Source organism: Poecilia mexicana, unplaced genomic scaffold (genome assembly GCF_051168715.1).
Source record: "Poecilia mexicana isolate PSO_F unplaced genomic scaffold, ASM5116871v1 scaffold_15, whole genome shotgun sequence".
NCBI classification, from domain to species: domain Eukaryota; kingdom Metazoa; phylum Chordata; class Actinopteri; order Cyprinodontiformes; family Poeciliidae; genus Poecilia; species Poecilia mexicana.
The window spans coordinates 4,232,671-4,304,759 of record NW_028263384.1 but is presented as its reverse complement, the minus strand read 5'-3'; the positions used below and the strand labels follow the sequence as shown (position 1 = coordinate 4,304,759).

Genomic DNA, 72,089 nt, shown 5'->3' with positions numbered 1-72,089 from the left:
CATGCTGCATCTGTCTTTAGTGCCGTTTGCGAGTTTGACAAGTTAAGAGTGAGAACAATAAATGTACTCACTCAGAACACAATTTAAAAATGCAGTGGCCACAATCTCAACAGAAAAAAGCAATCCAGTTGCAATTCAGAAGCAGAATCTTTCACACTTCAAAATGAGTGTTCAAGTGTATCTATATGGGTGCGTTCACACTGCAGCCTGAAGTGACTCAATTCCGATTTTTTGGCAATTCCGATTTTTTTGCCGGGACCGTTCACACTGCCAGTAAATGCGACCTGTATGCGTTCTGCAGCGTAAACGGGCAAACGACCTGAAAGTGCCCCACATGCGCAGTAGAGGGCGCAATAGCGTCAGCATTCTAAGTGTTCTGCCAACCGCCATAAAAAGAAGTAGTGCTCACTGTTTACGGAAGTAAACATGGAGGCTAACGGTGGAGCTTAGCTTACATATTTGAAGTTGTTATCCGGCCGGAGCAACATATTAACTACTTAATCCTCATATATTCCGTCATGGTTGTTGTTTTTCTTCCCACTTGCGCGTATTAGGACGCAGAATAGTGAGATTTGTTGAGAATCAGTGACGTTCAGTTCGGATGAATGCGACCTGGACGTTAGGTCGCATTTGAATCGGATACGTATTGGATATGGGTCAGATTCGAAAAAGAATCCGACCTGTGCTGTTCGCGCTGCCATGAAAAGATCGGATACAGGTCGCATTATGTCAAAAAAATCGGAATTGAGTCACTTCAGGCTGCAGTGTGAACGCACCCTAAGTGTGTAATCAGAGAAGAATTTCTCTGACCCATATCCATTTAGCATAGTTAGCTTAGCTACAGACTACTGTTTGCCTCCATAGCATTTAATTAATTAAGGAAAAGAAATACCAAGATATTCATATATTTAACTTGTCCCTGTACCTTTTACCACACTTAACAGGTGAGTCAGTCAGCAGCAGCTCTAATCCCCGATACCAATATAAACCTCTTACCCCCGTCCCAGTGAAAAAGGTGAGCAACACTGTATCCAATGACAACCTAGTTATCATCATTCCAGGGAATCTATAGGGATTTCTCTGCTCGTTTTACAATTACACAACAAAAACAATATATTTGTTGCTGACAGAAATTCAAACAATCTTTATAAAATGATAATAAAAAAACAGCCTCCTGTCTGGACCTCAGCCAGTCCAAACAGTTTTATCTTAGCTTGCATTTAAATTACAGATATTTGTTGCCACGTCCCTCCTGAACCATCCTCTCCTAAGTGAAATTAAAGCTGCAGCATGTAACTTTTAGAAAAAATCTTTTTTTACATATTTGTTTGAACTGTCATTGAGTTGTGACAGTATGGCATGAGAGATAATTTGTGAAAAAATTATTTCCTCTGCCTTCTCCCAGTGCTATCTAGAAACAACCAATCAGAGGCAGGAGGCGGGTTTTAGCACCGTCAATCACAATCTCATGTGGCTGCTCATCCTCCCTCCCCCTGGCTCTGTGCTATGCTGCAGCTAGCATAGCACAGAGCTATGCAGATTCAAACTGTGAATGCTCAGTTTAGTTAACATAGCTACCAATGGCGGCAGATAAACAGTCTGCTAATATGTTGTTTAATAAGTTGTTTCTCCACCATTAGCACATTTATCAGTGAGTGAATGAAGTTGATTAACAATACTACAATCCTCCTCCTGGTTCTGATTGGTTGTTTTTGGTCAGAACGGCGCATTACTTTAGCTAACAATAGTTGATCAGGGAGGAGGTGGAGGAGATTGATTTTTTTCAGATTATCTGTCTCATAACAAACTGTCACAACATGGTGACAGCTTTAGCAAATATAGAGAAAACATGTTTTTTTTATTAAAATTATAGGTAACACTTTATTTGAAGGGGTGTGCATAAGACTGACATGACACTGTCATAAACATGACATAACATCTGTCATGAGCGTAAAGAAGTCTTTATGAATGTTTATGACAGTTGTCATGAAGTGTCATTCGGTAAATAATGACACTTTTAATGCAAAGTTGCTCTAAAAGTTGCATTGCAAGTCCATTAAAAATGCCAACTTTGCATTAAATTATCATAATTTACAAAATCATGCAAAGTTGGGACTTATAGTTATAGTTATACTTATAGTATAACTGATAGTTGCTTATAGTTTGTCAGTGGTTAACTTCTAATGATGGCAGCTGCAGTTTTTCTGCTAATAGCTAAGAATGTGTATAGAACTTCAACTTTTTCATAAATCACTCCACATGAACCAAACCATAATGGAGAGATCAAAAGCTCTGTGTCACCCACTAGCCAATCTCCCTTCCTCCCCTCATTCGTTTAGCCATTCAAAAGTCGACAGGTAGCTTCAATTCCCACTTTGTCTCACATTCGCTGACTGTCTCCCAGTCACACCAAAACAGTCACTCCCTGCTCCTTTGTTCTGCTGGCCCAAACACCCCTCACTGTCTGTTCAGAGAACTATGAAGACTCCTGACAGATTGAGGAATCCAATCCCAATTTATAAATGTGAAATTGACATTGGTTGTGATAGTTTAGTCAGGGTCTTTAGTGCATTTCCTCTGGAGCTCAGCTTAAGCCCACAAAGAGGGCCGAAATTTAGAAAATGACGACACGGTTTAGGGAAATCGCTCTTAGTTGGTTCAGTTGGTCAGATTCAACGAGTCAAAGCTGTCGTTTCAGAGAGTTGACTTTAAACTTTCCTGAGTAATGTGCACAATCCGTTACGCAACAGGCTTAATATCACTGCCTTTTGTACTTCATGCATGCCTGAATTATGAGCTCAGATTTCTGGGGAGTGGATTTACTGTAATGACAGTGTGTGTGTGTGTGTGTGTGTGTGTGTGTGTGTGTGTGTGTGTGTGTGTGCGTGTGTGTGTGTGTGTGTGTGTGTGTGTGCGCGCGCGAGGTGACCTGTTCAGTAGGTGTCATTTTCTGCTGAAGGTGAATGTTGGCAGAACCTTGTACAGGCTTGCAGCTTAACAGTGACAGAGTGAATGTTTGCTCTGATGGCTCTCTACAACCCGCTGCATACCCCAACACAGCAAGATGGTTTCACTTCACACATACATCCTGACCACCCAAATGAAATAATTTGTGTTTATATTAGTCACCTGTTTGAATTAGAAGGATAAGAAGATGCCAACTCTGCCTTTCTTTCATGCACTTTAGTGTATTATTTAGTGTGTAAATTCACCAATAACATAAAACCTCATGAGCCACTTTCAAGAAGCCAGACTTTGTTACATTATGACACTAATTAACAGTACTTTAAGCTTTCTATCTTTTTTTGAGCACTTGGTACTTTGTTACTTATTTGTTTTTAAGTTTTTTCACCTGACCATGGCAGCATTTGTGCCTCAATAAATAAGAAATGTTCTTGGACAAAAACATTGAGTTTTTGTTTTTGACTGAGTCCAAACTAACAAACTACATTTTTATGAATTAAATATTTTATTGAAGCTAAAAACCTATCAGATTAAAAGAAACTGAAAAAGGGGTAAAAGAGAAAAATGTGCATATATATATATATATATATATATATATATATATATATACACACACACATATATATATGTGTGTGTGTGTGTATGTATATACACACACACATATATATATATATATCGGTGTTGTGGTCAAGACCACCTAACCCGAGACCAAGACAAGACCAAGACCAGAGTGTATCGAGACCGAGACAAGACCAAGACTTTTGGGGTCCGAGACCAAGTCAAGACCAAGACCGAGGGAAGTCGAGACCGAGTCAAGACCAAGACCAGCGGCCTGTGCTACATGACACAATAAAATGTAAAATATGATCAAAATTGCTTCTCAAAATAATCTGAAAGATCCATATTCCCATAAAAACACCTAGATATTAAATACTTAATACATTTTACCAATATTACATATTCCATTTCTGTACTAAAATGTGTGATGGTCTCGTGCCATCCCTAAAAACATAACGCCCTGGGCATTTGCCCATATTGCTCATATACACTGAAAAAAATAACTCTTTGGATTAACATAAAAAAATCATGGAAAGATTTTCCACCTGATTACTTTGCTTTATTTCAGCACTATGTAATTTTGTTACTCCGATTTAAAGGAAATGTGTTGGTTCAACTTAATTTATTAAGGTTATTCCAATTTAAAGGAAATGTGTTGGTTCAACTTAATTTATTAAGGTTATTCCAATTTAAAGGAAATGTGTTGGTTCAACTTAATTTATTAAGGTTATTCCAATTTAAAGGAAATGTGTTGGTTCAACTTAATTTATTAAGGTTATTCCAATTTAAAGGAAATGTGTTGGTTCAACTTAATTTGAACCACAAAAATTATTGTGTTAAAAGTACATGATATTCTTTTATTAATCTAATAACCCCCTAAGTTCATTTTTTTGAGTGTAAGAAGCCACCACTGTTGCACCATTAAACATAGCAATTGAGGCAACGCCCTGATGGTAAATAACGCTCAACTATGAACACTGACCAAGGAGCAACAAGCAAGAAGTAACCAAGCAGAAGGCGCTCATTGTTATTGTTTCCACTCTCTATCCCAGTACAGGGGTGGCCAAGTCCAGTCCTCGAGAGCCACCATCCTGCAACTTTCAGATGCATCCCTGCTTCAACACACCTGAATCAAATGAATGGCTCGTTATCAGGCCTTTGTAGAGCTGATCCCGGTCTGTTGGAGTAAGGATACTTCTAAGGATAGATAGAGAATCTTTCTGGAATGAATCCAGATTGATCTGGATGTACTAGAGCACTGATGTGGGAAGACAATCGATTAGCTAAAACCTTAGCAATAATTTTCTGATCAGAGTTAAGCAGGCTCAAGGGGTGATATGATGCCACATTAGTAGGATCTCTATCCTTTTTAAGTAAAAGACAGATATTGGCATCATATTGCGACTCAGGAAAATGCCCAAGCTCAATGGAAGACTTGACCATACGCAGAATAAGTGGCGACACCATATCGATATGGGACTTGTAAAACTCGATTCCGAAGCCGTCAGGGCCACAAGCCTTTCCACTAGGAAAAGAGCGGATTGCTGCCTTTCCTCCAGAGTTACATCACCATCTAGTTCCAGCCTGACAGCATCTGTAAGAGTTGGAATGTCCAATTGTTGAATAAAGTGTGTGATATCCTCTGTAGATGCAGTTGTATTAGATGCATAGAGTTTATTATAGTACTGAAAGAAAGTTTTATTTATTAGTTTATGATCTGTCAGAAGCTGACCTGAAGGAGAAACGATCTTATTGATAGCCCGCTCAGCCTGCATTCCCTTCAACTGCCTAGATAGTATTTTATCTGCTTTGTCCCCCAGTTCAAAGTACCTCTGACGCAGCTTCTGAATATCCTTAATAACCCGCTCACCCAAAATGCAGTTATATTCATACTTTAACTTCACAATAGAAGAAAATATGTGGTCAGAATTAGAGCTACGGAATGTGTCTTCCAGGGTGATTAATTGTTTCTCAATTTCAGCCAGACGATCACGACTGACTCTTTTAACATTGGATTGATATGATATAATATCACCTCTTATTACGACCTTCAAAGATTCCCAGAGAGTAGAATCAGAGACAGCACCATTATCATTGTAAGCCAAAAAGTCTGAGATCTTCTTAGAAACAAATTTGCAAAAGGAGCGGTCCAAGTAAAAGGAGGGATTAAGTTTCCAATTGTATTGTGCTCTTTGAATATCAAAGTTAAATTCAACTGACAACGGTGCATGGTCAGAGATGAGAATAGAGTGATAGGTAGATTTAAGAACACGGGGTAATAAGTTTGAGTCAACCAAAAAATAATCAATTCTTGTTGAGGATTTGTGAACCGAAGAAAAAAAGGAATATTGCCTCTCTATAGGGTGCAGATGCCACCAGACATCAACCAGATCCAAAGATGTTGCTAACTTGGTTATAACTGAAGTGGACTGCAATGGTGGGGCGAGTTTAGGAGAGGACCTGTCAAGCACAGGGTCGAGGTAATTGTTAAAATCACCCCCAACAATGATCCTATACTCGCTGTGCTCCGCTACAAGATTAAATACTTTTTTGTAAAAGTCTGGACAGTCAAAATTAGGTGCATAGATGTTAAGAAGGGCCAGAGGGACAGAATTAAGGATCCCAGTAATAAGAATGTATCTCCCGCCTGAATCAGCCATTTGAGACTCAAATATGAATGGTATGGTTTTACAGATGAGAATGGCAACCCCTCTCGCCCTGGAGGTGAAGTTGGATTGATACACCTGTGACACCCAGGATGTCCTCAAGCGTCTCTGCTCTGTAGGTGAGATATGCGTTTCCTGTAAGAACACAACATCAGAAGACAGATATTTTAAGTGAGAAAAGACCTTGCCCCTCTTGAGAGTCCTACCCATACCCCTACAGTTCCAGGTGGTGAAGGTAATGGGATTTATGGCTGGCTTGGAAAGGAGCACCATCAGAATACATTCAAAACGGTAGATGAAAACAACATTGTCAGAGCTGAATAAAGGGGAAAAAAAAGGGAAAGAAAGAAAAGAAAAAGGCACCCACCCACCCTTCACCCAAGAAACCAATTACCACCCTGAACCACCCACCTCCCAATACCACACTGCAGTGGAAAAACAGACAGTGCTTCCCCTTAAACTAAGGGAGGCTGCTGGGAACTGACCAGAGCAACACACTACGGGAACTTCCATAACCACTCCGAAATGAGGAGCAAAACCCCGTGAATCTCCAGGATACAATAAACAGTATAAATGGGACACCTGAACAATTATAAGTTTCAGCGATCAGGTATATGGTGACGGCAAAGGGATATGCAAAACAGAAAATATTGAAGTTAAAAAGAAGTTAAGTACTTTATACCCGGCCTGACCGCTGACAATATAACATGTAGCCAATATATGGGTAGAGAATGAGAGGGGAAAAAAAAAAACACCACCAACTGTGCAATGCTTTAAGGTACAGAATATTCCGATGGCCGAGCGAGTAAGTCCAGTGAGCCTAGGTTCAGACATCTGCAGCGGCAGAGATGGAAACGTCGAAATGTTCAGCCTCTGCCGGGGAGAGAAAAGTCTTAATGTTATTGTGTACAACCTGCAGCTTGGTTGGATAGCGCAGCGTGCACTTAGTGCCCGCCTCGGTTAGCTTCTTCCTCACGTTGTTGAAGGCCATCCGTTGCGCCACAACTCCAGCTGTGTAGTCAGGAAAGATGGACACACGGGCTCCGTTGTACATCAGGGGTGAATGCAGGCGGCTGAGTCGCAGAATGTTAGCCACGTCCCTATCGTTGTGAATCTTTGCGATGATAGCTCGTGGTCGCTCCTCGGGTTGTGGTTTCGGCCTAAGACTGCGGTGGGCACGGTCAGTCTTGATGGGCTTGACAAAGTTATCCTTCCCGAGTACCTCCGGTAACAGCCGTGAAATAAAGTCAGTAGACCAACCCTGTTCCTCGCCTTCTTTGATGCCGAGCACTCTTATGTTGCACCTGCGGGACCGACCTTCCAAATCACTTAGCTTTACCTTCAACAGGGCGTTAGCTTCCCGGAGCTCATCACAGGAGGCCTCGAGGGCCGAGATGCGGCCATCAGCAGATGACATGGCTTCATCAATGGTTACAACTCGGCTCTCCATCTCCCGTTGTTGTTTTTGCACGGCAGTGAGAGAATCTTTAAAAGCGTTGAAACGACCCTCCATCGACTTCTTTAGGTCATCAATAAGATCGAAAAGTTTAGCGACTTGCAAACCCTGGGCTGTAACAGCAGCTAAAATAGCTTCGTTGCAGTGGTGGAGAAAGTACTCAAAAAATTTACTTAAGTAAAAGTACAAATACACAGAGAAAAATGTAGTCAAGTAAATGTAAAATTACCACATTAACATTTGTACTTAAGTAAAAGTAAAAAAGTACTGGATTCTAAAAATACTTAAGTATTAAAAGTAAAAGTACTTGCTGAATCGCTAATACAATATCATTAAGTGAATCGATCGTATTTAATTTTAATACATTAGAAATGTGCCATTTTAATGAACAATGCCACAGATAAAGCATGTTTTTATTGTGTTTACTCTCTGTAACATAGTTTAGACTTAGATATGTGATTCTATGCATCATAATTTCAGGGATGGATCTTGTCTCCTGTCCTAACATAGCATGAACTTCACTTTTTTTGCCACTAGTGGCATTCATTTTTAAAGAAATCCAACAGAAAGGGGATGGAAAGAAGGCGGGTGAGGGAGGACATGCAACCAAGGAGCCACGTAGCAGAGTTGTAGTCAAGACCACCTACCCAAGACCAAGTCAAGACCAGCACCCTGCGCTATGTGACACAAAAAAATTAAGTTTTACCTATCAAAATTGCTTCACAAATTGATCTGAAAGATCCACATTCCCATAAAACACATAGATATTAAATACTTGGAGCTGAAATAAATTTAATCAGTAAAGTCACTTTGGTCACAGCGTTGTCCCATATTTGCAACACCTCAGTCAACACCTCCACCCAATAATTCAGCGCATGAGTGACAACTTTTTTTCATCGCAGATGCAACATGTGTGTCTCATTCAGTACAGCTAGCTTTGCTAGCATCACGTCCACAGAGCTTACCTTTCTTTAAGCTTTACTTCCAAGTGACGCTAAAAGTTGGACGAAGTCCCCACCGCCTGTGAAAGCGAAGCTCTGCTTATTTTACATGTCGCCATATCTTATGATTTTTGCAGCGCTATTATATTACTGACGATTAGATAGACATCTTCTCCCGCTCAGAGGAAACCACTGCGTATGTCTTTGAGCTCCGCGTGCGAGTAAAGGTGGAGGCGATGGGTGACAACAGACACTAAGTCACGTTATTGCTTGGATTTTACGGCGCCACCTTAGACCCTGAACTTCACATTTTAACGGACAAAAAGCACAAAGCGACTTGGATGTAACGAGTAGCGCGACGGTTGTGTAGAAATGTAGTGAAGTAGAAAGTACAGATACTTACTGCAAAATGTAGTGGAGTAAAAGTAGAAAGTATCCATTATTAAATCTACTTAAGTAAAGTACAGATACACAAAAAATGTACTTAAGTACAGTAACGAAGTACTTGTACTTCGTTACTTCCCACCACTGCTTCGTTGCTAGCTCCGGAGCTCGGCTGAGCTGTCTCCCGCTGTGCGCCGTCCTTCTTCCCCATTTTGAAAAATAAAAAGTAAAAGAAAAGTAATCCCACTCACTTGAAATAAAACAATATAGAATAAAGTACCAGGTGTGTTATATTAAAAACGAAATTTGAGGAGACATCACGGAGCCTCACAAAAAAGCGCCTACTCCATTGCAGGGCTCTAGCGCCCCGCCTATCTGCTCCTTTTTGAACAGAAAATATAAAATTTGCATGTCACTGGGGCAAAATAATTTGTTTTACCTTTTATTTCTTAAGTTTGTTTCATTCTATTTTATTTTGGGGGTTTTTCTTTCTTGATTGTCTTTTCTGCCTGTTCGAAATAAAATAAATAAATAAATGCTCAAAAACATTTTAGCAGAGTTAATCAGAAAGTAGGTCATCCCATCAGTTTCACTTTCTGTTTCAAGTTGAGAGCACTTAATTCGGTGGGAGATTAGGTAATGTCACTTTTGGCTCATTGTTACCATCTTTGAGTAGCAATGGCATAATTTTTTTAGCAGTGGCAGCACATCTAGAGTACACATGTGCAAGCTATGTGGCTTAAATAGTGATGCATGACAAACACTTAGCAAGGCGCTCCCAGAGTACTGTTTCTATACAGCATTATGCCTTCCTATGCAAATGCATTAGAGTCATGATTAATTTTGCATTTACAGTCATAGTTTAATCTAATTCGATGCGAAAATATCTGCAGGTAAAAAATGTGTGTCAAACAACCAATAGTGCAGAGTTGTCAGTAATATCCATACAAAACATGTCTCTCCCCTTGAGTTTCAGGCATTTATATGTCAAAGACGTATAAATGCGGCTCCAGACAGATTTATAAGTCAATCCTCTACTCGTGTGGATATTGAGAGAAATTACGGAAAACGCATTAATTTTCTTTCCTTAGCCAAAAAAAATAACCCCTAGCTCCAAAGAACATTGTATTCTCTGTTGAGTTCTTTGCTGACACCTAATTTTTTATCAAACAAGTTTTAACTGGCTGAAAGAAGTTTCCAGTGTGTAATCTGTTCCCCGCCTTTCATCACTTCTCATATCTGCTCAACTTGTGGTGCAATTGTGTCAGACTTTCTGGAAGAAAGAAATGTAGATGTTGTAGAAAATGTGTCTAATAAAATGTTTAGGGCTTTAAAAAAAAAAGGGAACCAAGGGAAATATTTCACCCACTCATATTTAGACTGCGTTAGTACAGGAACTACAGAAATCTCAGCCGTCATTTTCTGGCTCACTCACCTGAGTAGATCGGAAAATGAGAGGAGTATGTAAGAAGCATCCTGCTCCAACTTGGCAAACTACACAATACTTGCGTGTTGAGACAAAGCAGATTTTTTTGTAAAACAGCTGAAGACAGATTTCTAAGTTATGATTTACATCCAATCTATTGTCAGCAATATGCAGCAGGTATAAATAAGTCATAATATGATAACCTCAGTGGAAACCATGAGAGTGCTTAAAATGCAAGACATTATCCACATCTGGGGCCAAATAATGGTGTGGTTTTTGGCTCCCAGATTCAAGTAAGTTCAATTCAAAATTCAAAAATAATTTCTCATTCTCATAGCAGTAGCTTTGTTCCCATTAACCATAAAATTGTGCAAGTCAGATTAATATGTTATTTTATTTAGTGGAAAGTTTGGCCACGCCCACTTGCAATCCAACAATTTTACTTGTTTGGCAATTTTGGGTGAAGTTTGGTAAGTTTTTGAATATGTTAAAGCCCCCAAAAAGCCAATTCATTTGACGGAAGCAGAATCAGAGTACTAACTTACACTACGATTATAATAAGCCCTAACAGCGCTTTCGCTGCTCGGGCCTAATAAAAAAAGAATCCAGAGGCGACTTCTCCTTCTAGTTCATGCCGACGTTTCTCACCAGGATATTACACAAGAGTTTTAGTTCCTACAAGGTTTCATGTTGTGGTTTCTCTTCTGACATGACCTAATATTTAGGTCATTTAAATATTTTAATGACCCTATTAGTGATGCTTTATTCATTTTTACAGACAAATGCTTCTGAAGAAACAAAAAAAAAATATTATTTAAAACAAAAAACAACAAAAAATCCATCTGACAGAGTTAGTGCATGACGGAGTTGACAGAACTGAAGGTGGTGACAAACTAGAGAGTAAAAAGAAAAACTTGGTACATGTGAAGTAATGCAATTTATGTAAAATACATTAAAATGAATTAATTGCACATTTAAGTGAGATTTGTCAACAATTTCACTGAAAGAGTCACAAAAACTCTGATGGAGTTGACATCTGACGGGGTTGAGAAAAAGCCAAACTACCTCAATTTATATGATGTTACTCTGAAGGAAGCCATATTGTAGCTCATCAGGGCCATGAAATCTTTACAGTACACTAAAATTAAGCATTTATTTCACAAAATTCCATCAAAGTTTTGTAAATTGTCAGTTATGGTGTTGACACATCACGGTTGTGACAAACAACTTAGGAATAAAAAGAAGAAAAAACTAAAGAATAACATCCGCTAACCAGAGCTAACTAGCCCTCTTAGCAAAGGAAGACAAAGGAAGTGGTCATGGGGTCCTCAGAAGTTCTGGTGCCCCCCAATAATGCCTGATTTTTTTACATTATTTTATGTCTGATGGTGTTGACAGAAACTAGGGACAAGTTTCAATGGAGTTGAAAAATATATAAAAATTATTTTTAATTCAATTTATTGATACTTTTATAATTATTTATATGACTACTTATGCTTAATTGTCATAATATATTATCTTAGCATTTCTTTAATTGTTTTAAACTATTATAATGTATTGAGTTCTGCTCCGGGACTGTTAGGATCTGTGTAGTTTTTCTGTTAGTCCAGTTTCCCCTGTGAATCTGTCTTCCCTGTTGATTGCTCCCAGCTGTATCCCGTTCCCTGATTACCTTCCCTGTGTATTTAACCCCACCTGTTGTCTGTGTCGGATCCTCGTCGTGTGTTATGTCGTCAGTCTGTTCCCTGTGCCGTCTCGGTTGGACTTATCATTAAAATAAATTATTTTCATCATCATCCTGGGCCTGCCTGCGTCTCATCTCACCTCACCAAAAACCTGAATCATGACAGTAGGATCCGACCAAACAGAAGGTGAGAGACGCATGATGCGGGATCGACGGTGGGACCCCTGGCGGGTGTTTGGAGCGGTCTCCCTGGACGAGTTTTGTGAAGGGGCGCTTGTACACCTGAGACCGTTCTGGGGATCGCAGCTGGCGATCCGCCCGCCGGAGGAGGGACCCCGTTGTCACCGCAGCCCTGAGCCGCCGGAGGTCCCGGCCCCTGGGTCACGCCGTCACCGCAGCCCTGAGCCGCCGGAGGTCCCGGCCCCTGGGTCACGCCGTCACCGCAGCCCTGAGCCGCCGGAGGTCCCGGCCCCTGGGTCACGCCGTCACCGCAGCCCTGAGCCGCCGGAGGTCCCGGCCCCTGGGTCACGCCGTCACCGCAGCCCTGAGCCGCCGAAGGTCCCGGCCCCTGGGTCACGCCGTCACCGCAGCCCTGAGCCGCCGGAGGTCCCGGCCCCTGGGTCACGCCGTCACCGCAGCCCTGAGCCGCCGGAGGTCCCGGCCCCTGGGTCACGCCGTCACCGCAGCCCTGAGCCGCCGGAGGTCCCGGCCCCTGGGTCACGCCGTCACCGCAGCCCTGAGCCGCCGAAGGTCCCGGCCCCTGGGTCACGCCGTCACCGCAGCCCTGAGCCGCCGGAGGTCCCGGCCCCTGGGTCACGCCGTCACCGCAGCCCTGAGCCGCCGGAGGTCCCGGCCCCTGGGTCACGCCGTCACCGCAGCCCTGGGCCGCCGGAGGTCCCGGCCCCTGGGTCACGCCATCACCGCAGCCCTGAGCCGCCGGAGGTCCCGGCCCCTGGGTCACGCCGTCACCGCAGCCCTGAGCCGCCGGAGGTCCCGGCCCCTGGGTCACGCCGTCAACGCAGCCCTGAGCCGCCGGAGGTCCCGGCCCCTGGGTCACGCCGTCACCGCAGCCCTGAGCCGCCGGAGGTCCCGGCCCCTGGGTCACGCCGTCACCGCCGCCCTGAGCCGCCGGAGGTCCCGGCCCCTGGGCGAAACTCCCACTGCCTGCAGCTGCCTCCGGTCCCCGCACCGAGGCATCGTCTGTTCCCGCAGCCTCCACAGCGTCAGTCCCCGCTGCCTCCGGTCCCCGCACCGAGGCGGCGTTTGCTCCCCCCGCCCCCAGAGTTTCCCGAGTTCGCTGAGCCCGCTCTAGAGTTTCCTGTGGCTCCGCCCCCTCAGTTTGCAGACGAGCCCGAGCTCCCCGAGTCCGCTGCCGGCGCGCAGCCTCCCGAGTCTGCTCCCCCCGAGCTTCCCGAGTCTGCTCCCCCCGAGCTTCCCGAGTCTGCTCCCCCCGAGCTTCCCGAGTCTGCTCCCCCCGAGCTTCCCGAGTCTGCATGTGCGCAGCCCGCTGCCGGTGCGCAGCACCCCGAGCTTCCCGAGCTCCTCGAGCCAGCTCCGTCCGAGCCTCCTGCCGGCTGGCCCCTCTGCCGGCCTTCTAGGGCCTCCAGCCGGCCCCACGGGCCCGAGGGCCTCCTGCTGCGGTGGCGGGAACCACCGCACCCGCCTCCTCGTTTCTGCTTCCTGCGCCGGCGACGCCCGCCGGACCCTCTCCGGGACTCCGTTTCCTGCGCCGGCGACGCCCGCCGGACCCGTCTCCGGGACTCCGTTTCCTGCGCCGGCGACGCCCGCCGGACCCGTCTCCGGGACTCCGTTTCCTGCGCCGGCGACGCCCGCCGGACCCGTCTCCGGGACTCCGTTTCCTGCGCCGGCGACGTCCGCCGGACCCGTCTCCGGGACTCCGTTTCCTGCGCCGGCGACGCCCGCCGGACCCGTCTCCGGGACTCCGTTTCCTGCGCCGGCGACGCCCGCCGGACCTCTTTCGAGGGGTCTGCCTCCTGGGTCTCCGCCCACCCTGATGGGTGGTTTTTTTTGTTTTGGACTCTGGCCCTCCTTCCATCGCCCCTCCGCCCACCCTGATGGGTTGTTTTTTGTTGTTGTTGTTGTTTTCTGTTGGGCATCTGGTAGCTGCCCTTGAGGGGGGGGTACTGTTAGGATCTGTGTAGTTTTTCTGTTAGTCCAGTTTCCCCTGTGAATCTGTCTTCCCTGTTGATTGCTCCCAGCTGTATCCCGTTCCCTGATTACCTTCCCTGTGTATTTAACCCCACCTGTTGTCTGTGTCGGATCCTCGTCGTGTGTTATGTCGTCAGTCTGTTCCCTGTGCCGTCTCGGTTGGACTTATCATTAAAATAAATTATTTTCATCATCATCCTGGGCCTGCCTGCGTCTCATCTCACCTCACCAAAAACCTGAATCATGACAGGGACAAGGGCTTTTAAAGACACCAGCCACCTACTACAACATTTAAAATAAAAAAAATATTCTGCAAACACAAGGAAAATATACATTGTTGTGCTCACATGACCCAGGTTAGTTTAGTTAGATATTTGAAAAAAATATATTTTGTGTATATTTTATTCAAATTTGTGCTTTATCCATAGGACCTGATTTGTCCCTATTCTCAACAATCACGGAAAACACTTTTTAATATAAGTTGCTGTTTAACATGATCACAGAACTGGCAAAACATATGTAGAAAAATACCAGACAAAGTGAATCACAGCAACGTCATCAGCCGGTGAAATGCTGAACTGATGCGGTGAAGCTACCAGTAGCAGGAGAGCGGAGCTGCGCCAAGAAGCTACAAACGCTGAAGAGAAGGAGAGCTACCATCGATACAGTTGCAGCTAAGCATGATTTAATGTTACACAATACAGTTTTACCAAGTTGCTCAAAGTCTAAACTGGTATTGTTGTGCATTTAAGGTGTAAAGTTTACCATCGACCAAACGCCCCCCAAAGGAATCCCAGCGCTCCGCTTTTGTAAAAATTTTCACCAGCGCCCCCTGCTGTCCTCTGAACGCCCCTTGGGGGGTGGTTACTGCCCAAGCTGAGAACCGCTATTCTCTTAGGTACAATTATGTGTGAGTGTGTGTGTGCTTAAAGTCGTGTATAATCAATGTAGAGCTTTTCTTACTTTGTAATGTTTGACATAAGATCACATCATTTATTTTATTTTGTTTTGTTTTTTTATCATTGCCAATTTTTTTGTACTTTCCACACACTAAGTTTACACAACCCTCTTACGACCAACCTGTCGGCGCCGACAGGATTCCGCATGTGTAATTCCCATTACCGTAATTTATGAACAGTTCAACATATCAAAAAAATTCCAAAAGTGCAGAAAAGCTAAGACATTGCGCTTTCAGGGCATATATGATATATTACGGTAGCCACCCGGGAAAGTTTGATATGAGCTTGACCAATCACAAGAAAGATTCTCCGTTGTGTCATATTTGTCACCCAACCTACTCTGTATCGTAACTCCTGAACAGTTGGTCGCATTCAAAAAAGTCAAAAAGTATTAGAAAGTGCATAAAATAAGCTTTCCAACGGTGTATCACATGTGCATGTTGCAGCAGATATTAGAGTAAATATTTTCGTTACGGAATTTCCCTGCGGAGCTCCGTGTTGTATCAGCGGAGTAGCGGTGCGAGAGAGAGAGAAAACGGCAGAGGACGAGTTGAAATCGCGCATAAAATTATGGAAATGTCTAAAAGAAAATCCACCAAACTGATAAAGGGTCCAGAAGACTGATGTCTGAAGGCAGTGAACATAAGAGACATATAACCAGCTTATGTAAAATATTTGTACAAGCTAACGTTAGTCATATGAATGCTGCACAGCTATTGGCTAACTGTTAGCTCCATCTTGATTCCTGCATAATTTGTGTAATAATTATTTATTATGCTGAAAATAAAATCGTGGTCTTCCTAAAATAATGTCCTAAGTAATATTTTTACCTAAAGTGATTTTGGCAAAAAGGAAAAAAATAAAAATCACCAACACTTTTTTTTCTGCCAAAAGATGAATTGTGAAAACAACAACAACAAATCAGCCAAGTGAGGGATTGGTGACCTGTCCAGTGTGTCCGATGCCTCTTGCTCCTGACCACTGGAGAAGGGTACCAGGACCCTTTCAACCTGAAGTCTGATAGATAAAGTATGAATGGATCAAGAGTGAGATTCTGTCTGCAGCTGGAGAGGAACTGCTTTAGAGCCTACCACAAAAAATGAAAACGCCTGAAATAATTTAATAAAAAACAGGCATAAAAACTTGTAAATTGGAGGCCAGGCTTCACAGTTTTCTCTGCATTTATGTAATATAGTTGAAAGTTGAAATTGTTCATCTGAAATTGTTTGCCCCTGTAATCAGAAAGATTTTGTTCAGAAATAAACCTGAAAATTTCAATTCCGATTTTTGTTTTTTTTTGTCTTTAAACTGTTTATTCTCAATTTTTAATAGACAGAAATGTTAAATAACTATCGAATACTGAAAGCTGAGGTTGTTCTGGAAAAAAGAGCAAAAATTCAGACTCATTGCACATTTTTTGAGAATTTTACAGCCATAAAATCAGAAAAATACCAGGCGCCCCAGTTACAATTATGGTCTTAAGAGGGTTTTAACAGACACACAACACATTATACCGTTTGATTCTATTTAATTGAAGAATCAGCCAACCTAAAGTATTTCTGCTTTGGGTTTCAAACAGGCCTCAGACAACGAGTAGCCTATCCAGATTCTAGACAAATGAAATTCCTCACTTTCATCTCCACAAGGTTCTTTTGAAAAAGTCGCATCTTGCTGTTTTGGCAATGAAACAACTTATTCGTACAGCAGACGTAGTCGTGAAGGTTCGGGAACACAACCACAATACAATATTTTGCTAATTTCTACCCGCGAATGGCATAAATACTTGAGGCCTCCTCTAAGAACGCTTAGCTGCCTATTTTAACGGCTTAAGCACTTCATATCTGTCAATATGCATTAATGTTCACAGCAGAAACCGTCTTACAGCAGATAAGCAAAAGCAAACATCTACAGTGTTCCTTCTCTCTGTTCTTTGTGATACAGCCAATCAGAATCAAGGAAATGATTGGCGCCATTGGCTGGTTTGTAAACAGTCAATAGCAATACGTCTTGGTATTTCAGCTTCGATTCTTGGGCGGAATTTCCCTTTTAATAATTTAGATATAAACATATGCCAACAGATGAAGATTCTGTGTTAAATTGTGCCAAGGAAAATAAATTATATTCTTGGATTAGCTACTTTTAGAACGGGAGTGAAAAAAAATCTATAAAACGGGTGGATTATCCGTGAATACTTTAGAGTTCTACAAAAAAAACCCTGCAGATGGGTGAATTCACATATTCCGAACTGAACTCATCAGAACATCTTAAAATCCAAATTACACAATTTCTTTTGCCTTATACAACCACTGTCAAACATGTTACTGGCAGAAAGCACCTGAGGGCATGGTACATGTATAGTTAGCTAATATTTATTGCAAACTAAGCAGTTCTTTGGCATGTTGATGTAATGTACACTGATACTGCGATGACAATATAATATTTTGCAAATTTCTTTTTTGTTGGGGGTGCAAAGAGGGATATTTATAAAAATCATGTATTAATTTCTGCTTCACAGTGAATTGCTACTTCATGTTAATTTATGTAAATTTATGGCCCAAGTCCAACCTGAACCAATAATCCTACAATACGTACAGCGCAGAGAAAGCCAAAGAAGTAGATAAATTCTAATTCTTACAGTGTAAGGAAAGACAGTAAGTAGGGTGCATAAATTAGTGAAACTCTAACAAAGGCAGTGCATTGCACAATGTACACGCAGCGCCACTCTGCTCTGCTCCTATCAGTCACACATCCCAAGAGATTTGACTCAACCTGCAGTTACAACAAGCAACAAGATGGAGCTGGAAGACATTAAGTAAAAGAAGTTACACTGGTTTCACAAGTTATGGTCTCAAAAAAGCAGTAAAATTGTAAAAAAAAAAAAAAAAAAAAAAAAAATATATATATATATATATATATATATATATATATATATATATATATATATATATATATATATATATATATATATATATATATATGTTGGGCTTTCTTCGGTTTCGGGCTAAAGTTAATTAGTCGGGTCGGATCAGGCTCAGAAACGATGACTATGGGTTTGGGCTGGGTCAGGGTGGGTTTTTTTATACCTGAGTGAAGTAGGCCCCCCCACCTTCTTCAAATCAGACAAAATTGGTGTCAAACGTTTGTGCTACGTTTGTGCTGGTTTGTGCAGCAAAAATTTTCGTTTGTGCCGCTATCATTTTAAAGATATAAAGAGATGTTTCTAGAGGTCATCCAAGGTCAACCAGCCCCCCCACCTTCTTCAAATCAGGCAAAATGGGTGTCAATCAACTCTGCTATGTTTGTGCTGGTTTGTGCAGCAAAAATTTTCGTTTGTGCTGCTTTGGCTTTGAAGATATTAATGAAAGTGTAAAGGTCAAAAGGTCAACCAGCCCCCCCACTTTCTTCAAATCGGACAAAATTGGTGTCAAACGTTTGTGCTACGTTTGTGCTGGTTTGTGCAGCAAAAATTTTCGTTTGTGCCGCTATCATTTTAAAGATATAATGAGATGTTTCTAGAGGTCATCCAAGGTCAACCAGCCCCCCCACCTTCTTCAAATCAGGCAAAATGGGTGTCAATCAACTCGGCTACGTTTGTGCTGGTTTGTGCAGCAAAAATTTTCGTTTGTGCTACTTTGGCTTTGAAGATATTAATGAAAGTGTAAAGGTCAAAAGGTCAACCAGCCCCCCCACTTTCTTCAAATCAGACAAAATGGGTGTCAATCAACCTGATTATTTTTGTGCTGTTTTGCTATGGCTTTGAAGATAAAAATTTAAATTTAAACTTTTTGATGTCAATGGTTTGCTTTGAAAACATTATTGAAACCTTAAATCAGGGAAGCTTCACTTATTTCATTATAACAAACTCATGATCACAATTGTTTACAAGTGACTTTTATTTATCTTGATTATCTGGCTTTACAATTCATAGCACATAATATTCAACAACATTCTACAATAAAAGATTAATTTGTTTAAAGAACACTACATTAAACCTTTATGTTTTATGTCACCAAGCACTGAAAGTTGCCCTTCTGATACAATAAATGGTATTTTTGGTGTTATCCATGTTGAAAGACCTTTATCAACTAACATAACGCCCTGTCATCTTAGTATTATGTTCAGAGAAAAAGAAGTGTTGATGATTGCTCTTGATCATAACATTAAGCTCAAAATGGCTGAGTAGATGCCAAGCACATGTTTGGTTTTATTCTTATTTTTTGTATTTCAAATGTACAGTTTGTCTAATAGCACCCTCTAGTGATCAGAAGCTACGATACAGGTCACCGAGATTGTTTTGAGAGGTGTTGTACCCATACACTTAATATAAGAGTAGGGTAGGGTTAGACCCTATTAATCATTATTTATTTGCGTCATTATTAATCATTTTTATTTGTGTTTGTATAGTCATATGAATATGTATTGCTATTACTAAATAATTTATTAAATAAATTATGAACGGCTGTGTGGTTTGTAAAATGCTCATAATGCATCAACATCAGAATATTCTATTCCTATTCTATTGTTTTCCCCAATAAGCATATTTAAATAGGCTGAACTATGTATCAATGGAAATAAAAAAATATTTAAAAAATACAATTGTTTATAAATGTAGCTTTGATAGATGTTTGAATAAGGTTTCCAGCAACAAAAAAGTGTGTTATGATCGATTAAATACATTATGTTCCTGCCAGACACATAACGCCGAGTGGAGTGGAGTACCGCTCCAAGATGGCTGCCCTAAATCTTGTCAGCGGCAATAGGCGAGAGCGGTCCATGAGGGTCTATTCTTATATTATGTCTATGGTTGTACCTACCTGTTCATTCTAAATAAGACTTAGTATGAAATGAATTTCTTCCAGGTTCAAATTTAATTATTCATGTTCATAGGTTAGCAACTTATATTTAAATGAAATTCACAGTTTCACCATGAACAGGTGTTCATTGACCTTGGATGACCTCTAGAAACTTTTCTTTTAATATCTTCAAAGCCAAAGCAGCACAAACAAAAATTTTTGCTGCACAAACCAGCACAAACGTAGCCGAGTTGATTGACACCCATTTTGCCTGATTTGAAGAAGGTGGGGGGGCTGGTTGACCTTGGATGACCTCTAGAAACATCTCTTTATATCTTTAAAATGATAGCGGCACAAACGAAAATTTTTGCTGCACAAACCAGCACAAACATAGCACAAACGTTTGACACCAATTTTGTCTGATTTGAAGAAGGTGGGGGGGCCAACTTCACTCAGGTTTTTTTTATAGGTCTAATCTAAACTCGGGTTGGTCTGCCACATAAAACCCCAGTAAAACACAATGAATTTTGTGGTTCTAAAGTGAGAAATTAAGGAATTCTTTTGATAGCCACTGTAGGTTTTAGTAGTTTTTCTCTTTGTTTCAGAAATGAACAACGCAGACAGCGATAATTAAACCCACGAGGGCACTGGTGCCGCCGAGGCATACTTTCATCTCATTCCACAACCTTAAACCAAAAAGCTCTTTTCTTTTAAATCAGAAGATGTCTGGCACAGTTTCTGCACCCTTCATTGGGTCTACCAAGATTCTTTATGATGAGCTTTAAAAAAAGAAAACACTCCTTTCATCTTGTCCTGTTCTCCTTATTCTCTCTCTAATGGACCTGATGGCCTCATCAATAATGTAATCAAACATTCATGTGCTCCAAAGGCTTCCAACAACAATGGATCACTTCTTCAGCACTATGTACTTATTTATGGTGCAATGAACTCTGCAGTTGGTGCTTTCTTTCTTAACCATCGTCAAAGGAGAAAGACTCTCTTGTAATTTTCCAACATGGCTTTAAAGTAACATTTTGCCAGAGTTTTGTTTTCTTTTGAATATTTGTTGTTTCCCTGTTGCCATAAAGTCTTGCAGGACTTTATGGCATGCTGAGATGGCAAGGCATATGAATTAGGTTTACGAAGAAAAAAATCAAAATCAGTGATCAGAAATATTGACTTGAAACCAGAAGTTTATCTATGCAGTAAAAAAAAACATACTTCATTTTCTCATTATCTAATATTACTCAAATATTTTCTTTCTGTTCTAGGTCAGTTAGTTTAAGCTGTTTTTTTTTCTTTTTTTTTTTTCTTTTTTTACTTTCTTGAAAGCCAGAGGTGCACACAGGGGCGCTGCCAGAAATTGTGGGCCCCCTGACAAAAAATGTGATTGGGCCCCCCGCACAGCAGCTGTTACAATTTTTTGAGTCTATGTGACCCATAAAAACCATCACAATTGTAAAGGCTTGCATCTGCCTTGCTTTCTTTGGTTCAATACTGATAATTAGCACAATATTTACTGCTCATGAATTTAATATCCAACAGTCCGCATACAGTATGCAAGTAGGTTGCTTAAATTTTTTCTTAGTTTTAGATTACTGAAATGTCTCTCTCCATGAGAAACAGTCAAAAGCAATGTGCAACTACAGAAAGCAATCCAGGCTCCTCAATAATGCTATGTAGTTGCATTTTATTCAAGCTGCAATACATAACTTTAATAAAAAATATGTTTTCTCCATATTTGTTAAAGCTGTCACGATGTCGTAGCAGTTTGTTATGAGACAGATAATCTGTGAAAACAATCCTTCCTGAATTACTATTACTGGTTAAAGTAATGCACCGTTCTGACCAAAACAACCAATCAAAACAAGTAGAATGCTCTTAGAACTGTCAATTAGCCTCATTCACTCACTGCTAAATGTGCTAATGGGAGAGAAACAACTTATCATTACAAGAAACTGTTTATCTGCCGTCATTGGTAGCTATACTAACTAAACTGAGCATTCACAGTTTGAATCTGCACAGCTCTGTGCTATGCTAGCTGCAGCACAGCACAAATTGAGGAGGAGGAAGGATGAGCAGCACCACGAGATTGTGATTGACAGCACTAAAACTCTCCTGCCACTGACTGGTTGTTTCGAGAGAACCCTGGGAGAAAGCAGAGGAAATAGATTTTTCACAGATTACCTCTCATACCATACTGTCACAACATAATGACAGTTTTAAAAAATATGTGAAAAAAATATTGATAAAAAAGTGACATACTGCAGCTTTAATTTCACTCAGGAGAGAACAGGTCAGGAGGGATGTGTTTTAGAGCTTCTGCTCACTCACTCATCTGTTAAGTGATAAAAGGAACAGGGACAAGTTAAATATATGAATTTGTTGGTAATTGTTTTCCTTAATTCATTAAATGCTAAAAGGAGGTAAACAGTAGTTTGTAGCTAAGCTAATTATGCTAAATTGTTGATCATCTCACACAGTCTACTCACCTCTCGGAGAAAAACTGGGTTATAAATTAACACTCTTGCCTTTTTCTCTCTTTCCCTCTCTCTATTTTGCTTTAGAAAACCTGATTTTATAACTTTTCTTAGCAGCATAGTAACTGCCACAGTCGCTGCAGCTTCTACGGACTGAAGCTGCATATGTCACTGTTGAGCGTTCTAAGCAGGAACGAACCATTTCATGCAGATTGAGGGGAGAGTTCAGGGCAAAAAACGGATGTGTGTTTTTTGGTCTGGGAGGGGTAACATTAATTTTTTACTGCTAAAAACAATCTTTGAAAAAACAATATGATAAATTTTGTATTTGACAGGACCCCGATTTTTTTATTTTATGTCTATGAACAAAATATAAATAATTAAAATGTGGAGGGCCCCCTGCAGGTAGGGCCCCTAGAATCATAGACATAATATAAGCATAGACGCCTCATGGACTGCTCCGGCGCAGGAAATACGGCGGCCATCTTGGAGCGGTATACCCTCCTACTTTGCTCAAACAAAACAGCAGAAGATGCCTCAGCACTGAGGGATATTGTTGTTCTGGTCGATGGATTATTGATGCGAGGGCTCCACACACAACATTTCACAAGTAAGATGGACATATTATTGTGTATATATTGTGATTAGAATATTACTTTACTGTATTTATGTCCACCGGCGAGATACCAGCTAATATTAGCTACAGTGCTTGGTGTAATACGGGTTCAGCCCCGCTATGAAGGCTAACTGAGATTCCGTAAATCTAAAAATATTAATTATTCTCTAACATTGACTTAGATTATCTGACACAAGGGCCTATATTAGAAATGAAACAATATAACACATATTATAAAACTTATATTATGTGTTATAACGTTCACCGGCAAAGTTTACACAGGTGGTAAAGACTATTATTTATATTCTTTCACTCTGTCAAAAGTAAGATACATCCTAAATCTTCCGTTTTTGTTTTGAAAATTTCCTAAAGACACGATGTGAGGAAGAAGAGGGAGATATCTATAAAGAGAGACGGATTCACTGCAGCATGGATGAATCTCACATCGGATTTTGGACTCGTCGGCTGAAAAACACACACACACACACACACACACACACACACATATATATATAATTCAGTATTAATCATTATTTATTTGTGCCATTATTAATCTTTATTTATTAGTGTTTGTATAGTTATATAAATATATATTGATATTACTAAATAATTTATTAAATAAATTATGAACGGCTGTGTGCTTTGTAATATGCTCTCATACATCGATATCAGAATATTCCATTCCTATTCTATTGTTATAGCCACTAAGCATATTTAAATATGATGAACTATGTATTAAAAACATACTTAAAAAAAATACAATTGTTTATAAATGTTGCTTTGATAGATGTTTGAATATGGTTTACAGTAACAAAAAAGTGTGTTATGATCGATTAAATGCACTGATGCGTCATTGTGCCTGCTAAACACATAACGCTGAGTGGAGTGGAGTACCACTCCAAGATGGCCGCCCTAAATCTCGTCAGCAACAATAGGCGAGAGCGGTCCATGAGGCGTCTATCCTTATATTATGTCTATGCCTAGAATCGTCATCACTTTTCACCCCTTTACCGTGCCCCTGGGTGCACACATATCAATAGGTTTAAGTTCCAAACACAAACACATTTTACTGCGAAATGGATGCTTCAATCTCAGAAAATTATATGAAAAGACTTTGTGAAGATGGCCACAATATAACGACTGAAGAACTGTCATAGCCTCAAAGCTACCAAGAAGACATACATCCAAAAGCAACACAAAAAGTTGGTATATAGCATACATTTAACATTCAGGGACAAAGACTGTAATTTTTCAAGACATATGTGACCTTTGGTTTTATAAAACTACCTATTTTTAAGACAAAAGAGGAAGATCTTTCTTTACCCCTCACTGTTGTTTGGCTGTGGCAAACCACTAGAGAACAAACTTCTATACACTTGGAGTGTGTAGACCCTAGTAAAGACCAAATCATTTATGTATCAAAACTGTACTTTCATTTCACAATGACTGTATCTAGAATAAACAGATCTAGCTTTACATCAATAAAGACTTCAGCACTCTTGGGGTCCTTGAAATGGTGGAAGTGGTATTTTTAATCACCAAATAATCTTGTGGTCTAAATTGTAGTACAATCAGAACATGGTGTTTTGGTGAAATCCCTTCAAATTCCAACATTTGCTTAAGCCTTGCTAGCAAGATTCTACATGTAAATTCTGGTGTAATAAACATACTATCCAAATGTCAGTCCTTATTGCTGCCACCATTTGTTTCTGGCAATGTGTTTAAAAATACATAAAAATGTAGGATCTCATTGAAAACCACTATCACCAGCATTTAAAAAGCCTGACTTGCTAATTCTGATTTTGTCTGATGCTGATTTTATTTGTATTTATAGTCACTTAATATAACAAAGTCGCTAAGTTGGTAAATATTGGTTTTTCAGCAAATGTATTTTCGTCCATTCATGCCAGCAGGTGTCATAGCCCATTATAACAAACAAATTACTTACTATGCAATAAAACTTTTCTATAGATGTTTTACACAGCTTCAAATATTAGCTTAGCATTGCATCTATAAAACTTTACTTAAACCATATTTTTAACCATAATTAATCACGTTTTTCCCCCTCATTTTTTGATTCTGGGTAATTTATGTTTATTTCAATGTTAAAAAATAATCTCTCCTTCTCCACCACAAATGGAGAAGGAGAGAAGTGCTGCTTGTCAAGCACTTCTGTGCTTGACAAGCAGCACAGAAGTAGAGCAGCTAAGGGAATTTGCCTTGGAGCATTTGTCACTGACCAGATGCCACACATGTTTTGTTTGATCAAAAATAAAAATGGAGTAAATTTTTTATGCAATGTTTGTTCCCTTAATGGTCCACATTCTGGAGAATACACACAGTGACAACTGAGTTTATCATGTTCGCGACTAAGATCGTTTAAAATGTCTGCTACATAACTTTTTCTTCTTTTATTAAAAAATAATAGCACACTGCTTATCCAAACAAAAAAGTCGCCACCTGGATTTAACCAACCTCCTATTTGATAATTACTGCATGGGTGATTATGTTTCAGCTGGAAACAAGTTATTGAACCCCAACTGTTGCAGTGAGTTGCTTCTCGTTTCTTATACACCCATGTCTAGAGACCCATTCGGTGGCCATGGGAAAGATGTCAGTCTGTTTGAGAAGGGTCAAATTATTGGCTTGCACCAAGCAGAGAAAACATCTAAGAGAAACTGCAGGAACTACTAAAATTGGGTTATGAACTGTCCAACACATTTAAAAACGATGTGGGGACCCAACATCTTTGACGAAGAAATGTGGCTGGGAAAATATTGTGCCATAATCAAAGCTAAAGGCGGTCCAACAAAATAATAGTGGGTGACCTTTTTTTTTTTTTTTTCTGTGGCGACGTTTATTTGGCCAACCAGTGTTTGGCTCCATTTTAAAGTAACTGTTATGACCAACCTTCTGCTCCTAATGCAAAAATTTAATGATGCTCACAGCAGGAAACCAAAAAAATGTTTTTTGAATGCTGTTCTTGTATTTGTTGATATTATAAAAATCTGCATTGGCAGAGATCAGACTCCGACTTTAAACTGTAATCGATGGATTGCTGGCTGGAAAGGTTGCTGGAGTCTCTACACCCTGTGTAGAATCGTCTTCAGAGCCGCTGCCAGAACGCCGTCAGAGACTCCTCACACACTCACCAATTTTTAAACTGCTGCCATTAAGCAAACAACACCATAATATCGAAAGCAGATCCTCCTGCACTGCTGTTAGGAACCGGCACTTTATATTATTGCACCTATTTTGTCACATAAGTGTTTTTATGTATCTGTACTGTACAAACATTATTTTTTTACATGATACTATCAAAACTTAATGGATTTGTTATATAATTAATGTAATAAAATCACAACTAATTAAATTTGTGATTATGGGATAAAAAGCTAAGTCTTCAAATCTGGTCAGTTTACCTCTTGAAGTTAATATTCAGAACATCAGTTTTTGAGAACGATGTATCTTTCCACCCTCCACTTTACAAACATCCACTATATGGAGTTTGTATGTTAATTATAATAGGCGATTTATTCAACTGATTTATTTTTTATTATTTTAATCGTATGCGTTTATGTGTCACCTTACTTTGTTTATACTGCAAACTATTGTTGGAGTCATAGGACAGTGATGACTCCTGTATTGTCTCCAACAGGTGTTGCATCAATATTCACATTTATGTGGTTCAACTCAGGGCAGCAGCTGACTATTATGTTAGTAATCAATTACTCTACTGAGTATTCTGACGATTAATAAATTAATCAACTAAAAAAAATGGCACATTCTGCAGATTAACAACTGAAGCCTTTTAAATATTAGAAATGCTTTAAAAGATGAAAAAAAAAACATTACCTAATATATTACACAATTCGTTTGATTTGGCAAATCAATTGTTTCAGTTCTAGTTCATTTAATTACGTTTTGTGGCTAAAGACAACAATTGATGGCTTAATTGACACAGATAACCATAAAAACTCAGCATATTTCTGTTTGATTTGTGTGTACAGGGCTCCAGAGGGCATTTGTGGGTCAGACTCACCCAGTTCTCATAGTGCTTGCTGCCGCTGTGCAAGATGTCCTCAAACTGGATGATGCAGTTGGCCACGAAGTCGTCGTAGCCGATGGGGGCGTCATGGAAGACGGACAGCTCAATCCTTCTGCCGTCGATGACCTCCGTAGTGAACTCGTCGTTCCACGTGGGGCTGTTGGTCTTCTGCTTGGTGGAGGTCTGACCCACGCGTGAGTCGTCCACGTTCAGGGCGATGTACGTGTCCAGGAGGAAGGTCTGGGTCTTCGGACCCACGGCATGACGCAGGGACCAAGCCGTGGGCTTTAGGTCCAACGCCTCGCAGATTTTAATCTTCAGCTGCCCGTTGAAAACCACCATGTCGCCGCGAGGAAAAAGGTCCAGTTGTTGACAAAATGTTCTCCTGCGAGGAAATCAGCTGCTTTGTGTTTCTGTTCAACCGGTGGTCCTCCGGTGTAATATGACGCGGTCCGAAAGCTTCTGAATCCAACCTGTTTCTGCTTCTTCTTGTGAAACGCCAGCAGTTCAGCAAAGTACCAAAATGCTCCCCCCACCACCCTCCACCTCTGCCCGGTGTAAGCTGGAGGGCAGCCCCGGAGAAGCGACCGTTAGCCCTGGAAAGGCTTCCTCAGACGAGCCGGAAAGAAATAGCTGCCAACAAGCGCGAGATAGCAGAAAACATCCGAGCAGAGGCCACAGATGTGAGCCGCTGTGTCATTGTTTTTACGTTCGAGGAATTGAGAAGAAAAAGAGAAAACCAACTCTCTCAGCTGGGCTCTAGCTCCCTGGAAGAAGCGGAGCAGTAGCGTGTACCCGCCACTGCACCGTGACGCGGGTGTGAGGCTCCGGATGCAGCCGCCGGGACTCATCGGCAGATGTTCGCCGGACCGCTGCGAGCAGACAGCAGCTGGTGGCGACCGCTGCAGGGGCGTGGAGGTGGGGGGAGTATCCGGTGGGTGGTGGTAGGCGGATAGGTAAAGAAGACGGGGAGACAGACTCCTGCAGCTTGGACCTGGTTTCATCCACTGCTCACTAACTTCATATATCTGTCTGCTTCTCCCCTTCCTCTGTCTCGGTGTCTGTCTGGTGCAGGAAATGCGAAAAATACGTCAGATTTATGTGTGCCTTGCTGGTGCGAAAGACGGGGGAGGTAGGAGGTAGGGTTGTAGGGATGGGGAAGGTATCTTCAGCTTGCACGCAGTTCAAAATATACGGAGAGGGGGCTGGAAAAAGCAACAGCCTTCAAGCTCATGTTGACTTGAGCCAGGTGTCCTCATTCTCATCTGCTGGAAGTTTAGGTGCAGAAATATGAATATTCATGAACATTTTCTCAAAAAGGGCCAGCTGCAAGTACATAAAATATAGAAGCTGAGAGAAATGCAGGAGTATGTGAGGCATGACTGGAATTTCAAGTGCAGTCTTGACTGCAAACCACGACACTCAGAAGCTCATCGGTCCAGCACTTACATATAGCCACTAAATGGATTAAAATAAAATATAGTGTTATTAAAATATTATTATTCAAAGCTTAGATTAGGTTAAACATTGTTATTTGACATAGTTAGCAGAGCTGAGATTGTTTTGAAAGTCGTCTTTTTTTTTCTTTTCTTTTTACTGAATTTAAAACATGGCTCCATTTAGGTCCAAACAGGGAAATTCCAAAACAAGAAACTTGAACAGAAAATCCACGTCGGAACTGGGAAAGAGGGAACAACTCAGACTATGTACTTGTAAGGCCAGCTTCATGTTTCAAAATGGCCGTTCCTGGCATCAACAAGATGTGGTGCAGTCTTGTTTAGTTTACAAGACTCAGTTGTTGTGTCTGAAAGTAATGTTACTAATAGCACCTACAACCATAAACTGAACAAGTTAAAAGAGGTGTTTGCTTATGTATTGAAGTAAAGTGTAAAACGGTGGCCGTACAAAGTTCTTTGGACAATTTCTACTTGGGCATCGCCATGTTGAGATCCCAATTTCTCTGACTACCTTCATTGGAAATTTGTTACCTAGTGTGTAATGTCAAACCCAGCTGAGGTAGGTGTAATGTAGCATAAGTCTCAAAACAAGAGGTAAGGTAAGGTAAGGTAATTTTATTAATATAGCACATTTTCAGCAACAAGGCAATTCAAAATGCTGCATGTTCCAAGTCAAGTCCAAATAAAGTCTCCAGTCCAGATTCCCCAAATTACAACATGCTTGTTCTGAGACAAGTTTCATTTCTTAAACTGTTAACTGAGTCTTTAATAAATATGATGGCCAAACAATTTCTCTGCAAGACAATTTTATTTGTTTTGTCTAAAACATTATGAAAAAACAATAAAAGTTTAAACTATAGATGAATAAATAATAGGAACACATGTTTACCTCTGTAAAGCAGCAGCAATATATACATAAAATGCAAGCGTCCTTGAGATATATTGTTTCAGGAAGATATAAGGTTAAAAAAAAGGACAGTAACTTTTGGCTTTATTGTTGTTAGGCACCAAGTTTAGGTTCATTTAATGCATTTTCTTGCAAATAAATGTTGACAGATGAATTTATATGCTTGAAACAGAATATAAGAATGTATTTTTAGATGAAACATCTAGTCGGAGTGAGATAGAGTAACATGAGATTATATGAAGATAACTATATGTTGCATAAAACGTATATAATGACTCTTGTCCACATCCATGGTAATCTGGATACATATACATCCTTCTTCCCTGGAGGATGCCTGACCTTCACTATATGCAGCGTTGTCCGAGTCCATCCAGATTACAGAGACACAGAAGCAATATGAAATATAAAAATGATATATTTGTTGTATTTCAATATATGAATGTTATCTTAAACAGAAAGAACTTTCTTTAACTGTTCGCTGTTCCCCCGAAATTAATCATGAGAAACAGCAATTTGTTTCATATCTGAATGTATCTTAGTCCAAGAAGACATCTCCAGTAAGATTTCACATATCAAAAAAGAAGTGGCACATAGTGATGACCAGAAGCATAATGTACATTCCGCTTTTCTCTCTCTCTTTTTAATAAAAATAATTTAAAGAAAAGGAATCCTATAAAAGTCGATTTTAAAAGGACTAAATCCAATTTATTACTTTCAAAATCAATTTTCCTTCCTTTGTTTATCCTTAACTGGTTTAAGATATTTACTCATCATTTGTATTCTGAGTACCATATTTAAAGAAATCTATAATCCGAACTACAACATCCACCCATAATAAAAAATTGTGACATTTCTTCTCTACGGTCTGGTAGAAAAAAAGTATGTTGTGAATGGTACAACATACGAATTGTTCCATTTACACTGGAAGAAACTGTGCCATGGAAACGGTTTTTTTTGTTTTTGTTTCAATCCATACGTTTTACATTGAGAAATGATGTACATGTAATTTTGAAACAGTGCTTCCCCCTTCCGGTAGCTTACTGCAATTTCAAGCCAGGTGAACCCGCATTTGCTGCCACGGATTTCCGTTTTAGCACTTCCGCATTTTTTTGCCACATAGAATGGTTCCGGTGCACAGGCAACAGTATGTTAACAGTGGCTTCTCAGTCGCTGCTGGACTATTAATGATGCCTATAGAATTATTCAGACGTCCTGAAACGCTCCAACAACAACAAAGGATTTAAGCTGGATGTGTCAAAACTTCACAATAACTTCGAAGGTAAGTTAATAAATCGTTTGTATTCACCAAAATGCCTCATATGTCTGACGTAGCTAACAGGGACAAGCTTACAAAGGTGCTATGTAAACGTTAAGTGTTTTGATTATCTGTGCAGTGTGCAATCTACATATCTATGCTTTATAGATAGATATATATCTATATAAACATATATAGATCTGTCTATGCTGTGCCCAAGCCATCAGTCGAAGCTGAAGTTAGCTTCCGAATGTAGCATCTAATTCGGAAAATAGCTAAAGGGCGATTACTCTCAATTTTTCACCATCTTGAGCTTTTTTAATGGGTTGTACTTTGAAAACTACAACACCTAGTCATTTCAAACCTAACTACATTATTCTGTAGTAACAGAATAAATAAAACATTTGTGAAACTTTCTAATTGATTTGTAAAATTTGTAAAATGTCATTAATAGATTCCAGAACGCATTAGATCTGAATTTTTAAATTGGCATTATTTGTCATTTTAACTTTCCGTTTTCTTTTTTTTAATCTTTATTATAGTTGGAGTTGAACAGGAGTTCTGTTTGATGGCTTCCTGGAGGGAGGGATCGCCTGAGCTAATGTTGCCAACAACTTTTCTCCTGCTATAACGTTTTTGCTTTTCTTTATAAAGTATTCATCAGTTCTTTTTCCATTTTGTATACAGTATTTGCTCCATTTTTTACCTTAATGCTTACCTGGTCAGTTGAGGTGGAAATGTACATCTTCTTGATTACTGACAAATGTCAGAACCACATGGACTGAGCTGGTTACATCAGATCAATCTGAATCTTTATTTCTCATTAAAACAACTTCTTGTAATTTTAAGACGGTTATAAAATTGCATCTTTATTCTGCTGTAACGACGACTGCATTCTTGCAATTAAAATTTCTTGTATCCTGACCGTAATGCTCCCTTATACAACTCACAGAACAGATGATTGAAATGAAGACACTTTTTGAAAATATTTTCTGTGATTTTATTATAGAAATTGAGGATGGGAGAAATAGATTAAAATCAAATCTGGTATGAAAAAAAAAATCTTGTAAGTCATATCATCCAGCCTTATTCAGTATATTAAATTATATGACTACATATTGCTTAATATTCACATTTCTTTGCTGGCATTACCTAAATGTGTTGCATTTAACATCTCACTTGAATTCCTGATCTATATGCAAATACTTGATGTAACGTAAAGACCGAGAAAGGGGGAAAAAAAGGTTTGTGAAATGTAGAGTATTACAAATGAGATTCAATTTTATTGTAGGTACAAACAGGATAGCAAAATGAACAGTGAATATATAATATACTTCCTAGCAGCTAACCAGACATCAGACTTGTTTGCCTTTACTGGTGATGAAAACTCGTCACTCTGGAGGAGAGGAAGACCAGCTCAGCCCCGTCCAGGATGACTGCAGTGTCAGGGTAGCCAACAAAGTCTGCAGGTAGATTTTTGCATATCTGGTGCTCCGGTTTCAAGATCATAGTTTAACCATGTAAAAAAAAAAAAAAAAAAAAAAGTCCATGTTGTGATGATCCGGCAGACCGAGGACTGATGGACGCCGTCAGCTGGTCCAGGTGATCCAATGGAAAGGTAATAAGCACAGCGATCATGGCTCAGAAACACATCACGAGGTGTTGCGATGCAAACCTGAAAAATTGAAAAACTAATAAGCGTCCATATTCAGCTGTACAACGTAATCAAAACTAATAAATCCTCAGCTCTTTTTGAGAGTTTTGCTTGAAAATAAATTGACAATACCGCAGGAAATTAAATGTTCAAGTGAAATGGTTATGGTATCACAAAGAAACTGCAAAAATGTTTCAGAGGTGTAACAACACTTAAGTTACTGAGTAAGAGTGAACTAAAATACTACTTAGAAAATGCATGTTAAAATCTGAATACTCTTTTGAAAGTGTGCAGCTGAAATTAATTTAAACTACTAGCAGGCAAAGCACAGTGTTTGCCTAATATCTGTACCAACAGTAATACAAAAATGATGCATATAAGAGGCATTAATTTATAAAAGTCAAGGCAAACCTAAATTTACCATTTTAAAAACAAAAAGCAGTGGGAGAATGTAACTTAACCTCATTTTCTAAGCAGAATCTCAGAGGAAAAAAGAAGAGAAATTACGTTGTGTAAAGCAAGAACAGATTATAGCAGCCAAGTGGAAAAATTCACTAATGTGGACAGCAAGCTAACAGCAAAGGTAGATGTCATATTTTCGGGAAATACGTGATTTCTACCACTTGTTCTGTGGAATTTTCATGTGGATCGGTGCCACTTAAACGGCTGTAAAGCGAAAGTTTTGGACATTGATCTGACTACTTGTGTGATTTGGATCGGCCAGAAGCGATGCTGCCCTTGGCTGTTCTTAAATTACCGTGCTCGATATCGCTCCAACTGCATGTTAAATGTATTTTATACAATTGTCATAAACAAAAGCTAAGAGTTGTCTAAAAATAATGTCATACTCCGTATAACACAAACGCATACATCAAGACACACATTATCTTACCTTGTGCCGAATCGCTGCCTCCGTATTGTTGAGAACGAGAGTCTCAATCGATGAATCATAATTTGTATTGACACACGGAGCATAAAATCAGCCAAGAAAAGCATTCAGACGTTACTTATTTTATTAACTTTCAGCGCTGAAAGGAGACGCTTTACCATTACATCCGAGAAGAGTTTCTAAAAAAAGTCTGTGCAGCGTCTGAGGAGAAAGAGGAGGGCAGCTGATTATATGAACTGAAGACACTCCCTGAAATCACACCATGTCTCTGTGGCCTGATAAGTTTCTGTTTTCTCGTGAGAAATATGCTTGGTGTCTAACAGAATCAAAAATGTAACTCTTTACTCTGGGCCCTTTGTCTAACAGCGTGTGACTCTTTCTCGGCCTTGGTAAAGCATCTCAACACATAATAGTAATCATAATGATTTAACTAATTTTACTAATCTCAACACCCCCTGTTGGGCTCTAAAAGAGCCCAAAAAGGAGAAAACAAACCCTAGAGTAGACACTGTCCCTTCCGGAAAACATCCCCCGAGGCTTTTACAGATCTTGACATACATTTGATCATTTCAGTCATTGATGTTGTCTTTCATTCATGTCATTTCATCTCATTTCATTTCATTTCAATTTTGGGGGTAAAAACGGACAGGGCACCCCTATGCCTCTTAGGCGGTGGATCGAAACCACAATGTCCCTCTTACAGTCTAATAAAGAACATGTAAGGAAATAAAATTGTTAAAGGATGTTAGAGTGTTAAATTTGGAGGAACATAAGCCAACCCACCATGGCATGACTGTTTTGTTTTTAGTGGAATAAAATATTTTCCTGCAGACTTGTGAGTGCTTCATCATCTGTAATTACACATCAATCATAAAGTCGGACCATTACATTTTCTGGAACCAAATATTACCTTTATGTTGCTTGTTATTTATTATTTCTTTTTGTTACCTCAGGTCAACGTCATGCCATAGAAGGGTAATGAACTATAAAAGAACAAAGTCTGAAATTTTTGTTGTGTTAGTTTTTATATATTTTTGTAATCCAAGTTAAAAAGAATAAATGTTAAATTTTACGAAAATATAAAATGGGTGAAGCGTTAGGAGGATCTAATTTTCATCTCTAAAGTAAAAAAGTATTAAAATTATATTCACTGAGTTGTTAGAGTTAACCAAAATGTAAACTGAATAGAATTGTAGGATGATTATTTTAAAACTTAATAAAATGCAAAAATGAATAAAGTGTTAGGTTAATATTTAAAATGAATAAAGGTAGATATTACTTAAAACTTAATGAAGTAAACTTAGAAATGTTAAGGTACTATCCTTTAAAGTCAATGAAGCGATAATGAGTAATGCGTAAAACAATGTGTTAGTTTTTATAAACCCAACTTATTGAAATTTCAATGTAATAATTAAAAGTTAATGAACTACAGAAAGGATGTAATGTTAAACGAAATGAAATGGTAAGAAAAGCTTAGAAGTTTCTGAGTATTGAAAGGCAAAGAACAATGAACACATTCATAAAACAGCAAACCAATAAAATAAATCAGGATCAAAGGCAGCACAGTCAAAATATACTGATATGAATGAACTGTGATGAGGAAACAAGTAAAAATGCTCTCTAAGTAAAATGCAATAATAGTAATAAGATCTAATCTCAGTCCTTCTATAACGAGCCCTATCTACGTCAAATCAGTTTCTGCGTGTGTCCAGATGTAGAGCCGGCGCAGCTCGATAGGAAACCCCGACAGTGCCCAGGAGGCTTCAGTGTGGCGTTTCAGCTTTAACTCGGTCCACCAATCGTGGAAGGCGCCCACAGTCTCACATCCCGGCACACCCAGAAAGGATTGGACTTCATTCTGCAACAGAAAAAACACAACAAAAGGCAAAATCAATGGATTATATAAAGAACATTAAAGTGAAGGAAAAAATGTTGTTTTGTCACTAGATACTAGTACTGCCCTTATACTATAGAAAGCTGGAGTTCAACGGTCATCTTTCGGTTCTGGGAAAACGTCTGATAGGCAGGTGTGGTTCTATCGGTACCGCTTCCCTTCTCTATGTTGGAAGTGATGCACTGAACAGCCGAGGACCTCAGGCAGGGAACAGCATCATCCACAGGTGATGAGGAGAGCAAGGAAGGTTCTTTAAGATTCTGCATCATCCAATTAGTAAATATAATATTCTTTTTTTTTTTTTACATATGTCTAAAATGTCCAACTGAAACTGAACTGCAAAGGCCAAAAGTTTTATTATTTTAAAGAGTTCAGATCAGAATTTGGATTGCTTTCCTAAAAAGCAGTGTCAATGTTCTGTGTGAACCGACAAAAGAAAAATTCATCAATTTAGGCAGAGGAGTAAAAGATGTAGACAAAAATTATGCAGTACTGTAAGATGTCTTTGCGTTTCAAACCAAATGTTTTGTTGGACTTGGATTCATGTATCAATTCAATCAAAATTTAAGGCACACAGATGTTGTGAGCCATTTGTTGTCCAATCAGTTTGTTTTTACATAATCAATTATTATCATATCCACTTTAAAAGCTTCATCATGTCCAATTTGTGCCTTTCTACCAAGACACGCATGTGTTTCGAAATTAGCAGTTAGTTCAGTTAGTAAATTAGTTGGTTAGTTGGTTTGTTATTAGAAAAGTAAAAACAACAATAATGTCAATACAAATGAAAAGAAAATAAAACATGTCAAACCAAATGAAACAGTCTCGTAATAAATGATATCTGGTTTTAAACCAAAGCTAAAATGTGATTATTTCTGTTCCAACACATTATTTCCCATTTTGAAGTAAGGTAACCGAATTATCTGGATTTAGAATCATAAATTGTCTTTGAGACAAGAATATTTTGTAATAAACCTTAATTGAATCTGGAGCTGTTTCATAATCACCTTTTAATTCATACAAATATTCATATTCATTTACCAATTCTGTTCCCTCTTTAGACATTTTACGGTGACCAAGTTTCAAATAAAAAGAAATCCTGTTTTTGATAAGATAATGAAGAGAGACAAATATTGATTAGTCCATGATAAAGTTCAAGTCTGGTATAAACCTCATTTTTAAAGTTTCATTAAGTTTAAATTTAAACCCATCAACAGCTAAGCAAAAATTTCTAGAATTTCAACACATTAGATGTCACTTTATTTTGTTTACAATTTTACCTGTTATGTAATTTCGTTCATCCTTCATACAGTTAATTTTTCCCCATGTGAATTTAGTGATTTGTGCAGGATTAGTTTAGTTTCAACCAGTTTTCCCTTTGTGTCATTTATTGCTTCCAGCCAATATTTTCCCAAAGGCTGTCTGTTTAACAGGTCGCCTCCTTTCTGCACCAGGAATTCTAGCCCCTTTTTTTTTTTTTTTTTTTTAGTTTTTGTCTTTCTCCCTTATTTTCATATTCGTCATGCTTTGACAAATAGGTTATTAATGCTTCTATTTGCTCACCGAGCGCAATCCATGGCCCGATGCCCCACTTTGGATCATATTTTTCCTTTTCAAATTCACCCTCCATCTGTTTAGGCTAAAATTTAGGCTAAAAAAAATCACCTCTTCTCTCTTTTCCCTTTTTTTTTTTTTTTAGTTTTGCTCGCACGGCGGCGAGGAAATCAAACACAGTAGAAAATCAAACCCAGCAAACAAAATCAAAAACCTCTCACAGATTATAATTTCCCAATCTTGACCGTGGTTTTAAAACACATTGCAATAAACATAAAATAGTACATTTAAACACATAACGTCTGCTCAGCGGCAGAAGCTTACACACACAGCTGACAGACACACAGAAATGGATCCACGCTTTTCAGCTCCTATTTTTGTCCTCTTTTTAACACTTATTACACTACAGAGGATCAGATCGCGATCAACCTTTATCTTATTCTCTTATCTTTTTTCCTATGGTGGACCCCTCTCAACACTTTTGTGTTTCTTGAGCAAGTCACAGATTGGCTAACGCGTTATTTTTAGAGGGCAGCACTCCCCAAGGATAAAACCGACAAAACCTAGTCTTTCCCTTCCCCGCGTCCGGGGGAGGTCGGAGACGACCAGTTCTCACTATAGCGCCAATCGACCTTTAAACCTAATTTCTTTAAACCTAAAAGCTACTTTTTCTTTAAACCTAAAAGCTACTTAGTTTCTCCACACCTAAATTTACTTTGTCTTGTCTATACTCCTATGAACAGTTAAACATGTAGACAGGCCAGTGGAACACAATTTGAACAGAAATGTAAAAGCAATATGAAATTTAGACAAACCTGGGAAACAGTACAATGGTGTATATTAAGGAACAAGTGTCCTTACCTTTCATGTGGGCCCTACACCAGAGTACTGTTCCGGAAAGTCTGCGCCTAAACGGCCAGTCCAATCAATCTCTGCTCATGTGTCAACACAAAACCATCCTCTGCTACCATCTGTTGAGAACGAGAGTCTCAATCGATGAATCATAATTTGTATTGACACACGGAGCATAAAATCAGCCAAGAAAAGCATTCAGACGTTACTTATTTTATTAACTTTCAGCGCTGAAAGGAGACGCTTTACCATTACATCCGAGAAGAGTTTCTAAAAAAAGTCTGTGCAGCGTCTGAGGAGAAAGAGGAGGGCAGCTGATTATATGAACTGAAGACACTCCCTGAAATCACACCATGTCTCTGTGGCCTGATAAGTTTCTGTTTTCTCGTGAGAAATATGCTTGGTGTCTAACAGAATCAAAAATGTAACTCTTTACTCTGGGCCCTTTGTCTAACAGCGTGTGACTCTTTCTCGGCCTTGGTAAAGCATCTCAACACATAATAGTAATCATAATGATTTAACTAATTTTACTAATCTCAACAGTATTCAGCCTGTTCCCATAGCAGTGGATTTCCTCCTGCATTATTTTCCTCCAACAAATTATTCCACTGAACGAAGCGCGTACAGCTTCTTTTTAACCTCTGTCTTCCCATTTCTGACGCTGGATCTTCAATATCCTCATGCTTTGAAATAACAGGCAGCTACAAACCGTGTGTTAGCTGTAGTGGCTAAGTTTTGGCTACAGTCCGCTGTCGCCTTGATATCAGCAGAAAAATGTCTTATTAATGTCTTTTGTTATTCTTCTTTGCCACTTTGTACATTACATGCTTCATACACACTACAGTACGCAGAAGGATCAATTACAGACTTTCCGGCTGAAAATAAATTACATTATGAAGTCAATATATTCACATTTTACAAGAGTACATTGCCAATATACTATCAGAGAACTGTACAAATTGTCAATAGATTAAAATTTTTTTACAGACAACATGCTCATGAAAATTAGCATAATAAAACAATACTTACACTTTAGAGGAAATGTGAAAAATATTTCACCAAGGACATAGTATTGTTTTAATACAATGTCACAGTATTACTTCAGACAAACTGACATTTCTCCTCCCTAAGAACAGTGAGGATCAATGACAGACGATTCCCATTCACTGCACCACTGCACTTTACAGAAACCTACAAAAAGGAACAATAGAGCAATTAAACAGAGAAAACACTTGTAGTTTAAAGGGTAAAGAAAAATGGCAAAGAGAAAATATGACTTACAATTTTAAGACGTTTTGGACTTGCTATGTCTGTGGCATCATCAGAACTGATAATGATTGGGACCAGGGGCCTCATGCATAAAGTGTGCGTGTGCACAAAAAATGTGTGGCGCCATATTTTACGCACAAATCGGCATGTAAGAAAATTAACTTGCATGTTAATTTTGCATCTAACCCTAACTATAGATGCATCGCTGAACTTGACTTTATTGTGAGGCTAGCTCGTTGTTACCGTCTCTTACTCTGCATTGTGGAATCGCAATGTCTGGGATCATGAGCGCCCACTGACAGCGCAGGAGAACTGGCTGCCTCGCCTAGGAAATGCTCTCTGCCGTTTATGATGGCTTCTCAGCACACAAATCACGTTACACACAGTGTACATCATACGCTAAATTAATGAAAATCAGTTCATACATTATTATGTAATATATATATACACACACACACATTTATTTTTTTAATTCTCCTCCCCCAATTGGCACCGCATAGCACTGGTGTGCTAGAAATGATTGCAACCAACTCCAGCAGCGATTGCGTGTAGAAACCGCAGCGCTTAAGCGGCCATCCAGTTATGGAAGAAAGCGACTCATTTTATGACCCTCATTGTCGCGTGTGCTGGACTGACGGCTCCTCGCAAAGTTCAGATCACTGTGCAAGTGCCATTAGGAAGCGGAGCCGATGAGATTTTAGAACAGCATAAAGCCCGGCTCTGCGAACCGCACAAGTTGAACTAATCACAACTCTGACGATGCTGAGACTGACCGGCAACGGGAGGCCAGAAAAACAGGAGCTTGAAGCACTGGTGCCCGAACTGTGATGTCACGAAAACAAAATATGAACGAGACTGGAGAAGGTACGTTTTACCTCGACAGTGCCCCCACGGGCGCAGCGAAGTTGCTGGTTGATGAGGCTGGAGAACCAGCTGCAAGTCGAGACACTCGGAGTGAGCGTGGCGGTCTGGTGGCGGGGTTCTCCTGGAGGTGAGCTGGGAAAGAAGATCCAGGCGCAGGAGTGAGTCCACGACGAGACGAGCTGGGGAGGGCCGACGAGCGTCAATGGCGAGACGGAAGGACGGCGGATCGAGGAGGGGCCGGAGCGCCGCTGATGAAGGCCGAAGGGAGCCATGATGGGGCGGAAATATCAGTGAGGAGTAGCTGAAAGTCAACGGGAGCACGGTAAGCGGCCGAAGGATAATCCCTACATCGAAGCCATAAAAGAAAGGAAATGACGATCAGAGGGTGCTTTTCCTGGCCGGACCAGGCTGAAAGGAGCAGGATCGCTGACAGAGAAGAAGCAGCTGATGTCACAGAGGTAGGAAAACCATCTGTAAGATTGAAGCACAACTGAAGCGGTGGGTCTGAGGTTGCGTCGCCTTTTGAAGGAGCTGTTGCCAGGTGATTGGATTGAGGTGGAGCGGTGGTGCGTCCTGGTTGGCTGCACTCTAAAAAGAAAAACGTTGATCCAACTTAATTGAATTACTTCTGTAGGTAACAAGTAATTCAATTAAGTTGGATGAACATAATTTTTTTAGTTTGTTTAACTTGATAAATTTAGGTCAGTCTAACTCAATTTATTTACTTTATTTCATATACAAATTTTTAATCCATCTTACTTAAATTTATAGAAAGTCAACTCAAAAATTTAAGTTGTTCTAACTTAAAAAATGAAACTACCCCAAAGTCGTTTATACATATTTTGTACTTATAATAATGCTTAAATATAAATCACTTTTAAAGTATGTTTTAGCTTTTACAATAGCAGTAAAATTCCTTTACACTACTCAAAAATTCAACTTGGTTATAATAACAAATCTACATTGCACAAATAGAAAATGTTAAATTTTATTGTGAAATCACAAACTTACAGATTTTTCACAACACATTATGCACTGAACATACTACACAGATCTTTTGCTTGTCTGCTTAATTGGGTTAGCTTTTTAGTAAACTGAACATGGGGTACCCCAAGTCCAGTTCTGGAGAGCTACCATCCTCCAACTTTCAGATGAATCCAATCTCCAAATAAAATTAAGTGCTCATTACTATGCCTCTGCTCAGCTGAGTGTCTGCTGGTGTGTAAATTCAGCAAGGTGGTATTGAAATAGTCCATCTGACATTTGCACATTGATGGCTCTCCAGGACAAACCTTGGACAGGGATGTCCAAGGTGTGAGCTTGTAGAATCCAGATGTATTCCTCTGAAAAAAAATGTTTTTCAGATTTACCACAAGTCCTCCTAAAATAAAGGAAATCAACATTCTCAATCCCTAAACTGTTTTTACATAAAATGTAACAACATGTGTGACTGTTTTTAACATCTTCAAGAACAAACTGAAAACAAGCAATAACATCTACATGCTTTCAAACAAGGTTGTGGGGTCATGGCTTGCAGCATTTAAACCATCTCCGATACTTAAGTTAACTGACATCAGAACAGAATAGTAAACATTAAGGACTGCTTAATCCAAATTGAAAAAAAAAATATGAAAAAACGCTGTGAAAGTGTCTGTGCATATTAAAGCCACAGCATTAGTAGGCTGCTGTAGTATTGTTCACAATGTCCCAAAAGAAATTCAAAAAGTTCAGTCCCTTGAGGTTAAGCTTCCAAAACACAGCCCCCTCATGTTCAAACAAAGACAGAAAATAATCTGTCCTTTTGCACAACATACAATTGTCTTTACTGAGAGGTCTGAATTCAGATAGCACAGAATGATTGAAACAACATTGAATCAATGTCAGCCAGAAACATTGAATCAACGTTGAACGCTGACATTGAAACAACATTGAAAGTGGTCGGTGACTTGTATGTTGAATCAACGTTAGGGTTTCAACCATAACTGACATTATATCAATGTTGATTCAACCATCATCTGTATGTCAACTTACATGCCTATTTGTGTTGATATTACATTGAATCAGTTAGGAATCCACGTTGATTCAACCATTATCTGAACGTGGATCTGCATGCAGATTTGTGTTGATTCTACATTGAATCAATGTTGATTCAACACTTCATTTGACTGTGGATCTGCATGCATATTTGTGTTGATTCTACATTGAATAAGTTAGGAATCAATGGTGATTCAACCATCATCTGAACGTGGATCTGCATGCAGATTTGTGTTGATTCTACATTGAATCAATGTTGATTCAACACTCATTTGACTGTGGATCTGCATGCATATTTGTGTTGATTCTACATTGAATCAATGTTGATTCAACACTCATTTGACTGTGGATCTGCATGCAGATTTGTGTTGATTCTACATTGAATAAGTTAGGAATCAATGGTGATTCAACCATCATCTGAACGTGGATCTGCATGCAGATTTGTGTTAATTCTACATTGAATCAATGTTGATTCAACACTCATTTGACTGTGGATGTACATGCAGATTTGGGTTGTTTTTATATTGAATGAAAGCTAAGGATTTATGTACATTTTAGTCTGATAGGTCTACATCATAACATGCCACTAAAAGTTTCTTCACTGGTGTTAAACAGTGATTATTGGCAGATGATGCGTAAACTGTGTACAAAAGTTTAAAAATGACAACATGGGTTTGATTTAACATTTTATTTAAGAAAAGAGGGACAGATCTTTAAACATATTTGACTCCTTTTTGACTGTCAAAACAACAGTCTGTTGTCCACAGAAGAACAGAGTCGATGAAGTTAAGCTTTGTACTGTATGAAGTAGGGAAACAGTACAAGTTGTGGTAACCCCAGTTTGACTCTGGTTGGCGTCACTTTGATTCCTTGCGATGTCTTCCTCTCATTCTGGTGCATAATGAAGCCACTTCTTGACAATTTTGCTGCAGTCCTCAAGAGTCAGCTTTCGGTCAAACTGCAGAGCAACAGCTGAAAAAAATAAAAGTGAGGAAGGTGCCGGTTAGAAAGATGATAAACATTTGAAAAGTTCTGAAACAATGAAAGATTAAACAGTGTACTGGTTACAGGTCTGAGAACAAATACAAACCATATAGTTCCCCATGTACACTCACTGTTAAATTAATATCTTAATCTCTCATTAATATTTATCTTAATGTTTACATATACAACTGCATTTACCCATCAAGCTGCAGTATAGTGTAGGATTTATGATATTGATATTAAATCAATATTTAAAATAAAGGGCTGTTTATCAGAAAACCTAACAATAAAACTCAGGGAGGATCAGGGTTTATTTAACACACCAGAAACAAATAAATCAAACAAAAGGTGATTTATAGTGTAGTTGGAAAAATTATAATTCATACAGAATAAACTTCCATCAAATAGCTGGTTCAATCTTCCATCAACTACAAATATTTCCAAATAAGTTGATTAAATTCCTTAAAAAGTGTCTATATGCTAATAAAGATCCCACACAAGTAACAATAGTCCAGTTCAATTTAACCAGTTACCAATCCAAGGATCAACAGACTGAATCAGTCATTAGCAGGTTTAGTTCAGTGTTTCACCTGCCTTACATGTTAAGTGTTTCCCTTCTGCCTCACCTGGATTGAATCTGTGGATGATTAACAACCTACTGCACTTCTTGATGGCTGCAGACGGTCATGTAATCATCCAACTCAGCTGTTCTGGTACAGAGGCTCATTTAAGCACGTCCCTAAGCATATCATAATAAAAAGTTAAAAACAAGTGATTACTATCACAACAATTTAAAGCCCACCTGGAGCAGCCAGCCTTACACTTTCTTGTCCACCACATGCTCTCCCAGACCAAACAATAGGCCCCACCCTATTTTAAAAACTCAAATCCCACAAAATCTCACAGGATTTCATACTTAGGCCTGGAGTGGTGGGTAGGATGAAAATAATACAAAAGGAGACATGACCTTAATTATTAAAAATATCCGTTTTGCCCCAAAATAACCAGGATTACTATGGGCACAAAACAATGCCCTTATTTTTCAATAAACACATTTAAGATCAAAGTAATATTGAAAAACTTACCATAAAAGTGCTCAGCGGAGAATTCAATTCAGAAGCCGGTAGCAAACAAGCCAGCAGCAAAGTGGCTTTTTGGTTGGGACAAACCACAAGTGTAAAATCGGGGAGGTGGACTGTACAACTCCTAGTACAGACTTATAGATGTTTTTGTGTCAACACATTATGCACAGTCAGTAATAATATTTACAGACAAGTAAGAAAATGTACAGAAAGGAAATATCTGATTATAGACTGAGAAAGTCTACCGCCTGTTGAGAAAGGTCTATTTAATGTTAAAGTTACTTTCCCTCAATGGAATATATCAGTCCCAGTGACCGTTTCACTCACGGTTTAGCCGATGTGTTTCCTGGGTAAAGATCAACCAAAAAACGCAGACCAACCTCCCCGCCCCTCGCTCAACAGTTTCTGGTAGCGCAGGCGATAAACGTCAGGGGCCTGGTGATTCGTTAGGGGTCGGGTAATTAGCCCCGCCCCCCGGCCCAACGCTGACTTGTTCCGCTAGTGAATCTGGGTACAGAACGGAATCACAACTCAGTGTTGTCAACACATAGTGCTTAAGTTAAAACGTGATTAACCCTCACCTAAAAGGGGTTGTGCTGTGGTGGCGCAGGGGTTAAGCACAAACCACAATCAAGGCCTCAGTCCTCAACACAGCTGTCACAGGTTCAATTCCTGACCTTGGCAACCTTTGCTGCATCACCTCCCCTCTCTCATTACCCACTTTCCTGTCAATTAACTATCAAATAAAGGCCACTAGCCAAAACAATCTTTTAAAAAATAAAATGTGAAAAATGAAAAACCCTCACTTAAAATTAAAGTTGTTTCACCCGATTGAGGGGTAGATGGGCCCAGGTGGGGGGAAAGAAGTGTGTGTGTTTTTGGCGGGTGGAGGGAAGGGGGTTGGGCGTTTGAATGGCAGGCGGTGGTGAGGGGTGCAAAAAACACCTTACATTGATTGAACACTTTGATTACTAGTTTTTCCCCAAACCTTATCCTCAAGGCAAACTGACCTGCATGCTTTCAGTTCAGCAAAACCTTGTTAATCAAATGTTAATTAAAATCATGTGTGCTGAATTAGGGAAATGGCTAAAACTTGCAGGGCAGTGTGCCTGGTGCCAGTGCTGAAAAACACTGGATTCGATGTGGCATTTCAATCAATGAATGTTAATTGGCTAGAATTGAATGGTTGTTTGATGGTTGATCCAGCTTCTGTCGTTGACCTGAACCATACATGCAGCCTTTGTGATCATTATTCAACATTAAATAAACATCGTGTGCTATCTGGGTAGTTCTTCCCCAAACCTTGACGTCAATCAAACTGACCTGCGTTTTTTCAGTTCAGCAAAACCCCGTTAATCAGACGTCAATTAATATCATGTGTGTTGAATTAGGGAAATGCCTAAAACTTGTAGGGCCTGGAGGACCAGTGCTGAAACACACTGGATTCGACGTTGGCATTTCATTTATTTGATGTCAACCACAAAACAACATTGATTCAATGACACAGTTTCAACATTAGTTAATTGGCTAGAATTGAATGGTCGACAACTGATGGTGTCGGTTGAGGTCGACACCATCAGTTGTCGACCTCAACCAAACATGCAACCTTTGTGATGATAATTCAACATTGAATTAACATATTTTCCAACAAGCCAACAGCGAAGCAGCTGTGTGTTTGGGACATCCCACTCATGTAAACGGTGGGGGTGGACCGCTCCGCTCCTTTTAGTAAGTTGTAGATGTTTTTGTGTCAATATATCACACACACAGTCAGTGAGAATTGTTATGAACAAGTAAGAAAATGTACAGAAAGGAATCAGCACCCACTATCCTCTACAGTGGTTAATTTAAATGTGATAACCCCCGCTCAGTAATAAAATACTCTGACCCAGAGCTCTGATGAGGAGGAGAGGAGGGGAAGGGGTGCGGCAATACATCTGACATTGATTCAATATTGATCAGATGTTGATCAGACATCAGCATTTCAGTCATTAGATTTCAGCCACAAAACAACATTGATTCAATGACACAGTTTCAACATTGGTTACTTGGCTAGAGGTGGATGGTTGTTTGATGGTTGATCCACCGTCATTTGTCGTCTTCAACCAAAAATCAACCATTAATCAGACTTCGGCATTTCAGTGATCAGATTTCAACCACAAAACAACGTTGATTCAATGTCACAGTTTCAACGGTTTGATTGGATGGTTGTTTGATGGTTGATCCACCGTCATTTGTCGACTTCAACCAAAAATCAACGATTCTAACTATTTTTCAACGTTGATTTAACATCATCTGGGAAGTCTTCCAAACAAATTCTGAACTTTGGGAGACATTTTGTGTTGGTCAAGTTGCATGAAGATTTTTTGAAACACTTCAAATGTGAAGCGCAGAGGCTTCGGATAAGCCAGGTTAAGGGCATATATCAAACCCAGAAGCAGGGCACATATTGAGGCAACTGAAGTCAGGTCATGCAACACCTCCACTCCCTCAATGACAATGCCAATGTCTTCTGGGGATTCTTTCAATCCCTCTCCCTCCTTCCGAATCACAAACACTGACAGGGTGAGTTGTTTGAGTTCCATCTGGGCATCATCTCCACTGCTGCCCTGTAGTAAGATAAACCATACGTTAAACTTGAAGACTGTAACTAATCTGTCAATTGAAAAATAAAAGCCTTATAAATGCAAGCATTAAGTATAAGTGTACAGCTTGTGAATTGAAGAGAAATCGTTTATGGCATCTGAAATATCCTTGATAAATTTTCCAAGTTCAAAGTTGCATTAAAAATTGAATAACTCAAAGGGTGATTTTTAATGTTTTTTGAAAAGATAATGCAAGCAAGTAACTTTATATGTGTTTTGTCATATTGCAGGCTTTAGCTTAAACAAATTCATAGATTATACATCAAAGCAGAATAGTAATCCAAGCCAATGGTCAACTTAGGTTGGAAATCAACACAAAATGCATATTTCTGTTGCTTATCAGATATTTTGGAGCTGGTATGAAAATAGCATGACTAAAACATTCTTATTAACTTGTTTGTTATATTGGTGAACAGGAAATGAAGTTGATAGTGAAGTTAGATAATGGTCTTTGCTGAATAGCAAAGCACACCACTATTGGATTTAAGCAGGACATAACCATGTTAAATTTACAATTCTGACACCAAATCTGCCTGATGTATTAAAACAGATGTTTAAATATAGAAAAGCCAGGCCAGAAATAATTTAAAAAGGTACAAGCAACTGACATTGAATTTTTCAATTTCCCTGAATGGGTTAAGATGCGGCTTCAAACCTTTAAAAGAAACTTACACAGTATTCCTTAATAAGGTCTTCTGGATCCTCTCCAAGAAAGGTGATGAGCCCTTTCAGAACACATTCCCTTCGAATCCCAATGTCCTCCACCTGGAGAAAATTTATTGTTATCAATATTCCATATCTCTGACAAGATTTCTGATGTAACAGTAATATATTCGGGCTGTTCACAACAGCAAAGGACTAACAAATACCATAATGTGAAGCCCACATGTCCACCGGGCTTTAATAGTGCTCTTCAAAATTACGCAAATTCCACCTCTGCCACATTTATGTTTCAAGTCTCAATTTGTGAAACTAGACTATATTGTTGAGGTTAAGGCTTTTTCTTAGCAGTCTACTGGGACTAATGAATATCATTTGTTGTTAAAGAGATATCTTGCAGCATAAAATTGATACAAGTCTAATATTTAAAAATTTTAAATTTTAAAATAAGCTCAAAAAAATGTACTAAATAGCACTAGTTTCTGGCAAGTTGGACAGAAAGGTGTATTTTATGAAATTCATGAATGAACCACAATACAGACTAACTAAATCCACTAAAAATACATAAGACAGTTAAACTTGCTTTTCTTTGAGTGATATCACCTTTGCACAAAGTGTATCAAGTATTAATAATTAAAACAAAAAGTCTGAAAGTAACTAGAGACTTTAACTTCTTTGTTTTAAATTAAAAATGGTAAATGTCCCCCAGTGTTACTATCGATGATACCATACCTCATCATAGGTTCTCATGATTCCAGCTATTTTTGCACGTGTTGCTCCTCCCTTGGCTTTGATGACTTTAATCAGCTGACTTGAGAGCCTGTCCAACTGGGCAAAGAAAGTCTGTTCAAGGGGAAGAGCCATGAGTCTCAGGAACTCCGCATTAATCTGAGAAACAAAATAAAACTTATTTTGTATGTTACAAAATGACTTAAAGTAAATACTGACCAATCATTCCAAAATCTAAGTAAAAATCCTCAGTCTGCATTACTACCTCTTTCTGTTGGAACAGGGCAGGCCATCTGTCCTTGAAATCCTCTATGCCAGGTTCTTCATTCACCACCTCCTGACGCCTGTAGGCAAAGGTTTGAGCCATTTTGTCCGCAATGACCTTGTCATTGTTCCTCCTTTTGATTGCTGTCAAGAGTTCAATTCTCTCTTTTTCCATACTTTCTTGTGTTTCTCCCTCTGGAAAGGAAGGATAGAAGTTGGCTTCAGCTCGTCTTGGCTTCTTTATTTTTGCAGCGGGAAACACTGAAGTACTGGCTTTGGATTTAAGCGTGTTAACAGACAATTCTGGACATTCCTGAAACTTGAGTAGAGTCCTGTAGTTTCCCATTTTGTACTTCAGCCTTTGTTTCCAACCGTAGCAACCATTGAATGAACCAGGCTCTTTTAAACATGGATGTTTTTTAATCAAGGCCTCTGCAACTACACAGATCTGTGCGTCCTCTGGATAGGCTCTGTATCTGTAGATCTCTTCTACTAATCTATTTAGGATGTCAGTCTTCATTCGTGGGGTGACTGTCAATATTTTGTTGTTTGCCTGATACTCAGAATTCCCCTTCTGTAGCTGACGTTCAGTATCATACGAAAACATGGGAATGGGAAAGTTGGCTGGCCATTGTTGTGTTCGCGATGAGAAGGATTCAGGGGAGGAGAGGAGTATAGTGTCATTTGAAGCTAAAGAACTGCTGTCATCTGAGTGAACTGCAGAAGAAGATGGAGCTGTTTCAATGACATCAACAAAAGGTTGAACTGCTTCTTCTTGAATCACCTTGACTGTTCCCAAGTCCTCAAGCTCAGAAGTTGAGCTGAGGTTGAAGAAGTCATTACCAAAGTCTTTGTCCATATATTGCAGTCTGATGTTGGTCTTTAAGCCAAAGGTATCCTTCACCTTGCTGAGAAGATCATCCAGAGAATCTGGTATGCCATTTGGAAGAGTCAGTTTTTCAGTGTTGCTCTCTCCTAGAATCACCTTCAGTCTTGCAGGTTTTGAACTTGCCATGGCAATCTGAAAAAAGGGCATAAAGACAGTTAAGTGATGAAGGCCGCTATTTAAATTCTTCACAATATATGTTATATATATATTAGTTGAATGTTAGGACATTTGCTTATAGAGGGGAAGACAAAATAAAAGGTAGTTTCAGCCATAAAGAAAAAATAAAATCTAACATGCATTACATTTTTTGTACAATCTTATATTACCATAACCGTAGTGTTAGAAATTAAAATAATGTTAGATATTGGTGGGAAAACAAAAAGTTGTTTAACTATAATTAATTCTTAACAGCTTAATCAAAAGTGGGGTTGCAAGGGCAGCTTCCCTCTCCCCAGCCACCTCCCTACCTTTTGGAATCCTAAAGACTTCGCAGCCCAGCTGAGTGACATAGTCCCACTACAATGGCCTCCTCCTGGCAGGCCTTGCCCAGAAAACAAGGCCTGATTAAGATGCCTCCTTCCAGGAGGCATCTTAATCAGATGCGCGAGCCGCCTCAAATGGCTCCACTGGATGTAGCGGAGCAACAGCTCTAATCTCAGCCTCTCCGAGATGACTGAGCTTCTGGCCCCATGTTGAGGGAGAGCTCATCAACCCTTTGGAGGAAATTAATTTCATCTCGTTCTTTGACCACCTATTATTCCTTTTACTTTAAAATTATCTTATTTATCGAACCTATTTTTGAATTAGTTTAGAGTATATGTTTTTCATATTATTAATACAATACAGCATATTAACTAATAACTTAACTTTTTTTTTCTAAATTAGAAGCTTAGTGAAGCAAATATGGCTTACCTTCTATGGTCTGGTGATGCTTGGTTCCAGGCCTGGAGAGTGGGAAAGAGAAATTAACTCAAAGTTCCTACAAACATGAATTGCTTATTTTATTTTTTGCTTTTTCTTTTTTAAGAGAAATGACATCTTATGGATTATTAGCGCTGTCAGGATATTATGCGTTTTATATCATGTCGTCAGTAAGTAGCCTGACAATTGGAACAAATGGCTTCCCTGACTGCAGCTCACGGTGACAAGTGACAAGCAGAGCGCAGTTGCGTCACATTAAATTAGTTTTGCGTATAACACTAACACCTCCGTAATTGTACATTAAGCTTACCCATAAAAAAACAACCTGTCCAGTAGTTCTTGTTATAAAGTCTGGCCACCACTGCAGTGCATTAGCTGCTCCCACACTTTGACCCAGTCTAGCTTCCGACCGGAACACGCCAGCAGTTCTCGGTCCACCAGCACCAGCCCTGAACGTCTCCAGTCTAAATCACATTTCATGTTTTTCACTACATACCCGGCTTCCAGCTATTTAAGTTCTTTAGGGTCAAATTAGAAGTACACACACAAAATAAATGTTCACTAACTAACAGAGCAGTTAAGTTCAAACATGCTGAGATTTGAAGTCCGCCGAATAGCGCAGCAAATTACAACTAGCAAATGTGTTCAAAGCAAATAACTGATGATACTTCGACGTTAAAAACAGTTAACTGTTTCAAAATAAAGGTAGAAAAAGTCATTAATATTTTTACACCGTTTAAATAATATTTTGCCATGGTGTGTAGAATACTTACTGTTTTATTACAATCCGGTGGACAGTCGTTGGTCAGAAGAAATGGCGGCTGCACAAGCGGGCGGTACAAGAAGTGGATCTGTCCCGGTCAAAGCTTACGTAATGACGTCAGACGTAAAACTTCAACTCAAAGTTAACCGTTTGTTTTAGATGAAATGTGTGACTTTTAAGTTAATTGAACTCATGAAAGTAAATTGACATAACTAAAGCCAAACAATTAAGTCAGGTTAATGTAAAAAAGGCCATAACATTAACTACAGCCCAAATACACTTTTTAGAGTGTGGGTTGAAGGCGTAGTGATAAGTGATGCTGGAAGAGTCTTACAGGTTAACTTTACGCCTAGGGCTTCATAATATCTTTAGTTAAATTTAAAATATATTTGATATTCTTAGATACAGCCAATAAATAATGTGAACATGTACCATAAAGTGAAAATTTAAGTGAACGTGTTTGGAATGAGGATGCTTGTGGACTGCTTTTGTTTTTTCCCCCCACAAATTTTCATTAAAAAAAAAAAGTTTTTCCATCATTTTGAAATTTAGTCTGTTACGCTTTTTTGACACATCTTCTCCTGCTGTAGAAAAAAATGAAGTAAACAATACATTTATATGAAATAATTTATAAAAAGCAACTGAGTAATTTGTAGAACGGCTGAATACCTGAGTTTATCGTAGGTCAGTGGTTCTTAACCTTTTTTGAGGTACCGAACCCACCAGTTTCATATGTGCATTCACTGAACCCTTCTGTAGTGATAAATAAAATATGATTTTTTTTTCCCCCAAATTCAAGACGTCTAAGATCACTAAGTCTTCTTAAAAGGTAGAGTCTCTGAGAACAGTTCTTCAAAATATAGTCAGTGTTTTCAGCAAAGTTGAGCTGACTGTCCAGGAACGACCCAAGGTATTTAAAATTTGCCACAGTTTCAACAGGTTGGCCATCGAGAGAAACTGGAGAAACTTTAAGGTCTTGTTTAGATAATTTAATTATCTCTACATTCTTAAGAGAATGAAAAATTAAGAATAAATAATAAAGACTTTGCGGTATTCTGATTTAGTAATGTAATTATATTAGTTGTGTTACCACCCTGTCAGAGTTGACACCTATTAAACACAGCAAATAACACAGGAAAGACAAGAGAAAGTTAGATTCTTAATACTCGCGAGGAGAACAGGCAGAGATGTGCTTTCAGTTACAAATCTCCTACCGCTCTGAAGCACATTTGCCTGCCCCTCTTTTTATTGTCTTTAGGATCCCTAATCACAGAGAGCGCTGTAACTCTAAAGGGAGGGGGAAAACACTTCATCACACAGTCACAGCGCCAAGATTATCACTAACTAACAACACAATCAATCTAACACTAGCTTATCCAGTTCCTGACCCAGGATCAAACAGGACAAGTTGTACATCTTCACGGCGATGGTTTTATAGCTATCTAAGAGGTCAAAGCAGGGCGTTCTGTGAAGAGCTGATGTCACTGCTCTTCTTCAGAGAGGCCCTCTGAGAAAGCAAACCAGAGTGATTAACAATACAGACATATTTATTAAAAGATATGACTAAACCAAATAAGAGTACATAAACTAAGAACATATAAAACAGTATAACAAATAGTTGATAATAATACAATTTACCTAACACACCCCCACGCCACTAGAGGCAGTACCAACCCCGAAAAGATGCGACTAAGGAGCAGATTTAGAAGTACACCGAAAGCTACAGAATTTGGTAAAAACGGTGAGCTTTGCTGAAGTAATTAAAAACATAAGTTCAAATCCATGCTGAGAGTGGAACTCCTTCAATCAGTGCTCCTCCACAGCACTGATTGGCTAAGCAATGTAACGTGATCCTCTGCAGCAAGTGATGGCAAAGCGGGGCGCGTCATCACGACTTTACACAAGTGTGTCTTTACCTCCGCGGCAGAGGCTCCGCCAAACCCCTTAGACCGACTCATTGAACCCCTGGGGTTCGATCGAACCCAGGTTAAGAACCACTGTCCTGTGTGTATCTGGGACTTCCTGCATTAGCAGCTGTAACCACCAGGCGTTGCCAAACACCAATTAAGATTGATGACCCTTTCCCAGTGCCCTTGTAATTCATACCTATTTTTAACCCTCTTTATTCCTTTTGTTTACTCCTTGCACATGCTTTACCTGTGTATCTTGTCAAAGTGCAAACGATGAGCGCTTTCAGCCTGCTCTGGTCTAATTCGGTCAGCTTTGATAAATGTCAAACAGCTCTAAGCTAGGACAGTCACCAGGACCTAAAAATTTAACAAGACCCAGATTTCTCTTCATAATCCCCGCCAGCTCATCCCTGGCGCCATTACCCGCTTGGCTGTTTAATTATAAACAAACTGACAAAAATCAATGTTTGTTTATTTGTGCCTCTTTTTTTTTTTTTTCATTTTTCTCACATCGGGTCCTTTGTGTAAGCCAATCAATAGTCGGTCCTTGAGGGGAGGTTAAAAACGATCTATAATAGGATTCAACTCCAGCAGCAGGAATAATAACAAGCAAAGCAATTTCCCGCAGGCTAACAGTGAGATTTAATACCGACCGTTGTCCTTCGGAGCTTCAAAGCAGGCCACATGAGGGAGGCGCCGTGTGTTTATGAGGCGTTTCTCTGGCATGAAATTATTTAAAAAGAGATGTCCCCTTTTGTTTCGTTCCAGTCAAACCAGCACCACTGTGCCAGCCTGAGGAAGGCGGAATATCATCGCAAAGTCCACAGCTTTGACAGCAGGCGTCACTTTATCTTAGCAGAAAATTGATATTGCGAATCCACTTCCTGAGCCTTGTCATTTATCTCAGGACCTGGATCAGCACTTGCATCACAAGACGTTTAATAAATGCTCTCCCCTAATTTGGCGGCAAGCAGATGGTTCCTGGTGTTGGTGTAAATTATAGGGTGAGGAAAGAAGTGTGTGTCAGCATCAGCAAGGTGCGATGTGAAGTAAAGGAAGCAGAGCTGCAAATTTCAGTGGAGAAAAGAAAAATACACAGCTGGAAAAAAAGCAGCTGCTTCTTGGAGAAATGGCTGCATGCCTAAATGCCTGCTGTGTCTTATATACAGCAGGCGTGTTCGTTGTGATAATCCGGAATCACAACGAACATCAAGCAGCCATTTCTGATTCGGTGAGATAAATCTAGGAGAGAGGCAGGAAGAACTAAACTGCAGGGCCTTGCTACAGTAAATCCCTACAGATTTTGTTATAATAGGGTCACAAATTATAACATAAAGTGATTCATAATTGTGAAGTTGATTCCTGGCTCATTACTAAACTTGGCTGTTTAAATCATCAGTTCTTTTAATAAGATTAGGTCTGGACTTTGACTGGACCATTCTCACACATGTACATGCTTTGATGTGAACCATTCTTTTGTATCTTCAATGGTAGGTTTCATGATGTTGTCTTTTTGTGTGCCTCTTTTTCAGGTATGTTTCAGTTGACTATCATGCTGGAGTTGTTGGATGTACGGTATTTCAGTATTTCTGAGTTTTTGTGATCAGCCTTAGGTCCCGTTCACATGGAGCTACTCTTCAGTTGAACCATAACATTTTTGTTGCAATCCAGTCGCTGGTTTTCACACCACCAGTGACCAGAGGGTGTAAATTTAGCCCTAGTGTGTATGTCTTTCCTTTTATCAGACTTTTATTAGTTGTTGTTTATGTGAGTTAGAACTGTGCATTCCTTGTGCTTAGTCATTCTTTGTTCCTTTAACATGTAGATTCTGTCTGCCTGCAAATCTCATATCTTGTGGCTTGAGTTCACCAATAACTTTCTTCTTGCCATTCTTCCACAGTTGTCCTGTCAGTAGATTCTCCTACTGTTGCTGTGAGGAATCTCTGCTGCTGAGTCTCCAGAGTTGTAGACTCTGGATGAGCAGAGTCATTTGGATGAGTCATCTGCTCAGGTTAGAGCACCTAGCTGTTATTAAGTCAGGTTAGGTGCTATAGCTTGGCAGATTTGCAGTTGTCATACTCTTCCATTTTCAAGACAATGGATTAAACAGTCTTCTGTGAGATGCTTAAAACATTTTATATTGTTTTACAACTTAATCCAGCTCTCCCTTGATCATTATTGATTCTAGCCTGTTGTCTTCACCAGAGCTGTCCCTTGTTTCTTTTTTTTTTTTTACCCCTGTGTGCATTATGTTATGTTCTCACTTGTCTCATTGTTGCCCACTGGATTTTAACGTCAAACTCTGTTTGATACTTCTGTGTTCCCCAGTTCTCCTGAGGTGGCTTTAAGTGTTTTTTTAGGCTTAAATTAAACCACTTTCATCATCACTCTGCTTATGACCGCCGTCCTGTTGAACTGTCAGTAAATCATGATACTTGATAGTTATACCCTACTTCAGGATGGTCTGTCCCATAAAAATCCAAACAGATTACACTGATTGTGGTTCTAATTGTATTTTTGCTAAGAAAAATAGAAAGTAAATTATTAAATTTATTAACTTTCAGCGCTGAAAGGAGACGCTTTACCATTACATCCGAGAAGAGTTTCTAAAAAAGTCTGTGCAGCGTCTGAGGAGAAGGAGGAGGGCAGCTGATTATATGGACTGAAGACACTCCCTGAAATCACACCATGTCTCTGTGGCCTGATAAGTTTCTGTTTCTCGTGAGAAATTGACCTTGGTGTCTAACAGAATCAAAACTGTAACTCTTTACTATGGGCCCTTTGTCTAACAGCATGTGACTCTTTCTCGGCCTTGGTAAAGCATCTCAACAATCCCCCTGTTGGGCTCTAAAAGAGCCCAAAAAGGAGAAAACAAACCCTAGAGTAGACACTGTCCCTTCTGGAAAACATCCCCCGAGGCTTTTACAGATCTTGACATACATATCATCATTTCAGTCATTGATGTTGTCTTTCATTCATGTCATTTCATCTCATTTCATTTCATTTCAATTTTGGGGGTAAAAACGGACAGGGCACCCCTATGCCTCTTAGGCGGTGGATCGAAACCACAATGTCCCTCTTACAATTCTAATAAAGAACATGTAAAGAAATAAAATTGTTAAAGGATGTTAGAGTGTTAAATTTGGAGGAACATAAGTCAACCCTCCATGGCATGACTGTTTTGTTTTTTGTTTTTTTTGTAGAAGAAAATATTTTTGCAGTTTTGTCAGAGCTTCATCATCTGTAATTACACATCAATCATAAAGTCGGACCACGACACTTTCTGGAACCAAATATTATTATTACCTTTATGTTGCTTGTTATTTATTATTTCTTTTTGTTACCTCAGGTCAACGTCATGCCATAGAAGGGTAATGAACTATTAAAGAACAAAGTCTGAATTTTTTTAAAAAGAATAAATGTGAAATTTTATGAAAATATAAAATGGGTGAAGTATTAGGAGGATCTAATTTTCATCTTTACAGTAAAAAAGTATTAAACTTATATTCACCAAGTTGTTAGAGTTAACCAAAATGTAAATTGAATAGAATGTTAGGGTGATATTTCAAAACTTAATAAAATGCAAAAATGAATAAATTGTTAGGTTAGTATTTAAAATGAATACAATGTAAAATGAATAAAAGGTAGATATTACTTAAAACTTAAAAAAGTAAAATTAGAAATGTTAAGGTACTATCCTTTAAAGTCAATGAAGCAATAATGAGTAATGCGTAAAACAATGTGTTAGTTTTAAAAACCAAACTTATTGAAATTTCTATGTAATATTTAAAAGTTAATGAACTACAGAAAGGATGCAATGTTAAACGAAATGAAATGGTAAGAAAAGCTTAGAAGTCTGAGTATTGAAAGGCACAGAACAATGAACACATTCATAAAACAGCAAACAAATGCAATAAATCAGTTTCAAGGGCAGCACAGTCAAAATATACTGATATGAATGACATGTGATGAGGAAACAAGTAAAAATGCTCTCTAAGTAAAATGCAATAATAGTAATAAGATCTAATCATATCAGTCTCTCTATAGCGAGACCTATCTATGTCAAATCAGTTTCTGCGTGTGTCCAGATGTAGAGCCGGCGCAGCTCGATAGGACACCCCGACAGTGCCCAGGAGGCTTCAGTGTGGCGTTTCAGCTGTAAATTGGTCCACCAATCGTGGAAGGCGCCCACAGTCTCACACCCTGGCACACCCAGAAAGGATTGGACTTCATTCTGCAACAGAAAAAACACAACAAAAAGCGAAATCAATGGATTATATAAAGAACATTAAAGTGAATGAAAAAATGTTGTTTTGTCACTAGATACTAGTACTGCCCTTATACTATAGAAAGCTGGAGTTCACGGTCGTCTTTAGGTTCTGGGATACCATCTGATAGGCAGGTGGGGTTCTATTGGTACCGCTGCCCTTCACTATGTTGGAAGTGATGCACTGAACAGCCGAGGACCTCAGGCAGGGAACAGCAGCATCCACAGGTGATGAGGAGAGCAAGGAAGGTTCTTTAAGATTCTGCATCATCTAATTAGTAAATATAATGTTCTTTTTTTTAAAGGCTTCTCCTTGAAGCTGAAGATCAAGTTTTTTTTTTGTTTTTTTTTACTAAGCCAATCGAGCATCAATATATCAATAACATTTGTTATTCCAGTTCCCCTCTTAATAATAGCTAAAGAAATGCTTAAATTAAGTAGCACATTTCAACCTTCAAAAATAACTTTGCTTGTTTTAAGTGTTGGCATATTTAGAGGATCAGACAAAATCAGAAACCAAACAAAAAATCATGTAAAAGATCAGATTTTGAAATAAATGTGCAAAACTGCCCACAGTCATGTTTTATCAAAGAAATATCATTTGAAATGTATATAAGATTTATCCCTAATAGAAACTTTACCAGAAATCTTAAACCATACATAAATGTTTTGCTTTTGTTTTTTAATGAGATTCAATCAAATAGTCCTCATTTAACAAGAAGTAAACCGCTACACTAAAGGCTTGTAAAGTATCATCAATAGTGTGAAAAGTTAATGATCCGTGCCAAATTAAGATCCCTTGTAATATATTCCATTCAGGTAATAAAAGACAACCTTATTTTGTCTCAGACCAAAAACTGTAAATTTTGATTATGAACAATGTTTAGGCATTGTTACCTTGGATCAACAATTACACATAGAACTAGATTCTTTTTTATTCTGTCAATCCTTTTGACCCCCTTTAATCAGTTCCATAATTGCTCATTTGTAAATCCCAATTTAGACCAATTTTTATGTGAATCCTCATATTTTCTTCCCATTTTAAACCCTCAAAGAATGATTAGCCTGTTTTTTTACAAGAATAAAGTTAACCCTGTCACTCCATATTTAACTGACTTATTTTATCCTCATCATGATTTTAAATCCCATAAGTTCAACAATTTTAACCTTTGAACAATTTGTTCTCTTGAAACCCTTCTATAGAATCTTTACTTAACTGAATTACACTCCTTTGTAGTGTTGATCATATGTATCAATGTTTTGGGCAGTTTTGGGGAGAAGTTTGATACAACTAGATTTATTAAATGATATAATGTTCAGGTTAGACCTTTCTGCATGACTTGGTTTAACAAATAATTTTGAATTAAGAAGAGAAGCAAGAGAGAAGCAGCAATTTATTCCCTATTTTAAAAACTCTGTTCTGTAGAAATTTAGTTGACACGTGACATTATTGTTAATTTTCATGTATTCAATTCAGAATATTCAGTATTAGTTTAGAAACTCATTCGAGTAATTAAAACATTTGTGAATTTTGATTTAACCTCTTTTATATTTTGCTGAAGCCCAAAACTGAAAAATGTCTCAATATATTAGATTAACTCAGAATTTGCTTGAATAGAGTAATTCCATACATCGCATGAGAAACTGTCCATCTGTGTGAAAATTTCCACAGCGTTGGGAGGTGCCATCAGGAAATGCAACAGTTAGTCCATCAGCGGAACACAACACTGTAGCTCCCATTTTTATCAGTAAGTCTCTTCCTAATAGATTAACTGGAGTTCTGGGAGAACTCACGAAGGAGTGTTTCATGTGCTGATTACCCAATGTGAAGGACAAAGGCGTAGTGAATGGCAGACTCTGTTCAGTCCCTGAGAACCCTGTTAAAGATACTGTTTGTGATGCCAGACAAAGAGGGGGGGCAGAGTTCAGTGTGGAATGTGTGGCGCCGGTGTCGACCAGGAAGTCTGTGTTCCTCCCCTCCACCGTGGCTAACTCAGAATTTGCTTGAATAGAGTAATTCCATGCATCTCCCCCTGTTTCTGTATCGGAACACTGTTTAGTGTTTCGGTACAGAAACTCCTAAGAAACCTACGCAAATCATTTAGCCCACATTTTCTTTCATTGCTAACTGGAACAGTTGGACATAATTTAACCAGGGTGTTTACACCTCAGTGAAAGAATTTAATAGTTGATTGAAAATATGTGCAGTAAACCCATAATTTGGTTGAGTAATTTTCCAAAGAGTAGATTTTCCTAAGATTTGAAATGGATTCCAAATAAATTTAAGTCATAACTTGAAATAATAGTCCTTATATTCGTAGCCACTGTAATTTGAACCAACTAGAACTTAGACTATCCTTTTTTGTATTTGAAGTGTGGTCGGATGTGCTTTTGTAAACCAGGAAATTAACAATTTTACCGTACTTTTATCCTGTTTCAATTGTTGTCCTGGTGGAGGAGAGAAACATATTAGCCAGATGTTGGACAATCAGAGTTATAATCATTCAGGCAAACAATATTTCTGTAAACTGCAGAGAGTTCTAACACCCTGCTGCATCGTTAACTTATCCTGGGGATCAAATAGCAGAGGTCAGAGTGCAAAGGCAGTAGATAATGAATTTGCTGTAAATACATGAAGGTGAGAAAAAGTGGCACCATACAATTCAAAAATTCTAGAAAAATCATTAAGAGCTACAAAGTTTCGTTGGCAGCCATTTTGTCTCCAACCTGTAGACTGAGGGAAATCCCAGGACCAACCATGGCAACAAACAGGACCGCCTCTGAGTCTCAGTCCAACTTTACATGTGATGTTCCATTTGCCCCATCAGAAACTGTCCAGGGCAGCATTCAGTCCCGCTGTGCAGAAAAATCTGGACAAAGTATGTGGCCCCCCTTGTGTGGGAGAGGCGGAGAGATACAGCAGATGAATCATTGTTTTCAAACCTCCGTCTCATGTCGGGCAGAAGCTGTTGGTCTTTTCTGCCATAGGAGACCCTCAGAAATGACGCCTGGGTCTCGGCCTTTAGCCAGGTGTTTCCTCAGAGATCACAGTCAAACATCCAATGTGAGATCCTGTAAGCTGCAATCCGCCTTCAGGTGACAACAGGAAAAATCAATCCAACCTCACTGACCTCTGTAGAAGGTGTAAGAATCGTCCAATAGGTCTTTGCTCTCAGACAGCAGTCCAGCAGAAGATGGTGCAATTCATGTGTAGAAAGTGCAAATGTTCAAGTCAGCGTGGCTAAGAACAGCGGAGGCCCCTACAAAAACCCGGCCCCTACAGTCCGTCAGACCACAGGAAGAAGAACTGCTAGAGTAAAACACAAAGTAAATTAAGAAAATAAAAGTGTATGCCACCTTTTGCTCACATAATTATAAATTAAATGTCTTTTCTTTAGCTTGTGACGTAGATGAAGAGTTGGCTCTTTGTTTCCTTTCTTTGTTTCAGCCAGGCTCAGAGTCACTGGAGCTGCTCAGATAAGGGCCACTGCCTCAGTCTCTGAGGTCCAAGGAAAGATAAAATAGAAATGCGTTAAGATGATTCACCCTCAGATGTTTCAGAATTAACCGATTATGGAATCAACTCCTATCAAAATTTAGACTAAAAAATTATTAAAAATTTAAACAAAATTTAGTATTTCAGCTACATACACTTTTCAGAAATTGGTTATTCAAATGCATATGTAAAATAATTAATTCAATAGTGTCCAGTTTTACACAAAAGCATCCTTGTGATAATGCCACGCTTAATGAAAATGTTACCATTATCCTGATATTTTTCAAAACAGCTGAGTGTTGTATTTATGTATAGTTTTCTTTTTAGAATTTAAAAAGTTGTTCACATTTTATCTGAATTTTTGCCCGTGTTCCCTAAAGGGGCTCCGTAGAAGTGTACAGTACTTTTAACCAAACTTTTCTCAATGATAACAATTACATCCAACTGTAACTTTATACAATTAAAATTAGAGGTGATGCAGGAAATTCATGAATATTTAAATAAACATGGCATAGATACTGATTGAAGCTATTCAATTTTAAATTACCAATTTTAATTTAGTAAGATCTTCTATATGACTCTGTATTTCAGTCATGCAGGAAGGCCCTGTAAGAGCTCATTAAATAAACTCACAATATACCAATGTCAAATGAATAAATTCATAATTAACCATATCTATAAACCGACTAGGAACTAGAGTCTATTTCTTCTCCACCCCTGTTGATATAATTTTAAAATTTGAAAGCAATTTTGCATGTTACTATTCTCCAAAACTAAAATATTCCAGGGTGTGTCACAAGTTTTCCAAATCTTCTGTCTAAAATTGAAAGTAGACTATGAGATGTTCTAAATGTAAAGATTTATCAGAAATGTTTTATGTTTATAATTTATCATTTCCCCCTTTTGTTTTCTTATGTAAATAGAAAACAAACAAAATATTGTTCAGAGACTCTTTTTTTATATATATATGTCTAAAATGTCCAACTGAAACTGTACTGCAAAGGCCAAAAGTTTCATTTTTTGAAAGAGTTCAGATCAGAATTTGGATTGCTTTCCTAGAAGGCAGTGTCAATGTTTATTTTGGATTGACAAAAGAAAAATTGATCAATTTAGGCAGAGGAGCAAAAAATGTAGACAAAAATTATGCAGTACTGTAAGATGTCTTTGCGTTTCAAATCAAATGTTTTGTTGGACTTGGATTCATGTATCAATTCAATCAAAATCTAAGGCACACAAGTGTTGTGAGCCAGTTGTTGTCCAATCAGTTTGTTTTTACATAATCAATTACTATCATATCCACTTTAAAAGTTTCATGTCCAATTTGTGCCTTTCTACCAAGACACGCATGTGTTTCGAAATCAACAGTTAGTTCCATTAGTAAATTAGTTGGTTAGTTGGTTTGTTATTAGAAAAAATAAAAACAACAATATTAATAATAATGAAAAGAAAAGAAAAAAAAAAAGTCAAACTAAATGAAGCAGTCTTGTAATAAATGCTGTCTGGTCTTTAAACCAAAGCTGAAATGTGATTATTTCTCTTCTAACACATTATTTCCCACTTTGAAGTAAGGTAACCGAATTATCTGGATTTAGAATCATAAATTGTCTTTGAGACAAGAATATTTTGTAATGAACCTTAATTGAATCTGGAGCTGTTTCATAATCAGCCTTTTAAATCAAACACATACTCATATTTATTTACCAATTCTGTTCCCTTTTTAGACATTTTATGGTGACCGAGTTTCACATAAAAAGAAATCCTGTTTTGATAAGATAATGAGGGAGACAAATATTGATTAGTCCATGATAAAGTTCAACTCTGCTATAAACCTCAGTTTTAAAGTTTCATTAAGTTCAAATTTTAACCCATCAACAGCTAAGCAAAAATTTCTCGAATTTCAACACATTAGATGTCACTTTATTTTGTTTACAATTTTACCTGTTATGTAATTTCATTCATCCTTCATACAGTTAATTTTACCACATGTGAAAATAGTGAATTGTGCAGGATTAGTTTAGTTTCAATAAGTTTTCCCTTAGTGTCATTTATTCCGTCCAGCCAATATTTCCTCAAAGGCTGTCTGTTTAACAGGTCGCCTCCTTTCTTCTGGCGACCCTAGAAAAAGGGGTATTCTAGCCCCTTTTTTTTTTAGTTTTTCTCTTTCTCCCTTATTTTCATATTCGTCATGCTTTGACAAATAGGTTATTAATGCTTCTATTTGCTCACCGAGCGCAATCCATGGCCCGATGCCCCACTTTGGATCATATTTTTCCTTTTCAAATTCACCCTCCATCTGTTTAGGCTAAAATTTAGGCTCAAAAATCACCTCTTCTCTCTTTTCCCTTTTTTTTTTTAGTTTTGCTCGCACGGCGGCGAGGAAAGCAAACACAGCAGAAAATCAAACCCAGCAAACAAACTCAAAAACCTCCCACAGATTATAAGTTCCCAATGTTGACCATGGTTTTAAAACACATTACAATAAACATAAAATAGTACATTTAAACACATAACGTCTGCTCAGCGGCAGAAGCTTACACACACAGCTGACAGACACACACACAGCTGACACACACACACACAGCTGACAGACACACACACAGCTGACAGACACACACACAGCTTTCAGATACACAGAAATGGATCCACGCTTTTCAGCTCCTATGATGTCCTCTTCTATCACTTATTTCACTTATTTTCTTCACTTATTTTCTTCACTTATTTTCTTCACTTATTTACTTCACTTATTTTCTTCACTTATTTACTTCACTTATTTTCTTCACTTATTACTCTACAGAGGAACAGATCGCGATCAACCTTTATCTTATTCTCTTATCTCTTTATTCTCTTGTCTCATCTTTTTTCCTATGGTGGACCCCTCTCAACACTTTTGTGTTTCTTGAGCAAGTCACAGATTGGCTAACGTGTTCTTTTTAGGGGGCAGAACTCCCCAAGGATAAAACCGACAAAACCTCGCCTTTACCTTCCCCGCGTCCGGGAAAAGCCGGGGACAGCGACCTCCCTCTGCAACCAGCCAATCGACCTTTTACTTTGACTATTAACTATTTAACTAACTTTAACTTTACTCCTATGAACAACTCGAAAGCCTTTAGACAAACAAATCAAAAGCAGTACGAACAACAGCTGACAACGAATAATGGCTGACATTTTAGACAACTCAGTGACAAGCAGACAAACCTGGGAAACAGTACAGACAACGGCTGATAACTGAAATTTATACAGACCTGAGAAACAGTACAATGGTGTATTTTAAGGAACAAGTGTCCTTACCTTTTATTTGGGCCCTACACCAGAGTACTGTTCCGAAAAGTCTGCGCCTAAACGGCCAGTCCAATCTCTGCTCATGTGTCAACACAAAACCATCCTCTGCTACCAACTGTTGAGAACGAGAATCTCAATCGATGAATCATAATTTGTATTGACACACGGAGCATAAAATCAGCCAAGAAAAGCATTCAGACTTTACTTATTTTATTAACTTTCAGCGCTGAAAGGAGACGCTTTACCATTACATCCGAGAAGAGTTTCTAAAAAAGTCTGTGCAGCGTCTGAGGAGAAGGAGGAGGGCAGCTGATTATATGGACTGAAGACACTCCCTGAAATCACACCATGTCTCTGTGGCCTGATAAGTTTCTGTTTCTCGTGAGAAATTGACCTTGGTGTCTAACAGAATCAAAACTGTAACTCTTTACTATGGGCCCTTTGTCTAACAGCATGTGACTCTTTCTCGGCCTTGGTAAAGCATCTCAACACCTTTTAACACAATTTAAAAACTGGTGTGTAGTTTATAATGTGCACTTTAAGCTCAAGTTGAAAGTGAGACTGAGGGAGGCGGAGTCTTGCTGCTATGCCGTAACAAACTAGATGTTAAAAAGAGCTATAAGGCTATGGACCACTATGGTTTAACGGATCGATACTCGCGGATGAAAAATCGATACTTTCCAAGGGCAGAAAATATCGACATATATCGCCGAATCGATTTACCCAGATAGCACAGAATCATTGAAACAACATTGAATCAACGTCAGCCAGAAACATTGAATCAACGTTGAACGCTGACATTGAAACAACATCGAAAGTGGTCGGTGACTTGTATGTTGAATCAACGTTAGGGTTTCAACCATTACTGACATTATATCAATGTTGATTCAACCATCATCTGTATGTCAACTTATATGCCTATTTGTGTTGATATTACATTGAATCAGTTAGGAATCCACGTTGATTCAACCATTATCTGAACGTGGATCTGCATGCATATTTGTGTTGATTCTACATTGAATCAGTTAGGAATCAATGTTGATTCAACCATCATCAGAACGTGGATCTGCATGCATATTTGTGTTGATTCTACATTGAATCAATGTTGATTCAACACTCATTTGACTATGGATCTGTATGCATATCTGTGTTGATTCTACATTGAATCAGTTAGGAATCAACGTTCATTCAACCATCATCTGAACGTGGATCTGCATGCATATTTGTGTTGATTCTACATTGAATAAGTTAGGAATCAATGGTGATTCAACCATCATCAGAACGTGGATCTGCATGCATATTTGTGTTGATTCAACACTCATTTGACTATGGATCTGCATGCATATCTGTGTTGATTCTACATTGAATCAGTTAGGAATCAACGTTCATTCAACCATCATCTGAACGTGGATCTGCATGCATATTTGTGTTGATTCTACATTGAATCAGTTAGGAATCAATGTTGATTCAACCTTCATCTGAACGTGGATCTGCATGCATATCTGTGTTGATTCTACATTGAATCAGTTAGGAATCAACGTTCATTCAACCATCATCTGAACGTGGATCTGCATGCAGATTTGTGTTGATTCTACATTGAATCAATGTTGATTCAACACTCATTTGACTGTGGATGTACATGCAGATTTGGGTTGTTTTTATATTGAAAGAAAGCTAAGGATTTATGTACATTTTAGGTCTGATAGGTCTACATCATAACATGCCACTAAAAGTTTATTCACTGGTGTTAAACACTATATTATTGGCAGAACATGGGTAAACTGTGTACAAAAGTTTAAAAATGACAACATAGGTTTGGTATAACATTTTTTTAAGGAAAAGAGGGACAAATCTTTAAACATATTCGACTCCTTTTTGCCTGTCAGAATAACAGTCTATTCTCCACAGAAGAACAGAGTCCATGAGGTTAAGCTTTGTACTGTATGAACCAGGGAAACAGTACAAGTTGCTGTAACCCCAGTTTGACTGGTTGGCGTCACTTTGATTCCTTGCGATGTCTTCCTCTCATTCTGGCATGTAATGAAGTCACTTCTTGACAGTTTTGCTGCAGTCCTCAAGAGTCAGCTTTTGGTCAAACTGCAGAGCAACGGTTGAAAAACACAAAAAGAAAAGTGAGGAAGGTCCAGTTGGAAAAATGATTTATAATTTATACAGAATAAACTTCCATCAAATAGCTGGTTTAATCTTCAATCAACTACAAATATTTCCAAATAAGTTGATTAAATTCCTTAAAAAGTTTCTATATGCTGATAAAGATCCCACACAAGTAACAATAGTCCAGTTCAGTTTAACCAGTTACCAATCCAAGAATCAACAGACTAAATCAGTCATTAGCAGGTTTAGTTCAGTGTTTCACCTGCCTTACATGTTAAGTGTTTCCCTTCTGCCTCACTTGGATTGAATCTGTGGATGATTAACAACCTTCTGCACTTCTTGATGGCTGCAGACGATCATGCAAACAACTAACTAAGCTGTTCTGGAACAGAGGCTCATTTAAGCACGTCCCTAAGCACATCATAATAAAAAGTTAAAAACAAGTGATTACTATCACAACAATTTAAAACCCACCTGGAGCAGCCAGCCTTACACTTCCTTGTCCATCACATGCTCTCCCAGACCAAACAATAGGCCCCGCCCTATTCTAAAAATTCAAATCCCACAAAATCTCGTAGGATTTCATACTTAGGCATGGAGTGGTGGGTAAGATGAAAATAATACAAAAAGAGACATGACTTCAATTATTAAAAATATCTGCTTTGCCCCAAAATAACCAGGATTACTATGGGCATAAAACAATGCCCTTATTTTTCAATAAACACGTTTAAGATCAAAGTAATATTGAAAAACTTACCATACAACTGCTCAGAAGAGAATTCAATTCAGAATCCAGTTGCAAACAAGCCAGCAGCAAAGTGGCTGTTTGGTTGTGACAAACCACTAGTGTAAAAACAGGGAGGTGGACTGTACAACTTGTAGTAGAGACTTGTAGATAGTTTTGTGTCAACACATTATGCACAGTCAGTAATAATATTTACAGACAAGTAAGAAAATGTACAGAAAGGAATCACAACCCACTGTTCTCAACATGAAGTGCTTAATTTGAAACATGATGAACCCCCACTTAGTAATAAAATGTTCTGACCCAGAGCTCAAGGAGGGGGGGAGGGAAGAAGGGATGAGAGGGGGTAAAGAGGGGAAGGTTGGGAGGAGCGGCTGGGTGGGGGGAGGTTTTGGAGGGAGTAGGGGGAGATGAGGAGGTGATGAGGCATCCAACAAACTGCCCCGATTGCACACAATGGTAAATCAATGTTGAATTATAGTCAGAATGGTTGATTTTTGGTTGATGACTGACAAATGACGGTGGATCAACCATCAAACAACCATCCACCTCTAGCCAATTAACTAACGTTGAAACTGTGTCATTGAATAAATGTTTTGTGGTTGGAATCTAATGACTGAAATGCTTATGTCTGATCAACATCTGATCAATGTTGAATCAATGTATGCTGTTTTGCCGCACCCCTTCCCCTCCTCTCCTCCTCATCTGCACTCTGGGTCAGAGCATTTTATTACTGAGCGGGGGTTATCACATTTAAATTAAGCACTGTAGAGGATAGTGGGTGGAGATTCCTTTCTGTACATTTTCTTACTTGTTCATAACAATTCTCACTAACGTACTAAAAGGAGTGGAGCAGTCCACCCCCACCATTTACATGAGTGGGATGTCCCAAACACACAGCTGCTTCGCTGTTGTCTTGTTGGCAAAAGATGTTAATTCAATGTTGAATTATTATCACAAAGGTTGCATGTATGGTTGAAGTCGAAAACTGACGGCGGATCAACCATCAAACAACCATCCAATTCTAACCGTTGAAACTGTGTCAATGAATCAGTGTTGTTTTGTGGTTGAAATCTAATGAATGAAATGCCGAGGTCTGATCAACGTCTGATCAATGTTGAATCAATGTTAGCTGTATTGCCACAAACCTTCTTCCCCTCCTCTCCTCATCAGAGCTCTGGGTGAGAGCATTTTATTACTGAGCGGGGGTTCTCACATTTTTAATAACACTGTAGAGCAGAGGTTCCCAAACTGTGGGGCGCGCCCCCTATGGGGGGGGCCGTGTCATTGCAGTGGGGGCGCGGGAAGCCGTCTGGTTGAAAAAACAAAACAAAACATGAACACTGTATGCGCTGGGTTTTTACCTTAGAATGGCCAACTCTATGTTATTCCTATGTCAATTTGATACAGTAGAGGCTTCCACACTTCCCATATTTGTGTCCTCTGTCACTTTTATCAGCAGTTAAAACTGTTTAGTCCGTTGTTAACATGTTGTAACCTGGTTTTCCGAGCCGCCTTTAAATGCAACATGAGTGCTAATTTCTTTACTTGTTAATAAAAAATTTTACTGACTGTCTGTGATATATTGACATAAAAACACCTACAACTTACTACAAGGAGTGGAGTGGTCCACCCATGGGCGTAGGTTTGGGTAGGGACGGTAGGGACATGTCCCGACCAATATTCACGGGATATGAAAAAGTCCCGACCAATTTTTGCCATATTGGCTCAAAGAACGTGGATCTACGATCTTTGATTAGCAGCAACAGGCGGTGCGCGAAACGGAAGCTTCTTAGTTTGACATTTATTATGAGCCTCCGAGACCGTGTCGGAACGGTGCTGTCGGGGGGTGGGGGGAGGGGGAGTCAGTTGAATCGTCGGATGTTCTTTGATTAGCTGCAAAAGGCGGCGGCTAGCTGGGCACACGCGTCTCCTTCTGAGTCTCCGAGACCATGTCGCCACCAAAAAAGAAAAGGACAGACATTCGAAGTTATTTCGCTACGTCGGCTGTAAGTACAGTGAGTGGACCCATAAGTTAGATATCTATCACGCAACGCATTTGTTGTAAAGTCCGGTGTTTAGTAAGGTCAGCACTGAATGTGAGGTAGAATAGGTCTGTTAATTATGTAATATTTTTTCTTTTGTATTTTATTATTGATTTCTTCTTATCTGCAATTGTGTTTGCTGTATCCAGAGGATATTTCTTTTGATCTTACTTGTAACGTTTGCTGAATTTTGTAAAGGAAAAAGTAAAGTGTTCTTGAACTGATCTGCTGAGTATGACTGTATCTGGTTGTATACACAAGATGTATGATATGGTTATGGTTGGGGGGAGGGGGTTATTAAACCAATGTGGTTTCCCTCCCCCCTTCTCAAAAATGTTCGGTGCTCTTGGGCATTTCACTGTGCTGCCGGGGGGGCCAAGGTCCCCACCAAAACTTAGACCGGACCTACGCCCTTGGGTCCACCCCTGCTATTTACATGAGTGGGATGGCCCAAACACACAGCCACTTCGCTGTTGGCTTGTTTGCAAAAGATGTTAATTCAATGTTGACTTATGATCACAAAGGTTGAATTTATGGTTAAGGTCAACGACAGAAACTGGATAAACCATCAAACAACCATTCAATTCGAGCCAATTAACATCCATCGATTGAAATGCCAACATCAAATCCAGTGTTTTTCAGCACCAGTCCACCAGGCACATTGCCCTGCAAGTTTTAGCCATTTCCCTAATTCAGCACACATGATTTTAATTGATATCTGATTAACAGGGATTTGCTGAACTGAAAACATGCAGGTCAGTTTGCCTTGAGGATAAGGTTTGGGGAAGAACTAGTAATCTAAATGTTCAATCAATGTAAGCTGTTTTTTGCACCCCTCCACTACCACCCGCCATTCAAATGCCCAATGTCTTTGAATAGTGCAAACAATTGCTTCTAACAATACAATTAACAATCTAAACACTCAAACTTAAATAAGACTTTAGTACATTTCAACTCAAAACAAAATGTAAAATGTCTGTGCCCTAAAGGTTAGCCTTACAGGCAAAAATACTTCAACATTAAATAATGTTGAAGCAGATCCTTTCAGTCAATGTTTTTGCAAGTAATTTAGAACATGCAACATTACCAACTAAATCAGTTTCTCAACCTTTTTGGGCCAGCGCCCCCCAGCCTTTATCCAGGTCCCTCACCGCCCCCCAACAAAGAATTTGTAGGCTACTTTGCACTGACTATTATTTTATTATTAATATTACTATCACTATTGTAGATGTTTTGATTTTTATCCTTGTCTCTTTATTGATTATCAAAAATAATCTCCTAGAGCAGAAGTTCCCAATCTGTGGGGCGCGCCATATTTGTGTCCTCTGTCACTTTTATCAGCAGTTAAAACTGTTTAATCCGTTGTTAACATGTTGTAACCTGGTTTTCCGAGCCGCCTTTAAACGCAACATGAGCGCTAGACGCTCACGCTGGGTTTACACCTGTGAAGGAGACCTGCTGCTGCTGTGCGGAGCTACGTAGGTTTGTGTTAGAATCACGGCAGCAAACCAGCAAAACGCAAAGAACTTTTCACAGTTTTTGTCAAGATCCGTGTTTTTGTGTGTTTATATTTGAGTTTTCTGTGTTCAGTCCTGTTTCCCTGTGAGTCTCTGTCCTGTCCTCCCCGTTGATTGCTCCCCAGGTGTGTCTCATTCCCTTAATTACCCCGTGTGTATTTAAACCCTCCTGTTGTCTGTGTTCCTCGTCGGGTCCTTGTCTATGTCGTAGTTCGTCACTCGCCAGTAGAACTGTAAAGTCCTGGTTTGTGTTTGTTTTCGTCGTTTGTCTCTCGCCAGTAGAACTGTAAAGTCCTGGTTTGTGTTTGTTCCGTCTGGTCCGTTTGACAGTTGCTACCGGTATTTAGCTGCGTGCTTGTTCCTGCCGTGCTGCCTGCCTTGGACTGTTTGAGCATCTTCATCATTAAAATCTTCATCATCATCACTATAACCTGGGTCTCAGCGTTTCTCCTCACCACCAACAACCCCACCTCATGACAGTAGGACCCGACCAGGACCGGTGAGGACCGCATCATCATGAACCCAGCCATCATTGCCACAGCTCCACCCGTCTACCCGTTCCTCAAATCTCCGGACATTTATAACATAGAGTATGAGGAGGACTTCCATCATCTACGCAACATGTTTCACTCCGATCCGTTCATGCTGGACTTAATTCAAGAGCTTTATGAAGAATTCCTCTCAAGAAAAGTATTCACCACACCTGTCAGAGCTCAGTCACCCCCACCGTTCAAGCCTCCTCCGCCGTTTCCAGTATACACTCCAACCACACTTCATGACAGAAGGACCCGACCGCGACCGGTGAGGAACGCTACTACAACATCATGGACCCATCAGACCGCCGAAACCTGATCGGTGAGATCAGGAGGTACCAGGCTGAGTTGGCCAGGCCCTACTCAGCGGCCGGACGGCTTAACGCAGCCACGCGGATCTCGATCCACCTGGAGAGGTGGGGTCCGTATCTCCCTCAGGGGCAGCTGATGGAGATTCTCCAGGATGTGGAGCGGGAGTTCCAGACAGCAAGGGAGGTGCTGTCCCATCCTCCCAAGCTGGACTTTTACTCCACCACCTCCGTCCGCCCGTCTCCAGCCGCCTCCGTCCGCCCGTCTCCAGCCGCCTCCGTCCGCCCGTCTCCAGCCGCCTCCGTCCGCCCGTCACCAGTTCCCATGGTGATGGGGTTTCAGGCGGCCAGACTAGCCCCGGGACGACAGGCGGCACGGTTAGTGGCATGGCCTTCCCCCGGGGTCCCCGAGCCCGCTGCTGATGAGCAGCCGTCTGTTCCTGAGTTCCTCGAGCCCGCTGCTGACGAGCAGACCCCCGAGCTTCCTGAGTTCCTCGAGCCCGCTGCTGACGAGCAGCCCCCCGAGCTTCCTGAGTTCCTCGAGCCCGCTGCTGACGAGCAGCCCCCCGAGCTTCCTGAGTTCCTCGAGCCCGCTGCTGACGAGCAGCCCCCCGAGTTTCCTGAGTCTGCTCCCCCCGAGTTTCCTGAGTCTGCTCCCCCCGAGTTTCCAGAGTCTGCTGCCGGAGCGCAGCCGCCAGTTCCTGAGTTCCCCGAGCTTCCAGAGTCTGCTGCCGGAGCGCAGCCGCCAGTTCCTGAGTTCCCCGAGCTTCCAGAGTCTGCTGCCGGAGCGCAGCCGCCAGTTCCTGAGTTCCCCGAGCTTCCAGAGCGTGCTCCGTCCGAGCCTCCTGCCGGCCGGCCCCTCTGCCGGCCTTCTAGGGCCTCCAGCCGGCCCCACGGGCCCGAGGGCCTCCTGCTGCGGTGGCGGGAACCACCGGACCCGCCTCTACGTCTCCGTTTCCGGCGCCGGAGACGCCGCCCGCCGGAGCCGCCTCTACGTCTCCGTTTCCTGCGCCGGAGACGCCGCCCGCCGGACCCGCCTCTACGTCTCCGTTTCCGGCGCCGGAGACGCCGCCCGCCGGAGCCGCCTCTACGTCTCCGTTTCCTGCGCCGGAGACGCCGCCCGCCGGACCCGCCTCTACGTCTCCGTTTCCTGCGCCGGAGACG

General features: G+C 39.6%; 1 protein-coding gene and 2 long non-coding RNA genes across 4 annotated transcripts in view; all 3 read right to left on the bottom strand.

Annotated features, from left to right (window-relative positions):
• Positions 1-28,379, bottom strand: part of LOC106908205 (protein kinase C epsilon type-like) — a 218,712-nt gene extending 190,333 nt beyond the window's left edge. The window contains exon 1 of the mRNA XM_088013482.1: positions 27,139-28,379. Within this exon, the coding sequence (XP_087869608.1) occupies positions 27,139-27,486 (348 nt within the window). The 5' untranslated portion in view covers positions 27,487-28,379. The remainder of the gene's footprint in view (positions 1-27,138) is intronic.
• Positions 28,380-33,412: 5,033 nt separating this feature from the next.
• On the bottom strand, positions 33,413-64,150 carry LOC148155260 (uncharacterized). Its single transcript, XR_015765373.1, has 2 exons — positions 63,579-64,150; positions 33,413-37,569 (listed from the first exon to the last, which is right to left on the bottom strand). It is a non-coding gene; the product is annotated as an uncharacterized LOC148155260 (long non-coding RNA).
• LOC148155261 (uncharacterized) lies at positions 42,447-44,469 on the bottom strand. 2 transcript variants are annotated; one of them, XR_015765438.1, is made up of 3 exons: positions 43,843-44,469; positions 43,384-43,496; positions 42,447-42,745 (listed from the first exon to the last, which is right to left on the bottom strand). It is a non-coding gene; the product is annotated as an uncharacterized LOC148155261 (long non-coding RNA). The 2 variants fall into 2 exon arrangements; XR_015765437.1 differs by lacking the exon at positions 43,843-44,469 and having other exon boundaries at positions 43,384-43,826.
• Positions 64,151-72,089: the final 7,939 nt, after the last annotated feature.